The sequence below is a fragment of the Xenopus tropicalis genome, chromosome 7 (assembly GCF_000004195.4).
Source record: "Xenopus tropicalis strain Nigerian chromosome 7, UCB_Xtro_10.0, whole genome shotgun sequence".
Taxonomy (NCBI): domain Eukaryota; kingdom Metazoa; phylum Chordata; class Amphibia; order Anura; family Pipidae; genus Xenopus; species Xenopus tropicalis.
This window is the reverse complement of record NC_030683.2, coordinates 105,777,555-105,849,643: the sequence shown is the minus strand read 5'-3', so window position 1 is coordinate 105,849,643 and position 72,089 is coordinate 105,777,555. Positions and strand designations below refer to the sequence as shown.

At 38.6% G+C, this 72,089-nt stretch overlaps 1 protein-coding gene across 1 annotated transcript; it reads left to right on the top strand.

The window, feature by feature from the left end:
- Positions 1 to 46,385: 46,385 nt before the first annotated feature.
- Positions 46,386 to 65,759, top strand: il11 (interleukin 11). The gene is made up of 5 exons (XM_031906348.1): positions 46,386 to 46,753; positions 60,523 to 60,668; positions 61,602 to 61,688; positions 64,896 to 65,054; positions 65,571 to 65,759. Exons 1-5 carry the CDS (start codon positions 46,747 to 46,749, stop codon positions 65,736 to 65,738), a joined length of 567 nt encoding a protein of 188 aa, XP_031762208.1. The 5' UTR covers positions 46,386 to 46,746; the 3' UTR covers positions 65,739 to 65,759.
- Positions 65,760 to 72,089: the final 6,330 nt, after the last annotated feature.

The window sequence follows — 72,089 nt, the reverse complement described above, 5'->3', positions numbered from 1 at the left end:
TAGCTCTCAGTACAAGTGAGGGAATACAGGGGTATGGGGGATAGCTCTCAGTACAAGTGAGGGAATACAGGGGTAGGGGAGATAGCTCTCAGTACAAGTGAGGGAATACAGGGTTATGGGAGATAGCTCTCAGTACAAGTGAGGGAATACAGGGGTATGGGGGATAGCTCTCAGTACAAGTGAGGGAATACAGGGGTAGGGGAGATAGCTCTCAGTACAAGTGAGGGAATACAGGGTTATGGGAGATAGCTCTCAGTACAAGTGAGGGAATACAGGGGTAGGGGAGATAGCTCTCAGTACAAGTGAGGGAATACAGGGGTATGGGAGATAGTACAAGTTGATCCAGGGAATGGTCCGATTGCCATCTTGGAGTCAGGAAGGAATTTTCCCCTCTGAGGCAAATTATATATATATATATATATATATATATATATATATATATAAAATTTTTGCCTTCCTCTGGGTCAACTAGTAGTTAGGCAGGTTATATATAGGCAAATAAGGTTAAACTTTTTTTCAACCTAACTTACTATGTTGCTATGTAACCCATTATCTAAAAAGCTCTAAAGTACAGGAAGACCATCTCTCATAGACTCCTTTTTAATAAATTAATTTAATATTTTGAAAATTATTTCCTTTTTCTCTATAACAGTACCTTGTACTTGATCCCAATAAAAATATAATTGATCCTTATTAGAGGCAAAGCAATCCTATTGGGTTTAATTAATGATTAAATGATTTTGTAATAGGCTAAAGGTATGGAGATCCAAATTACAAAAACAGCTTTTATTCGGAAAACCCCAGGTCCCAAGCATTTTGCATAGCAGGTCCCGTACTTGCATTTCAGACACAAAAAGTGTAAGTGCTATGCAATAAACATGTCTTCTTATAGGGAATGTCTCTTTATATTAATTGTGTGGTTCCTTCTCTTCTGAAAATGTTGGAAACATTTACATAATGTTTATTAATAATCGTCATCGTTATTTTATGGTATCCCTGAAGACACAAACCAGAACAATTGATATCCTGCCATAAAATATCATTACTATGGGTTTCAGGCTAAGCTAAATGGTTGGTCAGCTATAAAATGCAAAACTAAAGGTCTGTAATTAAGAGTTTCAAGTAGACCAAAGGGGGGATGGAACTCTAGGGCTTTGGAGAAGCAATTTCTCTCTGTGGGATTTATTCAACAGCATTTTATCCCCTGACAAAGCAAACATGAATCATCCCTTAGCCATATGACATCAAAGTGGCTTGAACACTCTCTAATAGGGACACACACGAGCACACATGGTTATGAAACAGTTCCCTTTTTAAGTTTTATGAACTATATAACGTTATCACTGAAGGGATCTTCCAGCGTCACCTTGGGAATTGGCCATGGGAGGAGCTAGGATTATACTTTAAACCAATTACACCCTCATATATTCATTTAATTGAGCTGTTCTGATTTCTAAACCTTGAAAGTGGAATTTAAAGGAGAACTAAAGCCTAAGGGCTCTGGCACACGGGGAGATTAGTTGCCCGCAACAAATCTCCCTTGTCACGGGCGACTAATCTCCCCGAACTACCATCCTACCGGCAAAAATGTAAGTCGCTGTTGGGATGGCACATGCTGCGCAGGCGATTTCGGCAAGTCGCCGAAAATGCCTCGCGAGGCATATTCGCCAGAGCCCTAAGTAAAGCAGTAGGGCAGAAATGTTGTACATTATACAGTATATTGGTCTCCTGTACCAGCCCAAAGCAACCGCAGCCCTTAAGTAGGGAAGATCTGTGCCTCCAAAGATGCCCCCATTAGCTCCCCATGGGATCCATTATCTGGAAACCCGTTATCCAGAAAGTTTTGAAATACAGGAAGGCCACCTCCCATAGACTCCATTATAAGCAAATATTTCTAGTTTTTTCTTTGTAATAATTAAACAATACATTGCACTTCATCTCAATTAAGATATAAACGATCCTTATTGGAGTCAATCAATTGTAATTGATTTTTTTAGTAGACTGGTAGAAGGTATGGAGATCCAAATTACAGAAACATTACTTATCTGAAAACCCCCCAGGTCCCGAGCATTCCTCATTTCCTCATAGCAGGTTCCATACCTGTTTATGAAATTTGGCATTTTTAGCTGTATTCATTTTTAGGGTTTAGTTCTTCAAAGTAATAAAACATAAACATTTATGTGACCCACAAAGATAATGATACTGATGGTGCATACACAGGTTTCACCTAATGAAATTCCCTTACATTCTTAAAGCCAGGCCTCTCAGTGTAAGGCCTATCACTTTCCATTAAAACTTGCCGACAAGGTGCTCAGTATGGATTCTGCTCTTCAAGATGTAGCATAAGTGAAGGGGGAATGTTTTTTCTACTAACAAGCATGATTTATGCAATCCACTATAGTTATTAATGTCACTTTACAACAATGTTGCAGAACATACTGTATACTGTACTGTGCCATGTTAATAGTCATTATCTTCTATGTATAAAAAGTGTTGTCATTTCTACATGGTGAAACTGAAATTTATACAAATTAAAGACTGGGATGTGCGCTTTAATCCCATCTGATTTGTTTCATTCAACAAATGTCACTGAGGAGCAAAGGGGTAAATCAAAGAAAATTTGTGTCTTTGTCCCAAAACATTATGGAGGGCACTGCATTCAGCCAAATATACAAATGCATCTTCAACTTAGTACAGGTATGGAAACCATTAGTCAGAAACCAATTATCCAGAAGGCTCACGATTATGGGAAGACCACCTCCCATAGACTCCATGGGCCCGATTCACTAAAGTCCGAAATAAGGAGTGCTATTTATAGCATGCGTTAAAAATCTTATCACTTCTTATTTTTCACTTGATTCACTAAAAGGACACTTGTCATTAATAAGAAGCGATGTTCTTGGCGTTGTTTATCTTACGATGACATATTTTCAAGCAATATATTACGCAGCGCACAAGATATTACGCAGCGCGCAATATTTTACGCAGAGCGCAATATATTACGCACGTAACCATTACTTTCTGAAAACCACCATTTCCCTGAAAACTGGAGGATGCGTCACTCTAGGGCCAACATATACGACTGCAAACTCCATGTTGTGTTGCCAAAAGCTCACGAACCGCAATTTTCTTTAAGTACCGCCTGCCCCAAGTAGGGTTAATATTCACACAGATTAACACAATATTTTGCACGTTTAACGCTTCATATGTGTTTGTGAATCATGCGTTAGTACAATTTCTATTCGCTAATTAACGCAATGCATTTTTTTTGTGCATGCAATATGCGGATTAACACATGCAAAATGACTTTGATGAATCGGTACTTAATTATCGCATGCTTTTTAATGAAAAAAACTATGCGATAAGCGTTATTGACCTTTAGTGAATCGGCCCCTATAACGCTTATCGCATAGTTTTTTTCATTAAAATATGTCATCGTAAGATAAATAACGCCAAGAACATCGCTTCTTAATTATGACAAGTGTCCTTTTAGTGAATCGAGTGAAAAATAAGAAGTGATAAGATTTTTAACGCATGCTATAAATAGCACTCCTTATTTCGGACTTTAGTGAATCGGGCCCCATTTTTATTAAATAATTCACATTTTTAAATATGATTTGCTTTTTGTCTGTAATGAGAATAAAACAGTGGCTTATTCCCAAATAAGATATAGTTAATCATTATTGGAGGCAAAACAATCCTATTGGGCTTACTTAATGTTTAAATGATTCTTTAGCAGCCTTAAGGCCTAACTCCAAAATACAGAAAGTCCCCTTATCTGGAAAACCCCAGGTCTGGATAATAGGTCCTTTATCTGTATCCATAAATACCTGCTGATGGCTGTGGAAATGATTTCTACTGAGATAAACCGTATGGGAGGTCCCCATTATAATGTATAAAGGCAGAGAAATACTAACAGTCTTTGTATATACAGTAATATACTATGAGTAAGCTCTGCCTGCTTGTGTTCTTATCAGTTATTAGAGATCTTGCATTAGGCACATGTGGTTTGAAAGGGATGTAATTAGGGCAATTAGGAAATGTGACTGTCAGTAAGATACAAATACAAAGGAATGTTTCCAGGTATACTAACCTAAGCCATTTATGTAATATACAATCTTGATGTTCAGTTTTAAACCTCAGCATCAAGCCCTGATGAAGGCAGTTCTGGGCACTAAGCAGCAGTGCAAATGTTCTCTCACTCACGTAAAGTCTGTGTGTTTTTTGGGAACAAACTAATTTGTTTCACACAGTTATCGTCTGCATGATTGTTTAGCGACGAGGAAGTCTACACAGAACTTAAGGGCCGGCGAGTTAGGAACCAAACCACATCAGAGGGAAACATTTTTGAGAAGGGACACAGATGTGTTATTTTCATGTTTGGGCAATAAATCTTAGAGGTCTTTGTGTGGTCTTCAATTAATTTAATGACATTATCACTTTCAGGTCTATACAGCTGGAGGCCTGGGGGCTGGATGAGGCCCTCCAAGAGATTTTATGACTCCAGCCTTTCTAAGAACTTTATAGACATAAAGGGCATCATTTTCGTAAAATAAGATGTCAGTTGTAATTTTTTTGAAAGTACAGGAATGGGAACCCATTATCCAGAAAGCTGAAATTAACTGGAAGGCATCTCCCACAGAGGGCATTTTAAGCAAATAAAACAGTACCTTGTACTTGATGGTAACTAAGTTGCACAAATCCATATTGGGGGCAAAACAATCTTATTGGGTTTATCTAATGTTGAAATGACAAAGTATTCAATTACAATGTGGAAGGCAGGGTTCAAAGTGCAATAAATAGGCTCAAAGTTGCAATTTTTTTGCATTGTACACCTTGCCATCCTCATTATCTGCATTGCTGCCGACCATTTTGGAGCACTAAATACAGTGGCTGGCCCATGAAGAAGAATGCTGCCCACAATGACAATATGGCTGCTCTACACCTTCCGATGCTTGGCTGTGCACCTCATGGCAGATTTTGAATTGAATAAGAATGCTTAGTTCTTCCCCAGGTCTCCCTTATAATTGCTAATAGCTGCAGATAAATGGGAAGTTCTCACCAGGATAGAACCCAAGTAACTCAAAAACCACTGTAACCACTGATCTAAAATCTGTTCTCTGTCCATCAGCCTTAGCACCATTTTCTTCCCACTGGGCACCCATGCTGGATTTGTTATGAATAACACTCTGGGCCACTAAGCAAAAATATAAGAAAACCGAGAGACTTTCCTTTGGTGGAGAACCTTTCCCATGAAAGGCAGTAATTGCAGGTTCTCCCCAAAACATGCAACCTAAAATCTATGCCCAATCAGGTGCGGCATGCAAATAAAGGAAAGCTAATATCTATCCAATCATTTACAAACTGTATCCCTTAAATAACAAGCTTTGAAGTTGCTCATAGACAAGAAAGTTATGAGGAGCCATATTTCTCAACCACTCTGAAAGTGTGAAAAGAACTCAATGCCTATTTATTTAACAATTTTTTTCTGCACTGGAATGGTGCAAAGTGGGTTTGATAGAAATGTTAATTTGTCAAATCACTTTTCAGACTGTGGAAAAAACCGAACTGCAAGGAGTGCTTCTGGACTTCCCAGTTCAATATTTCATAAATCTGCCCTAAAGTCAGCAAATAGCACATTATAAAGACCTTATAGCAAATTATTTCAGCATGTGTAGGCCCCCCAATATCACTTTGCAGACCTAGGTATAACAACAAGAAAAAGTGTTGACTTGGGGGGTAAAAACCAGTGAATCACATACCGAGCAGCTCAGAGGTCAGACGGAATCCTAATAACCATCATGAGGTTAGATAAAATTGAGATCATTAGCTTCCTTGGTGGGAGAGCAATTTTAGGAGAATAAGTGATGACTGGAAAGGGTCAGATAGGTTATGAGTGCTGAGAAAATGAAGTGAGGGAAAACACAAGGCATTCCAGATATTTTAAGACAAAGGCAGCAAAGAGGTTTAGAACTGAGGCATTCTCAAGGTTTCATCTGAATTCAAGTACAGGTTAAATAGAGTTGAAGCAAAAATGTGAAAAAATATCAACAGAAATGATAAAATCTGTTAATCTATAAAATATATATATATTAATATACATGCCTTAGACTTTAATGCATCTATATAACAATAACCTTCCACACAGACTCAATGACATATATCAGAGTCTGTGTTGGCTCTAGGGTGGCATTACATGGTACAATAATCACATGACATAGATACCAATAAGAGTCTAAAGCTGGAAGTATACAGGGGTAGTGATGGGCAAAAATTTTCACCAGGCATGGTTTTGTGGCAGATTTTTTTGCAAAACGGGTAACAAAATTTGCAGCGTGACTAAAAATTGTCGCCTGCATCAAAAATTAAAATTAAATTTTTTTTGATGCATGAACTGGGTAAAACTGGCCTCTTTCCATTTAATTTGCACACAATTTAATATTAGTTTAGAATCCGAATCCTGACGAAAAAGGCTGAATCTTTGCCGAATCCCGGCCGAATCCCAAACTGAATCCTTGATTGCATCCTGATTAGCTGCATCATTTCTGGGCTGCCATACTTGGCCATACATAAATAATCTGCTTGTTTGGTGAGATTGCCAAACGGGCACATGTTTTCCCGATATGCCCACCCTGAAGTGGGTGATATTGGACTGATGGAAATACAGGCCGAGGTATGAGGACAACATCAACAAGACATTGCTGTCATCACTCCAACATGATATTTAAACCTGTCAGATCCATATCTTTCCAATATTGGTCAGATAGGCTTGTTGGGGTGCCCCATACATGGGCAGATAAGCTAATAGGCTTTTATGGGTTACTAGATTTTGCGCACACATATAATTCGTTTTTTAATTTACAGCCAGTGCTATTCCCCATTTCCACAATTTTGCCAATTTTTTAGCAAAATTGAAAAAATTATATTCATCCCTAGTAACTTGCCTCACAAACACTCAACTTTTTGTTTGCTATGATCAGTGACCCTGGAAATTACACAATGCATTAAGCTAATATAGTTACGTTTTCTTAATGCAAGCAGGAGCAAAATGATATTTAAGTGAGATGTGCAATGACAACTAATAGTTCCGAAATAACTGTCAGAGCATCATGTTCAAGAATGTGGTAGTGGGGGCAAAATAATGGGTGAATTTGGCAGAGTGAAGTTCAGAATAAGCTACTCTTTCAAACTGTAGGTCACATGATCCCCTATGTTGACACAATTAATGAGTAATGAGTGACGTGTTACCCCCAAAAAAACCTTCTTAGAACATTGGGGCACGTAATGAACAAAATGTTAAACTTAAATGGGTTCCAATGTAAACATAAGATTGGTTGACCATTAGGCTCAGTCCCTAAATAATAAGAGCACTGTTCGCAGAAAATCTGAGTATATTCCACCACAAATGCTCCTTAATAAAGGGGATACTAAAAACATATTGTGCATGAACAGTTAAACTGGGATACAGACAGAGCCTGTGTCATTATTTGTATGGCCCTGCACTCATATCCCCTGTTCCTATGTTACTAGACCCATTTAGCTTCTCTTCTCCTAAGGATCTCCACACACTTATGGAACACACTGTTTGGTTGATATATATTGATATTTTGATACCAAACTGTTAAGCAGAGTTTTCTCTGGGGCACCCAAAGCAGCTAAAGGAGGGGTCAGGTTTGAAAGCCAATAATGAAGATATTTAGGGGCAGATTTATGAATCTCAAGTGAAATTACAAAGCTTGCCAAGGCCAACTTGCAGCCAGTCAACAGGAGTTGGTTCAGGGCACTTAGACCCTGTAATAAATGACAGCCATCTGCCCAAACCTGCCAATCAAGTGACATACAGTTACTATATTTATATTTTTTTCTTAAAATTCATTATTATACTGTATATTATACTGTATTATAATCAGTATTGGGATCATCATTTACCAAACCTCATTTATTAATTCAAAGAAATATGATAGATAAACCCTCAGCAAGATGGACCTTCCTGACCCCAAAATGGGTCATTGGACCACTCCTTGATAGAGCTATTATATATATAATAAATACTGACATATTCAACTTAATTTTCATTTATACAGATATGTTTTGACTATAACACTATAATAAAACATCAATAATAAAACACAAATCTCCATAGTATATTCAAATGTCAGTAGTTAAATGTGATACTGGAAATAAATATACAATTTAAATATACAATTATACAAAGCATCTATAATTAAATGTAAAATTATATATTAATATAAATACAGGTATTAATGTGAATATTTACATTTACATGAGATGGTGGCTGCCAACCCCCGCATTGGGGATCCACCATGGTGTAGTTTTGGACAAAATTAATTTAATTCTCTATTGAATTGTTTAACTGATCGCTCAACCCTGACTGTGCTGCTTCCTGTGTAAATTCAATCTTCATTAATACAATGTATATAATAAAATATCAGTATTTCCACTTTAAATGCAATGATAAAATATCAAAATAATTAAGAAATGTATAATATAAAATATAAAAAGGTCAGAATTAGAGGGTTAAATTTGAGGCTGTGTTTCTTCCAGACCTTTTTCATCTTCATGTTGAAAGACCCCTAAGTCGGAAAGAGAAATAACATTAGTCCAATATAACTTTGTTCTGAACCACAAATGAAAACCTATAGGTTAGGTCCCAGTTACAAGGCTAGGTGCAACTATCAGAGCGCTGATTACCACAACATCATGGTCTGTAGAACCACATGCACTAAAGTGTTCTGCCCCTTAACACTACTAGTAATATGGGATCCGTTATCCAGAAACACATTATCCAGAAAGTTCTGAATTACTGGTAGGCTATTTCTCATAGACTCCATTATAAGTAAATAATTCTAACTTTTAAAAATGATTTCCTTTTTTTCTGTAATAATAAAATAATACCTTCTACTTGATCCCAACTAAGATACAGTAAATCATTACTGGATGCAAAACACTCCTATTGGGTTTAATTTTTATATAATTTTTTAGTAGACTTAAGGTATGGAGATCCAAATTACAGAAGATCCCTTATCCAGAAAATCCCAGGTCCTGAGCATTCTGGAAAATGGGTTCCATACCTGTACTGCCTAGCACATTACCCTGAGGCACAAGGACACCCTATGAATAATACTTGCCTAAGCTATAGAGCTGGGCAACTTTGCACTTTGCTACATGCTAGCATCGTAAATGAGACATTCACTGTTCTGGGATTCAAAATAGGCCCTGGCATTCCAAGTACACAGAGGCCCAAACAGCCCCCCACCAGCCCAATAAATAGTGACTGTCTATGGCATCTTACAGCAGCCCCTCTGGCAGTTGCCTGAATCCACAGATTGCCAGTCCGGGCCTGCCACTGGTATTTTTTTACCCTTCATAGATCTTTCTCATATCCATTGTTTTATACTAATATATATGTGTTTTTAATAGGAACTTGTCTGAATATATAAAAATGTACAGTATTTCTTTCATTTCTATCACTGCATACACATATATCTAGAAATCTGTACCAAATTCTCTCAGTAAATGCCAGATCTACGAAGAGGTTTGTCTAATGTCAGTGAGGAAGTCTGTAATGACTAAAACGGATTCAAAGGCCACATCTGACAGCTGGTTACCAAATATTTGTATATGCTGGCTTGAAGAACCAGCTAATTCTGTTACTTCTAGGATGGCTGCCAATCAGTTAACAGTTATTTATGGTTCTGCTTTATTTTATATAGGTTAAGAGTTGTTTGAATCAATTAAACTTAAATAGAACATTCTAAACTTATTTATAGATTGTTATTGTGCTAAACTGCTCTGTTTGGAGGGGAAATGAGTGGTAGGTTATAGCACAAGCCCCAGCGTAACAGCATATAACTGGCTAGACTTCTTGCAGGGAATCAGGTGGGGCATCTTCCTTACTGTAACCATTAAGAGCTTTGGACAACACAGTTTATTTAGTGTAAATTGGAACACAGAATAGTATTAGACATATCAGAGCCTATTTAAGGTGCCAGCAGGCCCAGGTCAAAGATCTCATTGGTGGACTGCCCCAATACAATGTAGAAGTGGGGTCCAGGGAGCAGATAAACCATAATTATAAAATAGCAAATCAAAAAAGTGAAAAATGTTGTCTTTTATAAAAATGTAGTACAGAAAGTTGTGCTCACCAATTGGATAGAAATGAGGGGTCTGCCATTTCAGGTGGATGCTTCAGTGAAAAGTTATAGCAGATGAAAGGTCTAATAGCCTATTGGGAGACAACAGAAAAATAATCCTACTGGGGCCATAAAGAGTGGGCAACATATGTATCAATGCAGAGTTCATCTTTCCCCCACCAAATCTTGCCCCTCAGATTAATGACTTATTTATTCTAAACACTTATATACTGTAACATATATTTAACCCCCTAGTTGAAATAGAGCTTATACAGCTATGGAATCTTATATCCGGAATGCCCGTTATCTGGAAAGTTCCAAATTGTGGAGACGCCATTTCCCATAGAATCAAATTTAATCAAATCATACTTTTTATATTTTATAGTGATTTCCCTTTCCTCTGTAATAATAAAACAGTACCTGTACTTGTCCCAACTAAGATATAATTAATCCTTATTGGAGGCAAAAAATCCTGTTGGGTTTATTTTATGTTTAAATTATGTTTTAGTAGACTTAAAGTGTGGAAATACCCCTTCTGGAAAACCTGGGTCCTGAGCATTCTGGATAACAGGTCCCATACCTGGTATATATCATTTACAGGTATGGGACCTGTTATCCAGAATGCTCGGGACCTGGGGTTTTCTGGATAAATTCATTTAAACATTAAATAAACCCAATAGTATTGTTTTGCCACCAATAAGGATTAATGATATCTTAGTTTAAATGGAGTCTATGGGAGGCGGCCTTTCCAGATAACCAGTCCCATACCTATAACTTAAACTAATCATTTCACTTAGGCTTGGACTGGGATTCAACATAGGCCCTGGCATTCCAAGTACACAAAGGCACAAACAGCCCCCCCACCAGCCCAATAAATAGTGACTGTCTATGGCATCTTACAGCAGCCCCTCTGGCATTTGCCAGAATCCACAGATTGCCAGTCCAGGTCTGATCTCACTGGTTTACATACAGACTTAATGAAGCCCTTCTTTATGAAGAGCATGACCTATTACAGGCTGCGGATAGATTGGAATAACAGTTTTCATATTCTGTTTATTACAGCTCAGATACAGTGACCCCAAAATGACATCAAACATTAATTACTAACTGCCGGCTACAAATGGTTTATCCACAACGAAAGGGGATGCAGACACACAAGGGAGGGCAAATAAACAGAGGGTCCACATAGTAAAAATGTATGGAAAAAAAATCTAGAGGGGACAAAAAAAAAACTGGGTTATTTTATGCAGCAGAAAAAATATGTTTCACAAGCTTAATTTAAGCAGCAGTTTCTTGGACAAAATGATCACGCTGTATTAAAACCTGCCCAGACTACAACTGCGGTTTTGTTTTAAAACCCAAATCTTCTTCCTTTCATGAATCTGTTCTCTGTGAACCGGTGGAGGTCAGAACGTAACCTAAGTTTAAACTCCCTAAAGCCAGTGCGGTCAGCGGTGAGCATGCTGCCCCGTGTTTCTGTGCCAGACTGACGGCCGTAATCATATTACTCTGTGTAGCTACTTTCTTTGCACAGAGCTGATGCACCAAACGCACGCAAAACAATGAATGCAACTGTTCAAAGTTAATATTTTGACAAAAGTGCATGGCAAGCCACCAAAACTGAACTATTACTGTCCAGAGCGTCACGGAGAAAAAGCGTGCATACAAATAAGCTTTGTTAGAGCAACGTGTTAGAATTGGCATGCACTCTAATCCTACAAACAAGCTAACAAAAAGGCAGAGAGAACAAGACTAATAAGCAGAAAGAACAAGACTAATAAACTTAGTTACAAAGATTCATTCATCCGATTGGAAATGGCAGAGCACTAGGTCTAGACCATGGATGTCCAGCCTCCAGTTGCTGTAGAGACAAACAAGAGTATTGATAGGCTTGGAGACACTGAAGTCATATAGACAAGTAATGGAGAGTCCACCTGCAACCATTGCTTTCTACCAGGGTGAAATATGGTGGCATTTGACTGACCCATTTCAGATTAGCATTAGTGCCACATGGAGCAGATTTCTTTTGGGAACTGAACAGAGGAAACCCCAAAAATCAAAAGAACATTTTTCATCCACACACCAATGTATTAACCTACCCAGCAGAAAGGACCCTATAAGCACATTAGCTATTTGAGTTTCATACATGAGCTCTCCACAGAAGGGGGGTGTTTCCCGGGGGTAGTCTGAGAGCCCAGGCCAAAACTAATTGAAGATAAATAGAAAAAACCAATAAGTCATTGGTGGACCTGTGACGTTAAGCTAACCATGACTGATTCATAAGCAAGGACATTATATAATCCCCACCACATGACAGATAGACATGTGTAATATCAGATAGATATTTAGACTTTGCTCATATGTTGTGCTTGTAATGTATGCCAGGGGATGCTGTGAGTACTGCAGGGCTACTGAATGCTCAGATGCCCAAGGGCCCTCCAGAGAAGATGGGAGGAGCCTAGAAAACATATAGACAGGGTTATACACTGTCTTGGAGACATATAAATAAGATTTAGGTAGATTCTTTCTCTTCTGCATCTCCTGCTCTCCCTCTTCCCAGTATTTTGCAGACTTTTTCAGTTCAAATCACCCTTGGAGGTCCAACTGGTCAGGCCCCTATTAGATAATACAAGGTTATCCAATGTAGGAAAATATTGGCATAATTCCAAGAATATCTACAACGATGTAGGTAAATAGATGCATTTTGAACCCAAATCTAATCCTCAAGTTGGACATTTAAGTGTATCTATATTAGCAAATAGACATCTTTCTCATTCTTATCCTAACTGGCATTTGGGCTGAGCCGTACCACTGCTTTCTGCCTCAGTTCGTGACCCACTACCCTAATAGCACGTAACATCACCTTTTCACCAGTGCAAAATGCCACCTCACCACTGCTTTAGCTGAATAACTAAGCAGCTATTTTACTGCAAAGCCAGAAAGCTTGGAACGGAGAGTCCAGAAACTCCTCTCTGTTCACACAGGGACCATGAAAACAAGCTTTTTCTTAAGCTGTACAAGGTATAAAAAGAAAGTTTCTTTTTCCTTAGAAAACACTTACGTCAGTAACCTGTGAGTAAAGTTTCACCATCACTGCCACTGTTTACATCATACTAAATTTAATGCAAAGATGAAATTGGCTAAAATTGACTGAATCCCTAGTACACTCCCTCCATATGAAGACTTTAAGGCAACTGTATTAAACTTAGCTGACTGGTAACATACCTCTAAAGCAACTAGGACAAACTAAGCTTGAGCCTTTAATGGCATAATACCATTATTTCTGATATCTTTCTTGTATGGCATTTATGGGGCACTGCGCCATGTAACACATTACACATTAAATTCACTCTTTTAGACTTTTTATATGTTTAATTATACATCTTATTTTAGTGTCTGAAATGTTATGTAAACTTTTAATTTTAATTGTTTCCTTATATTTAACTAATGGAAAGTGTAAAAAGTGTGTAGATATTTGGCATTTACCTGTATGTCTGTTTTGCCTTCAGTGCTTCTGTTGTACCATGGGCCTATTTAAATATAAGATGTGATATAAATGCCTTCTACAATGCTTATTATATACTGAAACCTTAATGGTATTGGAAATTTTGTAATTGATTTTATAGTTACAGATGGAAATGTTGTACAACCAGAAACTAAAGTTCATGGTGGCCAAAGCAGGGATCAAAAAGCTTTCAGTCTATAGTTGTTTCTAAAAATTTTCCCCACGCCATGGTCTGTATTCTGACAAATATACTTTATGTATTGTTTTTACAGGGCAACCATGGAGGGACATGCAGGAGGCCCAGTGCCCAGAGAGATGTGTATCTCCTAATGGTCCAATTTCATGGAACACAAAAGGAAACAGGAGTGCATCGGCAAGGTTTGGGCAGACCAGGGTGTGTTTGGGCAGGGTTGGACTGGGCTGCCGGAATACTGGGAAAAAACCCAGTCCCTCTTATCGCTCCCCAGCCCGCAGGTGTTCTCTCCTGATGCGTTTTGGGCAGGTGGCGGGGGCCCCTGCGCGGGACCTTAGGGGGTTAGGGGCTCCTGGGGTGGCAGCCCAGGTGGACCCTTCACCCCCAAGTCCGACTTGGGTGTAACGTGATGGCAAAGGGTACCAGGGCGTCTAAATTTTAAAGTAAAGGAAAAGTGTGATGAGAAACTAGCCAGGCTCTTGTGACCTGATTCAAGACTGGCACATGGGCACCAAGTTTTTTTTAGGAAAGGATTGCATTTCAAGGCCCCTAAAATAATGGGTCAATATAGCAGCCCTCCCCTTGCATCTGAAAAGGGCATAATCACCAAAACAAAACTGGAACCCATAAGCAGATCATACTGTGTAGGATACTTTGTTAGCGGTTCCTTGAGCCTGACAATGAATATAAGTTTTATATTTACGAACCACATGGTTTTATATACCCCTCTGATACCTCTTTGATATCCCTCTGATAACTGGTTCAAGCTGTTGCTTTAACACTTGAACAGTTCAATGAAGAAAAGGCTATGGGACCACAGGTAAATATCTACCAATGCATGCATTCAAGCAGTTTGTGACCTGTGTGTGGCTGTATATTTAATAGCTTGATGTATGATTTGGCTCTTGGAATGGAATGGAAAGACTGAAACAAGAATTGGTTCATTTGGTCTAAAATAGCACAAACACTTAATAGCAAATAGTGAATGTGTAAAAGAAATTAGTGTAAAGGTCTAGGATCTAGAATCCTGGAAACTAGGCCATCCCATGTCAGGCACCAGTTGTTTAAGGAAAGAAGCCAGGTAAACCCCAAAATTGCACTTCATGGAGGGATCTCCTGGCTTACCTCTTGTTTCAGCAGTGGAAAAAACATTTATTGAAATTGTATCACCCAGCAAATGGTATGTGGCGTTATTTACATTAGCATTCACTTTGTTGGTGTGTCCATGGAAGCAACCTGCTAGGGCTCCCTGGCATTAAAGCCAGGTCTAGGCTAGGGGCAATCCCAGTGTTCATTAGCTGCACACAATAGAGCAATGGTTCTTACTGCAAGTTGTCAACACCATGTATTAGTCCAAATACCTTTATAAGTAGCTTCAATTCACTCTCGGACTTGTGCCCAAACACAAACAAGTGCTTTGGAGTTGCACTTGTGGCTGTTAATGAGCTCTTGGGGCAGTTGTTTTTTAGGAAAATACTACAATGAGAAGAGTGGGCAGCTGTTACTAGGACTGTATTTGTAATGTGACAAAATCATGAAATAAACTGTACCTAAATATACCCCAGCGTCTGGTATAGTCGGTCCTAGGGAAAGTCATTATACCATTATATATTGCCGCCAATTAACCAGACTGTCAGCAAAGCTTTGTAGCACTGCAGAACATTGCTAGTCTCTCGCAAATTTCCATGAAAAGTAACAATAACAGGAAAAATGGGAATTTAGCAGAAAGTCATTTAACCTGCCTGACAAAAAGATCGACATGCTTGCTCCTCTTATCCTCATCTCATTTGCTCCAATTAAAGCATAACAGTCATTTATTCAGTGCTTGTGACTTGTTGGTTGCCAAGGCTGTTGCCAAGTTGCATTGTTGACTCATGGTTGACTTGGTTCATGAGAATATAGGGTTAAGTTAAGCGCTAAAACGAGGGCTGAAGGTATACCTTTAAGGCTATTCACACACCCTTTAGCATCTGGCAGCCAGTGTCAATATGCCAATTGTGTTGCATGTTTGCTACAACTTGCATATAAAATGCATGTATCCACACTGGCATGGCAAATCTAGCTAGGTTTGTGCACCCTTTTAAAAGGAATCATCAATGATGCAGGATTATAGGGTAAAATGCTAAATTGTGATATCTTGTCTGAATTCTGCACTTTGCACAAAGTACTATAAATGAGCCCCTATATTTCCAAACCACTGCAAGATCACTATGAAAAATTATCCAACATGCAATGTTTTTTTAAAAAATAAGAGTAATTTTTGTCCCCATTCCTTTTTTTTTTGTCTCCAAGACAAGCACCTGGAAGAAGTGTGGGAGTAAAAGACAGAACTCAGTCCATTCATTGGCTGATCGGGCCTAGCATGTATGGGTGCCTTGGATTGTTTGTGTGCTTTGTTTTTAGTAGACTTAAGGTATGGAGATCCAAATTATGGAAAGATCCCTTATCCGGAAAGCCCCAGATCCCGAGCATTCTGGATAATAGGTCCTATACCTGTAGTATATTTTTAGTAAAATGGTTTATTTAGATGAAGCAGGATTTTACATATGAGCTGTTTTATGCAATGGTGTATAGTTTTCTTTAAGGGTGCAAAGAGTTAACTTAGCCGTGAAATTAACAGGTACCCTAAGGCAAGTGGTAAGTACAGGGCTTAATAGCTGGGGTAATTTCTTGTTCATTTGTAATAGATTGTGCTATTACTTATTTCCATATCAGAGTGGATATTATTTATCCATTCATATGAACTAATCAACAATATGGGCTATATGCCATATTGCTATTCTGTTGATCCAGCCATTCAGCATTTATAATTCATCTTGGAGTGTCAAGGTTTGCAATGTTTTCATAATGATAACATATATACAGTAAGCATATTAGATACAAGAACAGGGATGTATCTTAACAGCCCCCACCCACAGCGCACACTGGCCCTCCAGACAGTAACCCCTACACCATCCCACCCACAGTCCCCTTGTGTCTGCTGCGACTATACAGCTGTCCCTGCAGTCTGGCCCTTCCTCTATTATAGTTTTGCTACTGGACCAGAAAGGTTCTTAATCTTAGCCCAGGTTGGCAGAGAATATTTTCTTTTAGTATAGAGATACATAAATAAAGTGCCTAGCTCCTCTGGTAACACTATCCCTTTAAAATCAAGCATCTGCAGTAACTGCTGGAAATGAGTTCTATCTGCATTGTACGGGCCCAGTGAAGTCTACAAGGGTTTTGAGTTACACATTTACAATAAAGAACTTGCTAAGCCGGGTTTCCCTTGATGTGGTATGGTGGCTTAGCAACTTTATCAACTTTATCATAAACTTGTAACTAAAAAGCCATGTTTTTGGAAATGTATGCACGTGTAAAGAATGAATTACTGGTAAAACATTGGCCCAGGGAATGCGCATTAATCAATCAACTTTTTTGTTGGAAGGAATTTTAGACAGATGAGCTGCTCTTCTATTATTCTTTACTTTTACCTTCTTTCGCCAGGGATTGCTTCCACATTCTCTGTATTTTAAAGAAAGGAGGTTTTTCTTTACCTAGATTCATTCAGGTTAAATACTGAACCACACTGCCCCAGAACTAACTTTTTTTCCTTATATACTAGATTTATTTGACAGATTTAACTGCTAATTAGTGATGGGCGAAATGTTTTGCCAGGCATGGATTCGCTGCGAATTTCCGCGTTTCGCCATTGGCAGATTGTTTCGCAAAACGGATGAAAAAATTTGCCACAGAAAAATTCGCAGCACTTCCAAAAATTAACAAAATAATAGCCACGGGCGACTAAATAATAGCCGCGCAACAAAATAATAGCCGTGGGCGACAATTTTTTTTGACGTGCAACATTATTGCCGTTTCGCGAATTTTCCACTGTTTCGCAAATCTTTTGAAAGATTTGCGAATTTTTCGGCGAAGCGAAACGGGACAGATTCGCTCATCACTACTGCTAATTCAATTCAGTGAGTCCCTTAGGCAACCAGAAAACATAAGTAACAAGGAGTAAGTAACTGAGTGACATAGTGCAATGTAGTTCTTCGAGCACCAATGAAAAAGATACACAAGAGTGGGAAATCAAGAATCAATCGGGGTGGCTTTACTCTCACTGTCCTCTGGAGACTGGATGAAGTCATTAACCCTATCAGTATGGTACCTCATATGTTACCCATTGGATCCAACTCACAAATGCCTTATCGGCAAACTGATCTGCTACCCACTGACCACCAGTGCACACAAAGTGGAAGTAGCACAGCCACCAACGGGAAGTGATGCCATCAGAAGGCAGGGAGCTAAAAATCAAACCAAAACCAAGAAGTAAATCTATCTTATAATGAGACCCATAACCTGACTTGTAACCTACCAGCATCCAGGGAGCTAAAAACCAACCCCCCCCCCAAAAAAAAAACCAAAAAGTAAATCTATCTTATAATTAGACCCATAACCTGACTTGTAACCTACCAGCACCCTTACCCATAAGGACTGATCAAATTCAACGATATTCCATATAAATCAAATCCCTCCCCCACAAAAAACATTGCCCATAGCATTCTATTGGATTAGACATCCCAAACCAGTGGTTATTTCAAATAGTCCAAGACAATAAATACTGAAGATCTGGACAATGATAACTGTCAATTTTGATCAATACCTATCAAATAGATCAAACTGGCCAAATCTTTAGGACTCCTAGTTTGATTTTTGCATAATAGCCTCTTTAGTCTTACCAGGCATTATTTTTTCTTTAAACATTGTATTGCTTTATTTACTGCAATGCTAGCCAAAAGAGCAGCCCTAGACACAATAAAATGCACATTTTACCCTATTACTAAAGCAAATATTTAGACCAACTGACTGAGGAAGAGACAGCCCCCTATACTGCTATTAGAATTTTAATGCAGGACACAAGTAGCCCAGCTTGTGCTTGATAATGTCAACAGCATCCTATGTCTTTCATTTGGCGGAACATAAATATTTAAAAACAACAACAATATACAACAATACATACAGTATATTTGTGGTTTTACATAAAGCTCACAATCCCACATTTGCTTTTTTAAGGTTCTTCTCAGATATCCATACGCAATACTTGTATGGGTGTATGTGTTAGTAAACACAGATATATGGGCTTGTCAATGAATATTTATACTTGATAAATACAGCGTGTATGTTTGCCTTTTGGCTGGGCATCACTTTGATGAATGAGGGAGGGTGCAGGCTAAACATGGTTCATTTCCCCTGCTCAGTCCTTTGGTTGACATAGATTCTTGTATAACAATGAGACAGTCACACACAACACTGTAGACTTATGCCTACAAAAGGGTAAAAGAGACGAGAGGAGGCACCATTAGAACAGAGTCCAGTAGAAGAAAGGGGCAGAGTACAGTACATCAAAGAAGGCTTTCTTGTTGAAAGCTGCTGGTGACACAGGTGTGAAAATTCTCCGCCACCCACACTCCGTTTACACACGCTGAGGCTCCTATGTGTCGAGTCCATTTGGAAGCGAAATTTATTTTCAGGGACGTTTTTCACATTTTCCAAACTTTTCCAAAGTACCTTTTTATACTGCGCGAATTAGACAATTTTTAAATCATTCCCATGAATTCTATAGCTAGCAGGAATCGTGGGAGCGAAAGGCAGGGTTAACCCCTTCAGCTGTTAGAGAAAGTAACACGGCATCTCACAGCCATCCTCTACGGCAGAGAATTAACCATTTCCGGATGACCCAGTTGGACTGCTCAGCAGTACCAATAAAACATGAAGTACCTCCAAAACTACAATCACATGTAAGTGTTTGTAAGAAGTTTCAAAGCACAGCAAGCAAGGCAGCCATTATAGGTGCACTTAGCATGCTGGGATACCAGGAACTTAAGTGACTTGTCCAGGGTCACCAGGAGTTGCCACAGGGATGAACCAGGGTCTCTAGTATAAGATCCCACTTCAAGGGGTGGTTATTAAGTTAGAATAACTCAGGTTATCTCTAGAGCAGGTCATTTACCTAGTACCCTGGGGCTTAGGTCTTTTAACAGCTTGAAAATTGACCCAGGAGGCATTAACATTGACTTTGCTCCTAGTGTGCAGCATGTAGCACAGCATGTAGCATGTAGCATAGCTCCTGTGGCACTTGAAGGTAATGTGAGATTCTCATATCCATCCCAAGTTGCAAACTTTTGTCCAAGACTTCTGAGAAACCAGCAACACTCCTGCCTATGATAATAGGCCAGATTCGATCCTATGAGAAAATGATATTTTATGATTTATCACTTGAAATGTATGTGTGAGATTTAATTTGAGGAGAAAAAACGTTTCTCCTAATTCAGGTCCAGTTTTTTCCCATAGACTTTAATAGAGTTCTCTTGTGATGTCAGTGATGTCAGTTTTTCTCGCTGAATGGCTCTGTGGAAAGATCTGGAAACGAACTAGGAGATAAGCTTTTGTGATCAAATTGAGTCTGACACAATATAAGCTAAAAAAATATTGTTTCACTTTACCTTTAATAGACCTTGTTTGAATAATGTTACTCTGTTAATCCAATAGAACAGTCAAAATTGTGAGTTTGGCCTATCTATTGAGGGACATATATGAAGGATGAAAACATGGCATGACTGCTGTTCTTGTGGCTTCTTTTTCTGTTGGAACAGTGAAAAAAACAAACATAAGAGTAATGTTTGCATACACATATAGATCTAATTGTAATTTTGCAAGTGATTTTTAATCCAACTGGTGAAGCCAAGTGTTAAGGTCCCCATACACCTTCAGATCCATTCGCTTGGCGATGTCACCAAGCGAGTGGATCTTATCCCGATATCCCCCACCTATGGGTGGGTGATGAAAGGCGAATCCAGGCTAATTCGGTCGTTTGGCCCTGGGGCCAAACGATCAAATTATAAATACGGGTATAGGCGAAGTCGGATCGAGGACCTCATCAACGAGCCGATGTGGTCCCCGATCCGACTAAATTTTTTAACCTGCCCGATCGATATCTGGCCGATTTCAGGCCAGATATTGGTTGGGCAGGCCTGTCGTTAGTGCCCCTACATGGGCCGATTAGCTGCCAAATAGGTCTAAGGGACCGATATCGGCAGCTAGAATCGGCCCGTGTATGGCCACCTTTAGATAATAGAGATATAAGGTTGAGAATGTATATGCCCCATGCTGGCACTACAGTAAAAAAATGCAACCACATGCTCCCTAAACCTTGAGGAAGTTGATCTGTTTTTATGCCTATGGCTGCTAATCAATTGGGAACCCTCCAATGAAGCTCTTTATTTAACATGCTGAACATGCTGACATGCTTGGCAAAGAGACCTAATTGGGTTTGAAACCTTCTATTTAAAACCTTCTGAGCTGGTCTACAATAGTGTCATCTTCACCACTGATGCTTCTTATTCTGCATTGGATGTCTCATAATATTTTTTTTTTACTTAATATTCTTTTGCCCTTTCCTGTTGATTTCAAACTTTGGCAATTTGTAAAGCCATTAGTTTTGATTTTTAATTTATAAAGGTCTCTAAGTACTAACTTCACATAGTTGCTTTAAATCAGGAAGAATGTGAGTTTGTTACTCAAAGTCTGAGGCTCCCAAATAGTGTGGCTTGCCCCCCTTCAGCTCAGCCTAAAGATCAGTTAGGGTGAGAATTTAATTGAATATGTATTTGTTGTCCTAGATACTCTTGGGACAATGGATGAATGACTGATCCACAGATATTTTACTATAAATGGAGCCCTAACAAATGATAGGACCTTTCACTTTTACACATTCCTTTTTTATAGATACATTTAAAGTGATAAATAGGTAATTCTATAATGTAGCCCTGGAGAGTTCTTTACATACTTACATTATATTGAAAAAAAGTCCAGAGTTCATCAAGTTCAACCCTTCCAATTAAACCCAGCACACACAAACTTATACTGACCTATCAATACACTCATATACATAAACCATACATACCAACATTAATACTAATTGTACAATTTAGTATCACAATAGCCTTGGATACTATGCTTGTTCAAGAACTCATCCAGGCCCCTCTTATAGGCAGTAACAGAATCTGCCATCACAACATCACTAGGAAGGGCATTCCCCAACCTCCCTGCCCTCACTGTGAGGAACCCCCTACACTGCTTCATATGAAAGTTCCGTTCCTCTAATCTAAAGGGGTGGCCTTTGTTGCGCTGATCCATTTATGGGAAAAAAGAACATCTCCTATCTGCCTATAATCCCCTCTAATGTACTTGTACAGAGTAATCATGTCCCCTCGCAAGCGCCTCTTTTCAAGAGAAAACAACCCCAACCCTGACAGTCTAACCTCATAGTTTAAATCTTCCATCCCCTTTACCAGTTTAGTTGCAGTCTCTGCACTCTCTCCAGCTCATTAATATCCTTCTTAAGGACTGGAGCCCAAAACTGCACTGCATACTCAAGGTGAGGCCTTACCAGGGACCTATAAAGGGGCAAAATTATGTTTTTATCCCTTGAGTCAATGCCCTTTTTTATACAAGACAGCACTTTATTTGCTTTAGTAGCCACAGAATGACACTGCCTGGAATTAGACAACTTGTTATCTACAAAACCCCCCAGATCCTTTTCCATTAAGGATCCCCCCAACACACTACCATTCAGTAGATAGTTCGCGTTTATATTATTCCTACGAAAGCGCATAACTTTGCACTTGTCAACACTCAACCACATTTTCCAGTTTGCTGCCCAGTTTTCCAATTTAATCAAATTGCTCTGCAAAGCAGCAGAATCCTGCATGGAACTTATAGTTTTGCACAATTTAGCATCATTAGCAAAAATAGAAACAGTACAGCCAATATTCCTCAATTTTATCAGTAGCTTTCTGTGAGGTACTGTATCAAACGCTTTAGCAAAGTCCAAGTAGATGACATCAACTGCCATTCCAGCATCAAGGTTCCTACTCACCTCCTCATAAAAGGCGACTAAATTAGTCTGGCAGATTTGTTTAGCATAAAGCCATGCTGGCACAAACTTATAGTATTGTGATTTGCAATGTATTCAAATACCCTATCCCTTATTACCCTTTCCAAAAGTTTTCCTACTACTAATGTCAGACTAACAGGCTTATAGTTTTCAGGCTGAGAACAGGATCCATTTTTAAATAACGGCACCACATTAGCAATTTGCCAGTCTCTCTGCACCATGCCAGACCTCAATGAATCCTGAAAAATTAAGTAGACAGGTTTGGCTAAACTCATTTAATACCCTGGTATGAATACCATCCAGTCCAGGACCTTTGTTTACCTTCACATAGGTCCTGGACTGGATGGTATTCATCCGATCATCAGGCTTCAGCCACAAGAACAACACAAAATACACTACTCATAAGTCAGCAGGTTTTCCTCATGGATCTATGGTAATCGCCTTATGAAGAATTTTGACCCACTGAGGTTTCTGTAGTTTATCCTAATGCAAAGTGGAGAAGTCAATTGAAAAACTGACAATTTATATCTGTGTAGTTACCCTTTGCTTGCCTAGTAAAATACAGAAGCAATTTATCTTCTCATTCTTTAAGGGAATTCCCTCATTCCATCCAATCACTTCTCTGTTGGTTAACTGTGCAAATATTAACGCCTGACTGTGCAAATATTAACATTATGATTACTGACAGTCATTCAAGGCCAATCATATATCATGTGTATGAAATGTTTTTCCGTGTACAAGACTATGCATAACAATATTATTACTGTGGGAAGACAAAACAGTTGCTCACTTACACAATAAGTTTTTTATTTAAAACAAAATTATTTGTTGATACATAAATGAATTTTAAGAGTGAAGGTGGACATTTTTAAAAAGTACCATAGTACCATATGCAATGGGATAAATAGTATGGAGGAAAGCAGTATAATTGGATTCTGTCTATATGTCTGGCTGCCTGCCCTGACCCCTAGCCTCTTGTTTGGATCTCACCTACCTATGTATATGTCTAATTCCTGACCTGACATCTGTTTATTAGTGAACTTAGTGTCATTAGTTTGAACCTCTGGCCAGTTTTCATATTCAGTCTTTACTGTATATCATATACATAGGCACAATTCCTGGTCATTTCCTCTACGCAGGTCAGACTGGGGTACCTGGGGCCCACTGGGTCAAGGGCCCACCACCCAACCACCACCTCCCCCAAGTCCAGTCCTATATATATATTACTATATTAGTCCTTAGAACATGGGTCCCCAACCTTTTGTTGCCAGTGAGCAACATTCTAATGTAAAAAAAGCTGGAGAGCAACACAAGCAAATAGCTCCCGGGGTGCCAAGTCAAATATAGGTTGTGATTGTCTATTGGTATCCCCTATGCTGACTGGCAGCCTACAGGGGGTTCTGTTTGGCAGTTTACATATTTTTTTTAAGCAACTTAAATGTGACTTCATGCCAGAAATTAAAAAATAAGCACCTGTTTTGGAGCAACTGGAAGCAACATCCAAGGGGTTGGGGAGCGACATGTTGTTTGTGAGCCACTGGTTGGGGATCACTGCCTTAAAGTATCTGCACTCAAACACAAAAATAGTTTATGTCAGGGTATACAGTTACAATGAATATACAAAAAAACAATTTTAAACCGGCACACCTTTTAAAAAAATTTGACTTTTTTATTTTATTTAAACACATTGTACAAGAGTCCAACGTTTCGGTCCTCATTTCTTGAGAAGTAGGTAGTAATAAGGACTGAAACATGCTAATGAGGACCGAATCATTGGACTCCTGTACAATGTGTTTAAAATAAAAGTCACATTTTGTTAAATGGTGTGCCGGTTTAAAATACAGGTATGGGATCCCTTATCCGGAAACCCGTTATCCAGAAAGTTCCGAATTACGGAAAGCCCATCTCCCATAGACTCCATTATAAGCAAATAATTCTAATTTTAAAAAATGATTTCCTTTTTCTCTGTAATAATAAAACAGTACCTGTACTTGATCCCAACTAAGATATAATTACCCCTTATTGGGGGCAGAAAAGCCCTATTGGGTTTATTTAATGGTTAATGATTCCCTTTTCTCTGTAATAATAAAACAGTACCTGTACTTGATCCCAACTAAGATATAATTACCCCTTATTGGGGCAGAACAGCCCTATTGGGTTTATTTAATGGTTAACATACATAGTAACATAGTAACATAGTAAGTTGGGTTGAAAAAAGACATACGTCCATCAAGTTCAACCATAATGCCTATACCTAACCTGCCTAACTACAAGTTGATCCAGAGGAAGGCAAAAAACCCCATCTGAAGCCTCTCTAATTTGCCTCAGAGGGGAAAAAATTCCTTCCTGACTCCAAGATGGCAATCGGACCAGTCCCTGTATCAACTTGTACTAAGAGCTATCTCCCATAACCGTGTATTCCCTCACTTGCTAAGAATCCATCCAGCCCCTTCTTAAAGCTATATAATGTATCAGCCAGTACGACTGATTCGGGGAGGGAATTCCACAACTTCACAGCTCTCACTGTAAAAAATCCTTTCCGAATATTTAAATGGAACCTCCCTTCTTCTAAACGGAGTGGGTGCCCTCGTGTCCGTTGGAAGGACCTACTGGTAAATAAAACATTAGAGAGGTTATTATATGATCCCCTTATATATTTATACATAGTTATCATGTCACCTCTTAAGCGCCTCTTCTCCAGTGTAAACAGACCCAACTTGGCCAGTCTTTCTTCATAACCGAGACTTTCCATACCCTTTACCAGCTTAGTTGCCCTTCTCTGGACCCTCTCTAGCTCAATAATGTCCCGTTTGAGCACTGGAGACCAAAACTGAACAGCATATTCTAGATGGGGCCTTACCAGTGCTCTGTAAAGGGGAAGAATAACCCCCTCCTCCCGTGAATCTATACCCCTTTTAATACAGCTCAGAACCTTGTTTGCCCTTGCAGCTGCTGCCTGGCATTGCTTGCTACAGCCAAGTTTATTATCTACAAGGACTCCAAGATCCTTCTCCATTATGGATTTGCCTAGTGCAGTCCCATTAAGGTTATACGGGGCTTGCATATTTTTACATCCCAGGTGCATGACCTTACATTTATCCACATTAAATCTCATCTGCCACTTAGCTGCCCAGATTGCCAGTTGGTCAAGATCCTGCTGCAGGGATGTCACATCCTGGATAGAATTGACTGGTCTGCAGAGTTTTGTGTCATCTGCAAACACTGATACATTACTCATAATACCCTCCCCTAAGTCATTTATGAACAAATTAAACAAAAGTGGACCCAGTACAGAACCCTGAGGGACCCCACTGAGAACCTTACTCCAAGTAGAGAATGTGCCATTAACAACCACCCTCTGTACCCGATCCTGTAGCCAGTTTTCTATCCATGTGCAAACGACTTCACTAAGACCAATAGACCTTAGCTTAGAAAGCAGTCGTTTGTGGGGAACGGTATCAAATGCTTTGGCAAAATCCAAATAGATTATATCTACTGCATCCCCACTGTCCAGCTTCTTACTTACCTCATCATAAAAAGCAATTAAATTGGTCTGACATGACCTGTCCTTCATAAAGCCATGCTGATTACTGCTCATAATGCCATTCTCCACTACATAATTTTGAATGTGATCCCTTAACAAGCCTTCAAATAACTTGCCCACCACGGATGTCAAACTTACAGGCCTATAATTGCCAGGCTGAGATCTTATTCCCTTTTTAAATATGGGAGTGACATTCGCCTTCTTCCAATCACTAGGTACCATACCTGATGAAAGAGAGTCTGAGAATATCAGAAACAAGGGCCACTGCAATTCTGCCCCTAGCTCTCTCAGTACCCGAGGGTGTATTCCATCTGGCCCAGGTGCCTTGTTTACATTTATCGTGTGTAACCCTTTAAGCACCATATCCTGTGCCAACCACTGTGTAGTTGGAGCTGAGGCAACAGTGAAGCTATTGGGTGAGACTTGGCCCACTGGCTCCTCTACTGTATACACAGAAGAAAAGAACTGGTTAAGCACATCTGCCTTTTCTGTATCCGCTGTAACCATATTGTTATTATAACTCAATGGGGCCACAAATGATTCCCTTTTCTCTGTAATAATAAAACAGTACCTGTCCTTGATCCCAACTGAGATATAATTAATCCTTATTGGAGCCAAAACAATTCTATTGGGTTTATTCAATATTTAAATCATTTTTAGCAGATTTAAGTTATGGAGATCCAAATTACGGAAAGATCCCTTATCCAGAAAACCCCAGGTCCCGAGCATTCTGGATAACAGGTTCCATACCTGTAGTTTTTTATATATACTTGTGCTCAGCACATTTACTAACCTTAATTTAAGTAGTATTTAGCCATGTGAATACCAATAGTGACCTTGTCATCCCTGAAACTTGCCCAAGAGAAAATGTCTAAAACCATGTAAGCCACGAGTCACCCATTAGGTGATTAAATCGGTGAGTCAGTGCTGCTGTCAGTAGGACAGTGGTACTGACTCCCTATTGCTACAGAACGCCGAGGCTCCTTGACACACGCACTGGCAATGCTCACTGCTCACATAAACCTTGCCTACGTGCAGCAGCTTCTTCTGCCCAGTCCTGTCCCAGATTGAGTGAAGAGAATGATGAGACAGTTAACTGATGTAAACGTTCCATTTCAGTACAGTCAGCATGACTGCGGACACTATGTGAGTAGTATGCAAATAGTCCTTTTAGGATCTTTCAAGGAGTGACCATTCTACTCCTTGGGCTATCCGGGATTTCCTCACTGTTTGTTTAATAAACTTGTAGTGGAATCTCTTTGAAGGTGTGGGAGTGAGGAACTCTGACTGGCAGAGGGAGGCTGGTTAAACACATACACTGGCAACTCATTAGTAGAAAGATGTTATGTCTGCACACAGCTCTTTGGTCATAATATATTTACTGTGATTTAGCAATGGCAATTATATGCAATTCTGTACAAACAGTTGTAGTTATGTGCTAGTCTGATGCGGTTTGGGAGGAAATGTACATTAAGAAATCAAGCACGCGGGAAGGAATGATGCAGCCCGGGCTGCAAATGCTCATGGCAGTGACTTTCTTGATCCATCTCTACCACTACAGCAATGGCGAAGAGATAGGTTCGCCAAGACTTATAATTATATTAAGGTCATAAAGTCATTTTGCTGATGGGCTGGTAACTTCTTGTTCATTCTGGCCCTTTTGCACCAACAAAGGATATTTTAATGATCTCACAATGTGAGATGTGTGAGATTTATTTCTTCATTACTTCTATAGAGCAATTAACAATGTACACGGCATACAAAGGAGGTCCTGCTGCACCTGTTACTATACAACCTCATAACTCTGCAAATAAGAAGCATTAGCAATATTTATATGAGATATATATGAATATATATAAAACAGATCATCTAGTTTGGCAAGGTTGCAAAATAGTCCATTCAAGTAAGGCAAGAGCAGGCTGATGATGGGGGGCCAAAAAGCTGCTCAGAGTCTGACAAAAGTTGCCAAGTTGGCAACCCATATGAGCCCATGTAGGCAAGCTTTATTGTTACTTTATTTATCTACTTAGGAGCTGTAGTCACTTATTGGTGTTTGCATATGTGGTTAGACCACAACCACATGGATTGGGTATAAAGATGAAAAAGATTGTTTTGAACAATATTTGGTGCGTGTATGACAACCAAAATTTAAAGTGCGTTGGATATCGGTCATCTCATAGATCAGACGGGTTAAAAGATTTTGACCTTAGGGTTGAATCAATGGAGGAAATGAACGATCTTTTCTGCAACCAATAGTCGCAGGAAAGATCGTTATTGGAAGGTGTATGGCCACTATTACACTGGGCCAGATTCAGTTACATGAGAAAACTTTTTTTTTATGGTTTATCATGAGAAAACGTATGGTTAAGTATAAATTTAAGAAGAAAAAACATTTCTTCTAATTCAGTTCCAGTTTTTCCCCATAGACTTCAATAGAGTTTTCATGTGAATTGCATCTGGCTCTATGGGAAAATCTGAATTAGGAGATAAATATTTTCTAACATACTGAATCTGGCACATTATCTGTATATCCATGTGTCCCAATCAAATGTATCTTTCAGTATCTATCTACTACAATACCTAGAACCTAAACTGAGAACTGCAGTTAGATTTTCCCTTTTATGGAAAGCAAACATTAAAATATTCAGGATCAAGTGCCACAGTAAATACTATGCCTAAGAGAACAAATAATTGGGTACACTATGTGGGCACTGCCATATTGAATAGAGCAAATAAATGTCCAACATGGACACCCCCAGGCTGGGCATCTCTAGTCTATACAGTAAGGGAATTTTATATTCCTATGGTACAGAGGCTGATGGAAAATGTATGTGTCTGTAGGGTGTGTAATTTATTTTTGTCTACTCTGGGCAAAGTTTGTTCAGAATTATGTAAATTGTATTTCTATGTGTCCTATGAGCAAAAACAGCTGTTAAACTGAGGCCCTGGCAGATGTAGCTGTTTGTTGCAGCAACACAGAAGAAAATCTCTAGAAAGAAGCATCAACATCAGCTGTGATTCTCGCTGCCGGCTTCCCAGAGCGTGGTGGATTCCCAACCATCTAAGTGAATGACATACGTTGCAACTTCCAAGCCAGCAAACAACCCCTAGTGGCAGCGAATAGGTTAATGAGAAGAGTCCCATAAGCTAACTGGAAAATGACAAAAGTGTCATTGACATCTGGGAGTCTGTTGTACAGTTGCCTACCTGTGTGTTTTATTTTCCTTCCCCATTGCTACTGCACATGATCCCCCTTTTGTTCCCATTTACTTGACGGATTATTTGGGGATATAAATAAATCCTCACCTAGCTCATTTTATCCACATCACAAGCAGCTTGTGCCTTATACTTGTTACGTCTTTTGGTTTCTTTCTGGGTGATATCATCCATCGCACTCTGTTTCTTTTTATTTTGTCTTTTTTGCTCTCCCTACCTTTTTTTCTCCAGAGGAATTTCTGATGGGGTGTTTTCTTTGGCATTTCAGTGTTACTATGGAAAGATACTTTATGGCCTATTGAAACACAGTAGAACTATTCACATAGCAGCCTGGCTTCACTTTACTGATTTTTATAGTTGGGTTGCGTTTAGAACATGTTCTAGGAATTTTATCAGGTAGGATTTGTGTGCAATTTGATTTAATTCCCATCAGGAGGCAACATTGGTGTCACTAATTACGTGGGTAATAACAGTGTCACAGTGGGTTCCAAGAGGCCATTGTGTGACCTGCAGTCTTTAGGCCATCACTTCCCTGGAGAATGCTGGGACAAGAAAAGGGCCCAGATTTGTATTTAATCCTATACGTATCTGATTATTTTTGGTTTTCTGAGAAGAGACAAAAAAAAGCAAACATTTAAACAGTAATGAATTCTCACCAGTATCCCATATCAAGAAAATATAAAGCTTTTGAAGACAGAGGAAAAGAGATAAAAGGAGGTGGGAGAGTTTACTATGTATCCATTATTCCCTGTTTTTCCCTTTGACCTATGCCCATCTCCAGTAAGAGACAAACAATGACACAAATGTATATCTATTATGATGATGCTATATACAAAGATCAATGAGCTAGCCATTCGTGGGGTCATAATTATACCTTGGAGTACCTTATCCAGCCAGAACTTCAGTTAGGTAGCCCTGGACTTATATTATTTGTCCTCAAACTATACCATGCCGAACAATCCTTTTATTGCTGTTTGCCATAAATTTGCTTGCCTTTGCTATAAATGGACATATCCAGATAGAACAAAATGATCACAAATGTATTCAAATGATCAAATTTGTGGATCTACTGCAATCATTACTATGTTCCTAGTTCAATGTTGTAGTTACAGCATTGTACTGAGTGCCCAGGTGGAGTGTAGCGTGTATACCCTATGTTACTAACAGGACATAAGTCAGAATCTGGCTGTGCTTACTTACCCTGCTCCAAAACAGTCCAGAGACCTCTGGCAATTTATTTAGGCACTAAGGCAGTGTTTAAAGAGCTCAAAAATGTTGTACAAGTGTTGTAAATAAGCCCTGCTGAATAGATACCAAGGGGGCAGCTTATCATTAGTTGTTTGCAGGGTAAAAAGTGGCTAAAAGAACAGAATTAATGGTGCAGTGTGTTAAGCTTAGCTATATGTAATAAGGGCCCTATTTACAAAGTAGCAATGTCTAATTCTTTACAACAAGCTGCCTATTTATAAAGCTTCAGAAGGTCTCTATAGAAGCCCACTGACTTAACAGGAGATCTTCCAAAGTGATAGTGAAATATTTGTAAATGAAGTAATGGAAATGTTGAAGCGGTAAAATGTTACTGAATTCCCATTATTTCAATAACATTTCAACGACTTTGAGAAAATTATCAAGTGGCAGGAAAATACTGAGGATATTTGTTTCTTATTTTGCCAAAGAGAAGTTCTTCAGCCTCCCATAACATACATTCTATATGGCCAAAAGTATGTGGACACCTGCCTGTCCAATGTCCAAGGGCATTAGTATGAAGTCAGCCCTCTGCTGCTAAACAGCCCTTACTCTTTTCTCTTCTGGGGCAGCTTTCCACTTGATGTTGGGACACTGTTGAATGACATTTGCTTGGTCACTGAAACTGGGTGATCATACCTGCTTCTCATCGCTGTTCCAATTTTTCCCAGAGTTAGTCAGTTGGGTTGAGGTCAAGTTTTTCCATTCTCATCTCTGCAAACCAGGGCATTGTTGTGTTAAAACAAAAAGGGCATTGCCCAGATCATTGCTTCGAAGTAGAAGGCATGGAATTGTCAAAAATAGCATTGCATGATGTAGTGGCAGCTGTGTTGGGAATAATTGGTATACTTAAATAGACCTAAAAAGTTGAAATGTCTTGGAAATGAAACATTCCATCAAAACAGTTAAACAAAAGTAGGAAGAAATTCATGAATAATATTACTGTATTTTTCCATAAATAGGGTCCTATGAGGTACATTGCAGTGTTCACGCTGCATCCAGCTGCAGTATTGGCCCATATTCCAGCACACTGCAATACAGCCAGATCCTCAGCCTCTTCCCTCTACAGCCCTGTAAGAGACCATAATTCATTTACTTTTCCCCTAAACTCAAAAATAGAATTTGTCACTCATCTCACGTTCTAATCTTGTACTTACTGTCAATGAAATAACTTCCCAAACTCCATACCCTTTTCTTTCTTTACAAAGTAGAGTGTCACCCAACTTATCTACCAGGTCAATAGTACTATACTTGGTCCAGTATATGAGATCATCACAATATTTTCCTGCAGAAACAATGCAGTCAATGTAGTGCATCTCTACTGTCGTCATCACTCGCAGTGCTTGTTTCCTGTAAGCCATCAAATAGCACATTTGTATGTCCATTTCATCACTTGTTACTACTTTTAGTTTGTGGGTTCCACCAGGTCTGAGTATTCTATGCTTTGGGAGCAATGGGTAGTAGTGGAGATAATCCCAGCTGTTGTTGTTGTGGTTGAATACAAATAGCAACATCACCTTTGCATGACTGGCATATTTATTTACTTACTAAAAGAGCATTTTAGTTTAAACAAAATAAGTGTATAATATAAGAACATTTGCTTAAAGGTGTTGTTGACCTCTATATTAACTTTTAGTATGACATAAACATTGCTATTCTGAGAGGGTTTGCTCAGCAGCTCTCCACTTATTCCAGCAGCTATTCGGTTGCTAGGGTCTTGTTTACCTTAGCAACCAGGCAGTGGTCTGAATGAGAGGCTGGGATATGAATAGGAGAGAGACTAAATAGAAAGATAAGGAACAAAAAGTAACAATAATAATAAAACTGTAGCCTCACAGAGCAATAGGTTTTGGCTGCCAGGGTCAGTGACCCCCATTTAAAAGCTGGAAAAATGTAGGAAGGTAAATAATTTTTTTAGGAGCAACCATGAAAAACCCCAATGCAAAGTGCAGCCAAAGGTCTGCAACTATTACTTAGTAACACAGTCAGGAAAGCCAAATGGGCACCTCAGGATAAGAAAGCTGGAAAGCCAAATGGTCACCTCAGGACAATAACACTGGAAAGCCAAATGGGCACCTCAGGATAAGAAAGCTGGAAAGCCAAATGGGCACCTCGGGACAATAACACTGGAAAGCCAAATGGGCACCTCAGGATAAGAAAGTTGGAAAGCCAAATGGGCACCTCGGGACAATAACACTGGAAAGCCAAATGGGCACCTCAGGATAAGAAAGTTGGAAAGCCAAATGGGCACCTCGGGACAATAACACTGGAAAGCCAAATGGGCACCTCAGGACAATAACACTGGAAAGCCAAATGGGCACCTCAGGATAAGAAAGCTGGAAAGCCAAATGGGCACCTCAGGACAATAACACTGGAAAGCCAAATGGGCACCTCAGGACAATAACACTGGAAAGCCAAATGGGCACCTCAGGATAAGAAAGCTGGAAAGCCAAATGGGCACCTCAGGACAATAACACTGGAAAGCCAAATGGGCACCTCAGGACAATAACACTGGAAAGCCAAATGGGCACCTCAGGACAATAACACTGGAAAGCCAAATGGGCACCTCAGGACAATAACACTGGAAAGCCAAATGGGCACCTCAGGATAAGAAAGCTGGAAAGCCAAATGGGCACCTCAGGATAAGAAAGCTGGAAAGCCAAATGGGCACCTCAGGACAATAACACTGGAAAGCCAAATGGGCACCTCAGGACAATAACACTGGAAAGCCAAATGAGCACCTCAGGATAATAACACTGGAAAGCCAAATGGGCACCTCAGGACAATAACACTGGAAAGCCAAATGGGCACCTCAGGACAATAACACTGGAAAGCCAAATGAGCACCTCAGGACAATAACACTGGAAAGCCAAATGGGCACCTTAGGATAAGAAAGCTGGAAAGCCAAATGGGCATCTCAGGATAAGAAAGCTGGAAAGCCAAATGGGCACCTCAGGACAATAACACTGGAAAGCCAAATGAGCACCTCAGGACAATAACACTGGAAAGCCAAATGGGCACCTCAGGATAAGAAAGCTGGAAAGCCAAATGGGCACCTCAGGATAAGAAAGCTGGAAAGCCAAATGGGCACCTCAGGATAAGAAAGCTGGAAAGCCAAATGGGCACCTCAGGATAAGAAAGCTGGAAAGCCAAATGGGCACCTCAGGATAAGAAAGCTGGAAAGCCAAATGGGCATCTCAGGATAAGAAAGCTGGAAAGCCAAATGGGCATCTCAGGATAAGAAAGCTGGAAAGCCAAATGGGCACCTCAGGATAAGAAAGCTGGAAAGCCAAATGGGCATCTCAGGATAAGAAAGCTGGAAAGCCAAATGGGCACCTCAGGACAATAACACTGGAAAGCCAAATAAGCGCCTCAGGACAAGAAAGCTGCTGGACTAAAAGGACATGGAGCTAAAAGGGTTAGGTTCAGAGGCACATATCTTCACTTTCAGTGGTCTGTTGCACAGCAACATTGCAAATAAGGTGTATCACTCAGTTGTTTCACTCAAGTACTGGAAATGTTAAGTGAAAAGAAAGAATAGGAAAATAACACAGTAATGATAAGATAGAAATGTAATGTTTAGCCAAGCCAAATTTCATACCACTTACTGGTAATACGTAAATATCTTCAAAACCCCCTAATTTATTATGCACACCCACATGCATACCAGTAGTTAATAATACTAATATTAAGCACTGAAAAATGATTACAATTTGTTTATGAAGTGTCACATATCTGCAGCTCTGTGGATTATACTGGTAAACATGGGGTAGGAGTAGTGGAGCCCACGTTTTCCATGGGGTTGGGGAATTGGAAGTCGCAGTTCAATGACACTAGGTAGGCTGCAGGTTAGACATTCCTGATTAATGTTTTACCTCTCAGGGAGGGGCTCCAGATTTCCCGCACTGCCATTGCCCCCCATTTGGAACTTGATTTTTTAAGATATTTTGTTTGCAGGCTTTCTAAAGGATAACTGGTACCAGGCCTGGACTGGGATTCAAAATAGGCCCTGGCATTTCAAGTACAAATAGGCACAAACAGGCTCCTCAGCCCAATACATAGTGACTGTCTATGGCAGTGATTCTCAACCTTCCTAATGCCACGACCCTTTAATACAGTTTCTCATGTTGTGGTGACCCCCAACCATAAAATTATTCCTAAAACCATCGGAAATATGTTTTCCGACGGTCTTAGGCGACCCCTGTGAAAGGGTCTTTCGACCCCCAAAGGGCTCGCAACCCACAGGTTGAGAACCACCGGTCTATGGCATCTTACAGCAGCCCCTCTGGCATTTGCCAGAATCCACAGATTGCCAGTCTGGGGTTGACTGGTGCCAAAACTGGGAAAGGGTGTTTGTTCTATAGGAAAGATGTTATAGTCTAGGAACACCTGACTTGTGCAACTGGTTGATTCTTAGAAGGCCTTTGGGGAATGGTAGGTCAGCTGTACATTGGGCATCAGGGCTATCTTTATTTAATATGGTTTTTTTTTTTTTACATATTAAGTCAAATGAACAGACAAGGAAATAGTCCTATGCAAACTGACCATTGTTATAGCAACAAGAAGTGCTGTCTCTGTCCTATTCCTTTTTCTAAAATTGCCCAGCAGTTGGTGTGGGCTTATCCCAAACAGTGGGAAGGGTTTTAAGAGTCTGTATATAACCAAAGTATCTGTAACATTAAACAGCGGAACAAGGGATTTCCTGTTTTTCTATTTAAAGTGCTGTGTATATTCGCCCCTGCAAACAGATTTAACAAATCAAGGAGAACATATACTGAAAATTAATGTGTGCGTGTATATATTAATATATATATTAAAATATATGCATATACAAACATAAAACATACTTCAGCCTTTCTTCTACTTTATAATGAGGTCTGTTTTCAAAAGTAAATTTTATATATATATATATATATATATATATATATATATATATATATATATAAATAAAAACAAATTATTACTAATAGAGATATATTAGAGATAAATTGGGGATTCAAAAAGGTTTTTGCCATATGGTTCATATCCCTCCTGTGATAGACATATTTTCTTGGATACGAGCTTCTATGTTTAATGCCTTTTTAATGCCCTTTGTGGTTATACAGTAGAAAGCTGCCAGAGGTACACCAAAAAATTGGTGCCTTCCAAAAGGGCACATTGATGGAATTTAATGAAGGCATGGGAAGACTAAGTCTTACCATACAAACACCAACATGCAAACAGGATGGAGATATTACACATGAAGCTGGCATCAGCCAAGTGTTCAGGGTGAAGACACACAGAGCTACTAGTAGCAGCTACTTGTCGTAGCTACTAAAACAGACAATGCTGTCTCTAAATTTGTTTTAACAGAGGCAGTTCTCAGTATTGTCTATGGCAGGGTATTTTCTGGCATTTAGTAGCCATGAAAAAATAGCTGCTACTAGTTGCTCTGTGTGTCTTCACCTTTATATATGAAATTGCCACTATATTCAGCTGCCATGCATCCCGGGGGTATTCTACATGGAACTGTATTTGATTTATCATGTGTTCCGGGATATTATATGTAAAATAATACATGAAATTGGCACCGTATTTATTCTACCAGGTATTCTAGGGACATCATATATGGAAATATATATGGCATTGGTACAGGTTCTATTATCTGCAACGGTTTGGGATCTGTGGTTTTCTGAATAAGGGAGCCTTTCCTTAATTTGGATCTCATACCTAAAAAAAACATTGAAACAAGGATAGTTTTGCCACCAGTATGGATTCATGCAGCTTAGTTAACCTCAAGTACAATTATTATTATTATTATAGAGAAAGTACAAATCTTTGCAAAAAATTATTTGCTTAAAATGGTAGATGGCCTGCCCCTAGTTTGGAGCTTTATGGATAAGGGATTCCATACCTATACTACATTTATCCTGCACTATTTTCTGGGATATTATACTTGCAATTGGCCCTGGGATACTATGAAGTCTGTATATGGGCACATTTAAAGACTTTCTACATGCATTAAAGGGTTTTGGACTAGATAAACAAGCATTAACTTCTTCTTTAACTTCTCCTACTGCACCTTTACTTGGATTCTTAGAGCATTCACCCCTGGTCTCATTAGTTTTCTAGTGTTCCGGTGGTTTCATGGGATCATCTGCATATGATGATCTCTGCTTCCAAGCCTCCCACTTCAGAAACATGACAAAAATAAGCAGCCGCTCCATTCATCCAAATGGACATAAAGATGCGAATCCGTTATACTAGATCAGCACTGCTTCTGAAATGTATATTTTCTGGTGAAGCTAGCTATGTCATCATATTAAACATAGTGGATACACCCATGTGTTCTTAATGTGAGACATGTGCAACAATAATGGATTGTAAGAGAAGAGCTTTTCACTTTAAACTGAAAATTTAAAAAATGATATTATAAAAAAAAATATCTATATATATATATGCTTAGTGACTAATCATTAAAACTGGCAACAATTAATAAAGCTCTGCATGGAGACTATAACAAATTCATATGAACCAATAGTAGTCATAGCGGTTTGTATATGTCTATTTTTTATTTAAATGGAAGGCCAGACTCCCAGATGGCATATGATGACTGCGTGAAAGTAACAGGAAACAATTACCTTCTATTGTGCCATATATGGGAGAAGCTATACAGGAGAGACCAAGCTGAAATAATTGCATATGATCACTGCTGGTAGTGTGTCTTTGGTGACAGCATCTTGGGAGCTACATTCCCAACCTGCCAGAGCTGCAGACCAGCTAGATAAGGAGACAGGTTGCACTTTACTAAGGACTGGTAAGGCCCCATTTAGAATATGCCATGTAGTTTTGGTCTCCAGTGTTAAAATGGAATATTACTGAATTAGAGTCCAAAGAAGGTCAACTTGGAATGGAAAATGGAATGGAAAGTATCCGTTATGAAGAAAGACTGGCCAAGTAGGGTCTGTTTACGCTGGAGAAGAGATGCCTAAGGAGGGATATAATAATTATGTATAAATATATAAGGGGATCAAGGGTTTTTTACAGTGAGAGCTGTGAAGTTGCGGAATTATCTTCCTGAATCAGGCATACTGGCTAATACATTAGATAGCTTCAAGAAGGGGTTGGATTTTTAGCAAGTGAGGAAATACAAGGTTATGGGTGATAGCTCTTAGTACAAGTTGATCCAGGGACTGGTCCGAATGCCATCTAGGAGTCAGGAAGGAATTTTCCCCCCTCTGATCCTCTGGATCAACTAGCATTTTCATATAGATATAAAAGGTTGAACTTGAGGGACGTGTCTTTTTTCAACCTAACTTACTAAGTATGTTACAATGTAAATAAACAGGTTACACCATATCAGATTAGCTTTCTGTAACTTCAGTGCTGTCCCAGAGGTTCATTTTTTCCCAATGAATACCTGCCCATTTTAGTTTAGTTGTACTTATAGCCTTATAGGGAAAATACTGTATAATAATGTATATGAGCAATGTTTTGCTCCAGACAATTTCCACTCAAATTATAATGGGGAAGAATGTTCATTATATCTTATGCCTCAAGTCAAGCATATAGTCTGCAAAATATCCTGCTTCAGCCCCTATACCTATATTTAGTAGGGCTGTATCAGTACATTATTAGTGTTTGTGAGAAGGGACCCTCTAGTCTTAGTGGTGAATGACATTGTATTGTTCTTGACAATAATATAACATTGCCGCAGGAAAATGGATGGTGCTTTATAAAAATATTTATACTGTAAACTCCAGTAAGCTGGGCCTGTAATCCTCCTGTTTCTTTCTACAACCCTTGTTTGTTCATTTATTGTGAGCTCTGTGTTTGTTATATCATTTTAAAGTACTACGTAACTGCTGGCGCTAAATAAATAAATAAACCATGATGATGAGGGTGATGCTGACAGATGATGCTGATGCGATATCCCAAGCCTGAATAAGCAACCTCCTGTGCACCTAATCTGGGTATAGTTCTAACATCCAGCGACAAGAAAATAATATCCAAGCCTTTGCCGCACACTAGAGGGAGCTCACTTCATAGCGTTTAATCATGAAATTGACAAATTGGAGACAAGTTAACCTATTCTTTACTGCAGTCGATACATATGCCCCATTGTACCTTAGAAGTGTACGGACAGATGCACAGATTTGCAGAAAGATGGAGGAAGCAAAGTAATGTATAAAGTCATTTTGACAACTTTTTTATTAAACAATGAATGAAACAGTTACAATAGGTATATTCATATCATTCATATCATCTTGTATGGCAGTGGGTACTTGGTTATACTGTCACAATGGTATAGCTACAAATCTAGATACCATCTCTGCACCCTGTTGCTGGGCACACTCACTGTGCAACATAGCCAGCATGGCACTAAATAGATGGCAAAAAAAGGTACAGCTTGATGGTATACACTTTATGGTTCACTCATTGGCTGCAAAACAAGCAGATTGTTACCCTATCTGGCTACCAAGACACTGTGCCAAATCAGGATAATTTGATCATTTGGCCAAATTGTCAACAATTGGACAGATAATTATGGGGGCCTAGGGTGACCCATCAGGAGAAGACCACCACATCAATAAGCCTATTCATTCCTTGTCCAACAGAATTTGTTAATCTGTCTGATAGAGATCTGCCCAAGATATCAGTCAGACAGGCTGTCGGCAAGTCATCATACATGAGCCTAGGAGCTGCCAAATCGATCTAGAGGCTTTTATCAGCTTGTGAATTTACAGTATGAATAGAAGTCACTTAAAAGATAAATTTGTCAGCAGTATCTCATGCTTATGTATTAGGAAAAATAAAGGCTTTATACAGGGCAACATATTATGTACATTCTATTGGGGTGATCTAGTAACATGGGCAAAGCATTTAGTTTTTAAAAGTTTAGTACAATGAAATAATGCAAGACAAACATCTAAATAATTGCTGGGGGGTTACTGGGCCGCTAAAAATGCACCCATGTACCTAAATAACTGCCTCAATTCTTAACTGACATGAGAAGGTTGTGCATTGTGGCCCAAGCATTGCTTTTAACTAATAGCCTGAGTTCCAGTGAAGTTCAATAAAACCACCCATGAAAGCATGATTGACTGAACGCTCAATAAAGAAGCAATAAATACATGATGAGAGTGGAAGTGCTGCCACTGTTTCGGTTAAGGCTTGACGCTGTCGTATGCAGGAACTGGATGCCATAATCCAATGATATCATTCTCAAGATTGGAAAGATGTACTCAGAATAAATGAGGGAAAGAAAAGAAAACTAGCATCAGCCTAACCGTATCTAATGACTGTTTATCTTCCTGCTGAAGATGTCTGTACCAATTACTTGGCCTCTATATACTGATGCTCTGCAGTCGTTAGCATTTTTCATCACAACCAGCCAAATGACATTTCCTTCAAGCACATATTTATTTTACAGTCCCATAGACCTTTTGAAACCCAGTACCATGGCTATGACAACTGTGTGATTTCAACTGGAACTGAAAGCTCTGCTGAAATCAAGGCTTCTGATTTTAACAGTTTATGTTGAAAGGCATAATTATGCAAAATAAAGTCGCGCGTGAATGATAATATTCTATAGCCTGCAGTGTTTAAAAAATAATCCATGGGGAAGGAATAAAAACTAGTCCAAAACAAGGAAAAATGACACATGATAGTGCTGGGAAATCTATTCTTTTATGTGACTTCTCCAACTTTGAACATGACAAAAATTTACAGCAACAGGTTGGGTGAAGCAGAGATTTCTGTCCCAGTGGAGCTTGCTATCCAAGATCCCTATAACATTCAGCTTTATAAGGAGACAATTAATCTGCTTTTGTAGGTAAGAAACCCAAAGAAAGTCCATTCAGACATGGGCAGAACGGACAAACTCCTTGCAGTTGCTTTTTTCCTGTGCCATTGTGTGGAAGGGGTCATACAAATGTCTGTATGTTAAGGCAGCCATACATAGCAATCTGAGCAATTTAACTTGCAGCCCCTCTTAACTTGTTTATCCTCCAGTGTAACATGGCGTACTGATGAAATTTTAAAACCTGCCCCATCGACAAACCAACAAATTTCCATAGTACATAGATATTGGTCAGGGATGTTGGACCCCAAGCATGTAAGGAAAATAATACAAAACAATTTTATCAGGACACCTGGAGGGTGGAGAAGGGTTTTTCTTTCACTGAACACCTACCAGCCCCCCTCCACAAACAAGAAGGGAAGCCCTTGCATAAACATGTAATTTTAGCATTGCATAATAAGTGACAGTGACAATGTATCAATTATTATTATTATTATTAATAACACTGATTTATAACGTGCCAACATATTCCGCAGCGCTGTACAGTAGGTGGGTTACATACATTGGACATACAGAGTAACATATAAAGCAATCAATAACTGATACACGAGGTGAAGAGAGCCCTGCCCAAAAGAGCTTACAAACTACAATAAAATATTTCTTCATATACTTGCAAATATTGCTTGTATAAAGTGCAATTTATGCACATAACAATATGATAGTAACTTGTATACTTACTCCCTCTACAACAAACATCTGCAGAGTCCTTCTACTCTGTCCGCTAGCTATATTTAGTTATCTAAAGAAAGATACTGGCAGATTAGTCCGAACTAACACAGAGTGTACTGTATCGCAGACTAGTGGCCATTCCCAGCAGTGCACAGCAAGCCACATACTATTACATTAACTCCAAACCATACATCAACTTTGTTTCTAGGGATTGTTAATAGCAAGCAGAACAGTATGGGGGTTACTATAAGCAAAATAATACATTGTACCCAGGCAAATCCAATTCTGTGGATTCAACGATTAAATCACTTTTGGCATTCTGCTGTCATACAGATATTATTCTTTTGATCACTTTCACCAATGTCCTCACCATCATCATCATCTGCTTTTTATCTAGTGCCAAAACTAGTTTAGATTAATATATAACTGAGAACTTAAGGCTGAGGGAGTATTTGAAGGTTTAAAGAGAGTTGTCTAATAGCCCATGCATGGAATTTGGGTGACAGAGAGAGAAACATTGCAGAAGAGAATGGGATGAAGTTAAAAGAGGAGAAGAGAGGTGATGGTCAGAAGCACAGTGTAGGGAACATAAGGAAGTGTTAAAACAAGTGCTGAGATGTAGAGAGACGTTTTATTGTTGAGGGCTTTAAATGTTGATGTCAAGAGTTTGCATTTTATTTGAAAGGAAATTGGGAGGCAGTGATGGGATATGCACAAGGAAGCCACTGATATGGAACACTGAGATAAGTTGTTGAGTCTAGAGGAGACATTTAGGTTCAAGCGTGCCATGGAACATGCCACAAGTGAAGGATATGCCCCTTGTGCCATGAACTTTAGAGGAGACTGAAGTAGTAGAAGACTTTAAAGTGCACAAATCTTCCTTCTTGAAATATATTATTTCACCTACTATGGCGTCATATAAAGGTCCAAGAAAATGTGTTCTGTTTTCCACAAACCTGCTGTGGATATGGTATCGTGACCCCCGTCCCCCCACCCCGTCCCCCTACCCACCACCTTCTGTTTCCATTACCTTAAACCTCTCACTTTATACATCTGCACCATTTTTCTGTTTATACCTCAATCTATGCCAAGCAGTGAATTGTTTGGTAATACGAGGTACGGCTAGATTACAGCAGCTGGAGGGAAAAGTGTTAAAGGTGAAAGTTGCAGAAATTATTCATAGATATATAAGTACCATAAGCAGCACCAATCAATCTGCTATCCCTCACAGCTACTGTATATCTATAATATAACTGTAACTTTTTATTGGCTGTTACTGATTAAACACAGCTCTGTACAAGGGATTTTTCACATACAATTTATACAGCTTCAATGTTAAATGCAAAAGGGATTTGTACCTCTATGGAGTACAAACATGGCTACTTTTTTTTAAGCACTAAACATGGAAACATAAAATAAGTACTTTTAATGCATCCCTTCTTACATACACTGAGTTTTATCAATGACCATCATCAGACAGGCAATATATAGTACAGGTATAGGACCCGTTATCCAGAATGCTCGGGACCAAGGGTATTCCGAATAAGGGGTCTTTCCGTAATTTGTATCTCCATACCTTAAGTCTACTAAAAAAATCAATAGACCATTAATTAAACCAATAGGATTGTTTTGCACCCAATAAGGATTATTTATATTTTAGTTGGGATCAATTACATGGTACTGTTTTATTACTACAGAGAAAAAGGATTCCTTTTCAAATTCTGAATTATTTGATTAAAATGGAGTCTATGGGAGACAGGCTTTCCGTAATTTGGAGCTTTCTGGATAATGGGTTCCGGATAAGGGATCCCATACCTTAACTAAACTGTTTCCATAGCCTAGTGTCTGCAAGATCTTACTACTCAGTCTGGATTTCAACTTTCATCACAATTACTGAGTATCTACCTAGGGTTATGATCATACCAAAGTTATTCTTAACACCAAATAAAGCCACCGGAAGCTGTGTTTAGAAGTCCAAGTTAAATGTCACTTAATTCATCAGATTCCTAGTGTGCATATGCTCCCCTTACTCTCACACACTGGTGTGGCTTCAGGTCGATAAAAGGAAAGCTGACGTCCAAGCTCCTGGCAAGTTGTTAATGACATACCTAAAAAGTCCCTAAAATTGTTTGCGTTCTAAAGTTACATGCAAATAACAGTGTGACAATAAGGCTTGCAATCCGATAGCCCACAAGCAACTTTGCAATGGCAGAATCTTTCAGGAAATACGAAAACATCACCATGAAGTTCTGGAAAGTCACTTACTTTGACATTAGTGTTAGAAAAGCAAAGCCGTCAATAGTGGTCAAGCAAGTACAGTCTGAGGAAGTTTATTTACAACACAGTAATGAGGGTTTTAATAACACAAGTGGGCACTATTACTCCATTTTCTCTGAATAATGCCATTTATAGGTCTCTTGAAGAGCACTTCATTTTCCAGGGAAACACCTGTGGCCCATGGTTATCTTTTATTATGAGCACAAAGAACATTATCTATTATTACTTGTATTACATGATACATGGAACATTTGGGGGACTATGAATTCCTGTCCATTAAAGCTTACAGTCTTCTATTCCTGGGGTGTGCAGAACAGCTATTACTTACGGAGTGGTCATTATAGTAAAAAATAAGGGGTTAGTAAAGTTACTGCTCGGTGACTTACTTTCTAGTGATGGCCATACACCTACAGACAAAAGCAGAAAAAACTATTTTTGGTATGAGGATGCTGGCCCAATCATCCTGACTGATATCCACACAGTATAGATATTGGTCAGACAGCTTTTAAAAGAACCTTTTTAAAACATCTGCTAATTCACCATGTTGGCTGGTATATGGTGCATCAGCAGATGGACATAGATCAGTACAGGAATTCGAGTCACATCAATATAACGAATATAACCCAAAGCATAGTATGCCCTGACCAACCTGACAGTTTGTTAAGAATACATCTGAGTCAGGTCTCACTTTGCTATTTATTGTTCTCTACTTTACAAGTGAAGGGAATCATCGTCACAATTAATAGCTGACTCTCTTCACTGCTGACTTACTGAAGGTAGTATAATTGAGCCATCATTAATAATCAATAAAGGCAGTCAGACACTGATGACTAACTGGCGAGCGTTAAATGACGACTAGACCAGATTGCTCTGCTTTCATATGCCTACAGTGCAATGGGACCAGGGAAATAACAGAATGTAAGCCTTTTGCAGACAAGGGAAACAAAGCTATCACAGCATGATTTATCCGTATTATTATTTGTCTAAAGTCCTAAAGAAATATAGATATATAGTTGCCTTTTGTAGACTGTTGCATAAGGAAATGCACACTAAGGATGATTTAAACATATGTGCCCCATTGCCAATAACCACCAATCAGGTCTGCAAGAATACTACTTGCAGTAGACTGTTTAAAACAGATTGCTGATTGGCTGCTACAGGCAATGGCACTTATGTAGTTTAGCACCTATGTTTGTAAATATTCATATTCTGGAGAGCCATGGCTGTTTGTTATTGGGGTATTATAGCAAGTTAAAAGTGGCATTGCTGGTAATCTAATCACAAAACTCCGGTATTTTATAATGCAGTGCAGATCCTACAGGGGCACACCAAACTAGTTGGAAGTCACCAGCACCCCAATTTTGGGATCCCGAGACTTGCCCATAAACTGAAATCCACAATGACAGTTCCTTGAGATGTTTCTACATGTTTCCTGTGTGGAGTTGCTACACAAACTAGCTGGTATATGCCAACCTTCCCTGCCCACCCCTGCACTCGTAAGGCCCTATAGATGCTGCCAGTGCCTGCAGTATGCACATATGCACAGCAGGGCAATAAATGCCAAAGGTGCAGAATATGTTTGCCCAGGAGCCTAAATACAACACCAGTGCCAGGGCGAAAATACATAAACATAGAGGGCATCGATAAAGTTCCCAGCCTGTCGCTTACATAGTGATGTCTATGAAATATATCTGCATGTTGAACATAGCGTTGCACAGCGTATTTTTTACGGCTCTTATTCGTTTGCTGACGTCCTTGGGCATTGACGGGACTGTGTGTCTTCATGGATATGGCTGCTGCAATTCTGCATTTGCACAGCAGCCCCAGGCAGGAATCCTGGAACAGTTTTAAAGTTTTTATCTAGGCTTATTGGCAGCTTACGTTTATACAGTGTTATATAATACATATCCGCTCCCTTGGATATTCAGCCACACCTGCCTTCACTGCTGAGCCCCATCTCTCAGGATAGCTGCATGTAGGGCATCCCTGATCAAGACATTTAACTGTAGACATTTGATATACACCTGTAGCAACACATTTATACATACAGAAACCTCCAGTCACTACCAGATTTACTTGCCATAGTCACAGCTGAAGGTGCAGGTGCTTTTAAGCTACTTTTAAGCATACAGTATGTTATAGATTTAACCCAGGCATATAGAAAAGGCTCACCCCCAACTTATATACAGTATTGCAATTAATGTTTAATTTATATTGGCATGTTTTTGCCACATACCACACACAAACACAGCACACACAGTCCTACTATCTAAATGCTACATTTTTTTAATCGATTTGTGCATTTGTCAAACTCTGCAACATTTTTAAAGAAGCAGGAACAGTTCAGCTCAAAAGCTGTTTATACAAAGAGGGGGGAATGACAGCGTTCCTATGTCACCGACAAATTCCTGATTTTAGGAAACGATATGTCCCTCCATGGGATAATAATGACTTCCAGTCGCATGCAGAATTGGAGTGTTAACAGGGACAATTGCAAGGGTAGTCTAACTCTCTTGACCTCCTTAACCTCCTCCTTTGCCCCCCTCCCTTTCTCTCTCTCTCTGACTTACATCTTAAAGAGAGAATAACACAGACATGCAGGCAGATTGCAGTCGAATGTGTCATAGTGTTCAATGCATGCCGCCCATGCAAATGTAACTTTTAGGAAGGAGGGGTTTTTGGTATGAAGCATTTTTTTTTCAATGGAAAAGATGTGAGTCAAGATGTGTCATCTTTTGAAAAAAACACACATACACATAGAGAGAGGACTAGCTTTCTCTCATTCAGTGGTGTATATAAACCCCCAATTTGTAGTGGTGTGAGTCCACATACCCACACAGTCACTCACACTCAGCCACCACGCAAGCTCTCTCTCTCTCTCTAAGAATACAGGAATTAGTATTTGGCTTGGCAGTCATTTCTACCTCAGTGCTGGGGGAGCAGGTGAATTAAAGTGGGACGGTGAAAAAGCAACAGGAGCGCAACTAGACAGAATACCAATTTTTTTTTTCCTGTGATCACCAAGAAATGCAAATAACACTTTAAGAAAAAAAAAGCAATTTTTAAAAAAAATTTTTTTTGTAAAAAAAAAAAGCCGCAAGATCAAGGAAAAGTACTGGCAAGAGAGCACATCCAAAAACCACCCCAAAGAGCCAAAACAAAATATGAAAAGTAAGTGTACCTTTCATTATTTATACTATTTCAGTTCTTTTTCCTCTACCCATATATTTACTCTGTATAGCAGCTTTTTTTCTTCTTGCTTAATAACTTGTCTTATGATGACACTAGGGAATTGCTTGAGTGTAACTTTAGGATTTTTATGACCTTAAGCAAATTCTTCCAACAAATTATGTTCCAGATGTTGATAGAACACTGCTGAAATGTTGTGACTGGGGCATCATTATGAAATGTGCTCCTATTGCTTTATGGTACCCAGTAGCAAAATCACCACCATTCTCTATCTCTAGTGTGTCTCTTCCTGACTGAATGGCACCCCCTGGTGTCTAAAAATTAAAATGCTCACTGATGCAAGGATTAACTTTTGAATTACACTTTTTCTTTTACATTTTTAATCTTTAAAATATATTGTATATAAAGGTTAACAAGTGTAATCTAAAAATGTATAGTTTTTTTTTTTTTTTTAAATCAGCTTAAACCATAATTAAGAACTCACTTTAACTGTAAAGATTGGCTTAGATGTATTGAAATGATAAGTATCCTACGGCTACACATGCAATCTATAGTGAAGCAAGGAGATGCTGCTATGGGCATCTCTTATTACAGTTTCTAAAGGGATTAGTATGTTGATGTGCTGATCTGCTCTTACCAGGCTTGACACTGGATTGCAGGTTTGGCACGGAGAGCCCCAGGTTGGCAGGCATAATGCACTGAGACATTCTTTTCTCTTTATTATGAGGCTTGTGTGAGCATGCTAAATGACCAAGGAGCTTCCTGGTAGGTGGATCATTCTTATTGAGCCTGATGAGAAATGTTGCTGCTCAGCCAGTAAGGGAGATGCTTGCAAAATAGTAGGTCATGGACTTTCTTATCAGTTCTATGGGGTTTCTCAATGCTGAAACTGGCAGACTAGAACTGTGCCAAGGACTCTTGGCACTGAGCTGATTTTCCTAGTACCAGGATGCAAATCACTGGGTGCTTTAATAAAACTAAAATGCCAAAGAGAAATACCAATGATTATGTCACTGTATATATATACAAATTTAGCTAAATAATGAAAATCTGCATTTAAAAAAGTATAATGTAATGAAAATCATATTAATAGGATTTAATGCAATTTCCCAGGGTAGGAAAGAGGGGGCATTTGCTCTGCACCTACAGAATAATAGGTGGAGGGGGGACCTAGAAAGAAGTAAAAAGGACATATTGTATTTTTATCATCCCACCAATAGCCAAAGACCCTGACTGATATCGATCTGTCCTCCCTCCATTGGCATAACTTTCCCCCTTGCAGTTACTTTAACTCATGGGTAGCTAAAGGGAACCTTTAGAAAATCCATCTGCACTAAAACTTAAAGGTGCTAGTGGCTTTTACCTGTTAAGCTAAACTACAAGTCCCAGCATCCCCTGCATACACACGTTAGAGTGTTTTCTAAAAAGGACGGCACAATAAAGCAGTCAAAGTGAGCACTTTGCACTCTGCTCTAGAGCCAAATGAGTTAATATTTGTAGAGCACAGCCTACTTGCTAAGCTTGTAAACAGAACAGAGAATATGCGCCTGTCTATTTTACAAGCAAAGATGGCATTTAACACAGAGAATCATCATGAACAGGAAACTCTTTTCCCGTCCCAAAGGAATTCCAATGAGCAATCAAACTCTTCTTTTACTGTCGTAATAAACAGACCTTCTGGATGTGTCTAAACACTGTACAGTTAATAGGTTTAGGGGGTGTGTTATGGGAGCTGAGAAGCCCACGGGATGGCCAGATGAGAGAGAAAAGGCTTGTTACATGCTCCCATCTAGTCATCATGTACAGTTTGCCTGTTAAAGCGACCGTTCCATTTTTCTGGCTTATGACTTTTTTCTGCTCTCATTCGGTCTTAGTGAATAAAGGATCCTTAAGCTGGTTTGTCATGGTGATGTTTAGATGTGTATTAACATTAATTTAGTCACAGGTGTCTGCCCATGAGTGCCCAGTACAGTACACATGTGCAGTGAAAGGAAAGTTGCTGTGTTTTGTTCAGGCAAACATAAAACAGCGCCCCACCAGGATGCTGAGAATAATGACTGCAAATATATGCAGCTATAACTGAAAGTTAGATAAATATGCAGAATGGAATTTTTATTATGAGAGTGATGAATCCAGAATTCCATTCAGGTTTAGGCCAAATTTAAGGAATTTTGACAGGAATCAGACAGGGCCAAATCCTTAGTGCCATGTAGGATGCATGCATGCAGCGTAATAACGGGTGCACAGTTTGCTATAGCAACCAATCAGCAGGTAGCATTTACTGTTCAGGTGTCTAAAAACATTTTTTTTAAATTACCCCTATGAGTTCAGCCAAACCTTTTAAGAAGCATTTTTATTAGGCAAAAAGTATGGATTTGGTTAACCCCCATATTTTATAGTACAGTATAGTATTTTTATAGAACAATATAACTAGTGCACTTGCTACTTGAGGAGTATGGAGCATAACAGAAATAGATCATAGTGGCCAACATTTCAAAATGATTTCCACATTGCACTATATAAGCTGTATAACCATAATATATAAATAATAAATATAAAGTAGCTTTGTAGTATTTAAAGGTAAATTGTGCTCTATTTGGAAAATAAGTTATTTTCTGTGCGCAGGGAGCATATTATGAGCATTTACTGTCGACAGTGCATTGTTGTGTTTTACCTTATGCAAGCAATATGGCAGTGCCCACTGCTACATTACCCTTTGCATAGATAATAATGCATGTTTTTTATTGCAATAGGAATTATACTCTCTGCATGCATTTATCCTAAAGGTTATTAGCCATAGGATATATCCACAGGTATATCCACAGGTACACAAAGAAATAACCTTCTGTACAACCTGCCAGGTATCATGGGGTATAGCGCACCATAGATTTGCACATAAATAAGCCCATCCTTTACTGTCAGTGGAGTTCTAGGTATGGAATGATGTATGTTCATCATGTTCCCACCAGGACATGATGAACTTGCTGTAGCTGAGAACTTGTTGTAAAGCATTCAATACCTCTTAAATTAAATATGCAGCATAACATACTCCGGTCTTTAGCCTGGGATCTGGAAAAGCTTCATGGCTTTATAGTAATGTGTCCCTTTGTATTGCTCACTGTATAAAAAGAGCAGAGACTAAGCCATGACTTAGACGGGTTTGATTCCTGAACCTCTTGTAACCAAGTCACCTAAACCCCAAGCAAGAGGCACTAAATATAAATGAGTAAATTTATTCATTACAAATTAATGTGATAGGTAGTAATGCTGTCTACACTTTGGCCAAGTTGTGGGATTTCCAACTAACTGACCTGCAGTGTAACGGCTGAATATTAGAGCAATTAAGCCACATACTGTATGGATGGCCACTTTGGAGTGAACACATTTTGCTAGGGCCAAATCGCTAGAATCAATTGCTGATGGTTTAGAGAATATGTTGATGATGGCCACACACAAATGCCAAATCAGGTTATTTCTTTAAACCACTATTCATTTTTTTTGCTTTTTCAAATTTTGCTTTTTCAAATTTAATGATTGGCCAAATTAATTTTTTTAGGGGGCATGACAAAACACTTCAGTCACAATCTGCCTAAATTGTACAAAACATTGTTACCAATAATAATAATTATGAAAAAGGAGGTACAGGCATTGGTTCTGTTATCCAGAATGCTTGAGACCTGGGGTTTCTGGAATAGATAGCCCCATGGACTTAGAACTTTTCATTTAAATTAGCAGCCTACAGCAAACTTCTAGAAAAAAAATTCTGCTTATACATTCCCTTTTTAAAAAAACCCATTAAGAGTTCCAATGTAAATGTTCCAATCTAACTTTCATTTTTATAATTGCCAAGAGAAAAGAATTCAAGGAACACTATCACCACAGAAAGGAAGAACATTGCTCACGTTAGAAATTGCTTTACCACTTTTGTTTACTACTACTTAAAGTAAATGATGAAGCCTTGCATCTTCTATCACCGAAATATAAGATAAGTGATACTCGGATTATTCATAATTCTGTCGCTTGATACACAAATGAATGAGGCACTTCATCTGAGTGGAAAGATAATTAGTACTGAAGATGGGTATATTCATCATCTTTAATTCCCTAAATGTTACGGGTACTTTATTAACAATGAACGTGATTGTTTTGGGAGGAAATTGTTCTAAATAATGGTTAATTATTGAATGTCAACAGTATTAGTATTCTGATGGCATTGGGCCATACTGTACCATGCCAGTAAATGGATCAGAAAAAAAAAACAGTATATCTATCAATTTACAACTGAAGTCTCATCTTAAGGCACATTGTTATGCCATTTTAAGTTACAAAGCAAAGGCCTACACAAGTGACCCAAGTTGCAAGCCAGAAATATCACATAACTAAGTGGCTATGGTGTCTAACAAACCAATATGTATTTTGTCTACAAGTCTTACGGTTGTTGAATGGTCAACACTGTTAAATGGAAGTACAGGTATGGGATCTGTTATCTGGAAACCCTTTATCTACAATGCTCTCAATTACGGGAAGGTCATCTCTCCTAGACTTTGTTTTAATTAAATAATTTGAAATTTTAGAACATATTTCCTTTCTCTCTGCTATTAAAAGTACATTGTGCTTGATCCTAAGATATAATTAATCCATATAAGAGGTACAACAATCCTTCTGGGTTTAAATAAAGTTTAATTGATTTCTTAGTAGACTTAAGATATGGAGAGCCAAATTACAGAATGACCCCTTATCTGGAAAACCTCAGGTCCCGAATATCCTAGATGACAGGTCCCATAACTATATACTGAAAAATGAAATATTTACATTAACTGCGCTCTAAAATGTTGATAATTGTAGCCACACTGATTTTCTCTTTTCAGTAGAGTTCAATCATAATATTGTCCCTTATTATTATGACAGCAGATAATAAACAGACCATATCTTTGATTAGGGTTATGCCCACAAATAGGTAAAAAACATGATATGTAGCTGCTGGATACAGAAAGTATAAGTTCTGTAATCTACTAATATGGAAAATAGCTCATGGATACTCTTACCCCCATGTGTAATAAAGGCATAGGCAAGTTTACACAGGTGCAAAAACTCATAGCCACCAATGAGATGTTTGCTTTTAAACAAGTAACCATAAAATTATACCTACTGATTAGTTGCTATAGGTGAAAAGAACGGTAGCAAACTATGCTGTTCATATTACATAACCCCCTTAAATTTACAATACTTGCTCTTTATGATGCATTTGAAAATGACTGTATCTAGCAAAATAAATAGATTTTTTTCATATAGTACAATTAATTTTATGGCTATAAATGGGGGTCAGTGTTAAGAAGTGGCTTCGGCACAAAGTCAAAGAGCAGAATTATGTCATGTAATTGTCATTTATGCTGATACACATGTTACAGAAAGAGAAGATAATAAGTCAGAATGAGGTAACAGTGCCCAGTTTTGGTCTTGCTACCTTGGAGTTCTTATAAAGCAAAATAGACTGCAGTTGAATGTGTTACAGAAACATAGACCCTGGGCCGATCTTCAGCATCACTAATGGCTGTTGGCAACCACATCAAATAAATTTAAGTGGAATCACCACACAGTACTGTGGCCTGATAATGTAATTATTTTAGAACTGAGGTTACTGACAAGTCCTCCATAACCTTCAATATTTTATGTTTTCTTTCAGCATAGTGGTACTCTATGCACCATATCAGTAAACAAAGCCCTAAGACAGCAAGGCTAGGCTAGGCATATTTTTCTGGTCCACCCATCCCCACCACACGGTGATTTCACCTACGCTGTGAACTTCCTTATAAATGCCCTCATTATACCAGGAGATTAACTATCACAGCACTCAGTGTTAGAAGGGATTCTCTTGAACTGCACATAGGCAATTGGTCTATGGTAACATGCTTAGCAGCAGACTAACTGTCTCTCCTAGTGGAAGAACATCAAGCGTTCCAATAAGCGTTCGGCTTGGATGGAAAAAGAATGGGCCATTCAGTGGCACCTCTAACTAAATGCCCTTTTCCTTGCTCTTAACAGTCCTCTTTCCATAAAATATTTGACTTCATCCAGCCTCGCCTCCCTGGAAAGCTTGAGCATCATCAGTGTTTCCGAATTCCTCTTTAGCCTTACTTTGTCCTTTTTCTCTCCTTCTTTACATCGCCTTACCTTTTTATAGCTTGGGGGAATTACTATGGTGATCTTGGAGCAGTTAAATGTTCTCACATGTCAAAAATGTTGCTCTGAATGTGAAACCCATTCACTGGCCAACCCCACCTAATAATGCCAACAAACACTTGTTATAATAATATAAAGTAAGATGACTTTGTTTCAGGCACCTCTCTGCAAGAAAGACATAGCAAAGCAAATATACAGACATTCCTAAATCATACATAATTTAGTCTGACACTAAAACCACAACAAAGGCCAATTTTACAGAACTGAGAACCTGCCATTGAGTCTACTTTGGCCAGTAAACATTACTGCTCAAAGGACAATTTACATATTGAGCATTGATAATGACTGGGGCCTGAAGAAGGTACCTAAAGAAATAGCTGTAAGGTTTTAAGATTCCAGGCATCAGGAGGTACCACAGTTTAATCTGTGAGATCACTATCTAAGACCTTAAACTGTAGTCTATAAGTAATTGCATATAACAAAAAACAATAATAATTGTAGCCTACACAATGTTTGTCTGTTTCTCACCATGGTTCAGAACTGTGGTCTGTACAACACAGTGTTGGTATAACTATATTGCTCCACAAAGCCACCATTGTAATATAATAATCAGTATATAAAACATACATTACATATTAAAATAAAGGGTGTAGCAATAATAAGATTAATAAAAAATTATGTATCAGAAATCAATCAATTCCCTGGAGTTGCTAAGTTCATCTTTAGTCATAATTGAAAGCCTTACACTCTCTACTTTTATAGTGTTTTGCCCAAAGCTCTGTGTTTTATAATAAGAAACAGTCAGAAGTCAATTAATTTGTTTTCAGGGACCTGAAGCTTCCCTTGCAGATGGTTTAACAAACATTAATATTAAATACAGTATGCAGTTTCATTAATATATTTTGGCAAGATTTTCAATCTTATTCTCTGTGTGGGGTGTGAATAAATGTTTATGGAATGCAAGCAGTAAAAAGAAGGTTTTTCAGTCACCAAGCTATAGGTATTCTAATGAGTCAGCTGAAATAAAGTGTCTTGGGATAAGACAATGGCGTTTCTACTGGATTGAGCATCTTTTGACACTAAAAGGATCACATTACCTTTCAGCATGTCATCAAAAATATGTTGACATTGTGCAGTGGGAGATATTTATCATAGCGGTGGAGCTGTTGGTCACTAATCATCATTATCTGATATCATAAATATGGCAGTTAAATATGGAGTTCATGTGGGTTTAAACCAATAAACATGGTAGTGTTCAGTCGTACCACTTCTCTATTCATAAGGATGCACTGTTAGTAGCATTTTCATATCAGGCTGGGGGGATGCACAAGGCTTCAACACCCTATAAGTACTGTTTACAGCTATACCACCCACTATCCCCCCAACCTGTAGTGTAGGCTATAAGTACAGTACAGCCTTGTCACATACATTTATAGTAGACTGGTACATGTGCACTTACAGAGTAGGACATAGCGATGGTGATTGTTCAATAATGTATTTAATGTACAAAATTTGAATGAATCTGTGATGCAGTTACAGTAGGGTTGCCATCTATTCTAGAGGAAATTATCAATGGTGATGTGGGGGTTAGGACTGGGAATGTGACCTAGAATATCAGTCAAAGCTAGTTGGGAAATATTGGAGATATAATTACATCTAAGGTTAATTGAGAATATTAGCAGTAATACCATATGTGTATCATATTAAGGAACTCTATGCAATGAAGGCTTAGCATGCAACCTTCAACATGTTGCTGAAATACAACTTTCACTACAGCCCCCACCCAATAAAGCTGGGAGCTGTAGTTTAAAGGAGAACTAAACCCCCCACAGACAAAAGCCCTTATAGCTTGCCCTCAATTGCCCCCCTCCCTGCAGAGTCTATAAGAAGCAAAAGTGTCCCTTTTGGCTGCCCTACAAATGCAGTAGCACAGCATACTTTCCAGATGCCATTTTCTGGATCTTTGGATCCTCTTCTTTCCTTTGCCGAGGAACCGAGATTTTTGTTGCATATGCAGTTGAAGCTAAACCCAGTCTAGCTCCAACTACGCATGCGCCAGAAAGTGCTAAGCTTTCTTGACGGAGACACTTTTTCATCTAATAGACTCTGTGGGGATGGAGCAGGTAAGGGGACCAATGGAGGACAGACTAAGGGGGGCTTTTGTCAAGGGGGGGGGTTAGTTCTAATGGAAGGGCCTCAGTTTGTATGCAGCAAGCAACTGAAAAGATGCTCTTAATATGAAAATGAAGAGATAGTCATATAGGCCTGTAGAAGGATTCCAACATTGTGGCCTCACACAGTGTTCTATGCTGTAATCCTGACAGGCAGAACTGCCTGTCATCTCTTAATGCAGACCACACACACAGCCTTAGCATATGCATCCTGGCCTTCTGCACCTCCCCGCTGTGCCAACACTCAGCCGCTGCTACTCACTATTACACACAGCACACTGGCTCTTTGTTGGATGGCATATATTTAATATTATAGAACATTAAATGTTCCACTCCCAGCCCAAACAACTTTTCATGGTTGTGCCCTTGTGTTAATATTAATGGCATAGACTGAGGGATATTAAAAACAACAAGAAAAAAAGAAAAACGCACGCAGGGCGACGGTGTTTCAGTCATTCTGACTGAAGACCCTTGACGGAAGGGAAAAGGCATCCATGATGGACAGGTTTAGTAGCACTTAATAGTTACGACGCCGACATTTTTATGAGGCTCCTGGGAGGGAGTTAGTGAGTGGCAGGATGTAATGTAGAGGTAATTGGAATTTAATCTTATTAAGTACTGGATGTCAGAATGACAGCAGGGAACCTGAAAAAAAAAAACACATTCAAAGCCAGTGGTCTTGGATTTTCTCAACCCTCTAGGAGTTCAACAGATCAAAACTCTCTCTCTCTGACTAAATGTGTGTCTCTAAGAACTTGGAACTGAACAGGACTTGGAACATTTGATGCCTTCCTGCTCTCCATTTGGTACAGTTAATATCTGTATGACATCTGAAATCCAGCATGCAAGATTTAAAGTGACAGCAATTTGAAAAAGTACAACAAAAAAACCCAACACCCATCATAAAAATACATACTACAGGTATGGGATCATTTATCTGGAAACCTGTTATCCAGAAAGCTCTGAATTACAGGCCATCTCCCATAGAGTCCATTTTAACCAAATAATTCACATTTTTGTAAATGATCCTTTTTTTCTTTGTAATAATAAACAGTACCTTGTACTTTATCCTAACTAAAATATAATTAATCCTTATTGGAAGCAAACAAATCCTATTGGGTTTATTTGACATGATGTTTTAGTAGAATAAGATCCGAATTACAGAAAGACCTCCTTATCTGGAAAAAACCCAGGTCCAGAGCATTCTGGATAACAGGTCCCATACCTGTATTATTTTTTGTGCCAGATAAAATTTATATACATATAAATAAAATAATAATAACAATTTGGGATCCTTTGTCTGTAGCTTTTTAGTTGATGCTGTGTGTCAATGAAGGGAAGAGAAGAGAAAAAACATGGCAGCCTCCTGATAAATCTGACATGGGCATAGGAAAAATAGAAGAGGTAATATTTATATGTTCTTGTTATGAGAACTGGGAGTTTCTGTGAATATTTGCATCGTTCCATGTTATGTCAGCATTTTGGTTTGAGCGGACTGGGTTCTGGTCCTTTGCCAAAAAAAGAAGTATATGTGTTTTTTTTAGAAAGGGGAAATTAACCTTTAGAAAATTGTAAGGTAAATGTGCCCAAAGAATTTTCTAGAGCACAGCCTTACATAACTATCCTAGACCCTTACCTGTTTGAGTTAGGTGCCATTAGCAGTCTATTTCCTATTACTCTTATTAGTATGTAATTATTTTATTATCTAAGTTTGGTTTTGTCTGAGCACAGTTATTGTTGGTTGTACAGTTGGTTGCACCTGCTCTTAACTTTATTCAGTTTCGTTTTATGTTCATTTTAGAAATGTCAGTTATATAATAAGTTCTTTATTTTTACTGCAACCTTCTTCAGTTGCATGAATATTGGCTTTATTTGCCTGTGTATATTACCACATTACTAATTAACAGATTTTATTATTTTTTTTTTTTTACATTTGTGGGATTTACAGTATGAAGAAAACCTGGCACTTGGTCTGCCTTCTTCTGTGTGTGTATATAACCTTCCTATTAATGTAATGCTTTGCTCTATTGGCTAGGAAAAACAAATATACATGAGCCAGCAGATGGGGTAGCTCTATTAATGGAATAGCCTGTTAAGGAACCACTGTATATTGCCATTACATATATATAACTGGCTGGATATACTGGCTTTTCATCATTTTAATATTTGGCTATCAAATAAATTATCATTAATTATCATTGGGTGATTTCTCAAATGATTCCATATGGACTTCTTTCCATTTATTTTTGAAAATAAATTATTCATATAATGTTGAATCCCATGATATCATCTTTATAAGGAAAATATACAGAGGTTTCTACAGAGATCCTGACTGATTAAAGGAAAAGTGACACTACATCATGTCGGTGATAGTCATCTATCTCTGATAATAGCCAATCCACATAACTTTTCTGTACCTTAAGTTTAATACTTTGGACAACTAAACATTATAATTTTTGGTTCAGGTGTATAGTTGTATTTTGCTATAATTTAGAAAGATAAATTAGTGTCATCATCAGTTATAATTGGTGCTCAGCGATGTAATTTCTGTCCCACTGAATCGCATAATAATAAACAATGTACCCCCTGCTATAAAATATAAGGATATCAGGAGTCACCTCGGAGTTCCATGACTTGTATAAAAGAACTTGGCCTTCAGCCTTGTGCCTTAATATGGTAATAGAACGCCTTGTGGTTTAAAATATCCTTATATTTTACAACATGGTACAGTATTCATTATATATACCAGTCAGCAGTTTAAAAGAAATACATGGTCCATAAAGAAGAATTATATATATATATATATATATATATATATATATATAATATTGTTATATCCTTGAGAAAGGTCCTAATGAGGACCGAAACGTTGGTTTTAACAATATATCTACAATAAAAAATTTTTTTGATAAAACATTGAAGGGTGTGCTGGCCACAGATAATTATTTTCTATATATATATATAGAGGGGGGGGATTCTCTCTCTGATTTCTGTTAGCTGCATAAAAAAAAATTATATTTTTAATAAAACTGTGCACATAGAGATGGTTGGTCCCAAATAAGCAATAAATAAAGTGTGCAAGGCCTCAGAGTAGCACTGCATTTATTTGGCTGTCCAAATAGTTATTTATACTCTTCTGAGAATAATGGAATTAATTTGACGTTTAAGAAACAACATAGTATTGAAGCTGCTGTTATGTAAGGAAATCGTGTATTTATACTCCGAATGGAATGTCAGCAGGAGGAAAGAGGGGGTGGGAAAAGAGATAGTCAAGGGTCAGCTGCAGCTCGATAGCTGGAGAAATATCATATGATTTAATGATTGTCCCATAACTCATCCAATCCAAACAGGACAACAAAGAATAAATGTTGAGATTCTTTCCTGTTACTGATCTGGCAAGTGAGCTTGGCTATTCTGCCAATGCTGCTGGGAATATACGTCAGATATGAGTGGGGGTATCTAAAAACAAAGGCTTCAGAAGGCTGTCTATTCATGCATGCCCTCATTAGTTCAGCATGGGTAACACAAGCAGTATTCACAGAGGCAATCCAGAATATGAGCTTAAAGAAGCACTGTTGCTTACTCAGCAGTTTTTAGTCATTTCAAAATCAGCTGCTAAGAACTGATTGGTAAAATGTGTAAGAACAGGAGCTACAGGCACTCAGCTCACTGATGATTTGGAAGAAGGATGATATAGAAATACCACATAAGCATATAGCAAACCAATATCTATAGATCTATAATCTATATATAACCACATTTATAGGTTTGCAATAAGGTCATAGAACCTTCCTACTTACAAGCAGGGAATATTTTTCATTTCGTTAGGAAAATACTTCCTCCCTTCAGCTCAATAAGCTACAATCTAGGTTTAATGTTGTGCCTGGAAAACTTTCTTCCTCGCTTAATTAAAATGAAAATGTCGTCTCAGGATATCCAGTATATCAATAATGTGGGGAATCCTTTCTAACAGCACTGAATGATGAAAACTGTTGATACTTAGCGGTTATTACAGTACATTTTTCTATGCTCACAGGGTTCCTTATAATGCAGAAGTAGGAGAATTGCCTTCTCAGTGGATGACAGCCAAAGTTCTGTTATCCAGCTGTTTTAGACCACTTAAATAAACAGCATGGCCCACACACCTCCTTCTCTTTTAATTAGGTGGCATGTTTATAACAGTGGTTATGGCACTGCTACAGGCCCTTTATTAGTTAGGCCTAACCATGTGAGACAGTCAAACTGACATGGTCCTTTTATCATAGGTTTTGTGCCAAGATGTATCCGGTGGCCTTCCATAGGTTTGTCCAGAAATGTTTAAAGTTAATTTGTCCCAGGCATAATAAGAAAATGTGTTATGAAAATACATTTGGTAATGTTTTTTCACCTAACACAAACTATGCAAAGGCTGAACATGTATTAACAGTACAAATGGGTTTGCATAGCTTTCCACAGATGGCCTGAAAATGCAGACAGGTAGGTATTGTGTATTTAGTTTAGAAAGAAAAAACACAAGATTAATATAAAAAAGCCCGACAATCAGCAAAGAGCTACAGGTAACTTCCAAAATAAAGGAAACATGCTCAAAGTATTCATTTCTGTGACATCAGACTGTAGATGATGCTGCTGCCAACCTAGGCTGACAATTGCAGGTTAACAGAGTAGCACTTCTCTTTGGCCATATATGTTAAATCCAGACATAGGTATCCCTGTAAAGGAGAATGCACTTTCATCAAAAGTTGCTGCTATCTGATCATGTCTTTCTTCTCAAACATCCATGCCAACATTACATTAGCCAATGTTCCTTGGAAACCACAAGTAAGTTAGGTAGTCTTCATCACTGTAGCTACAATCCAGTGTGCCCCATATGTCATGAAGTCTGAATCCAAATTTACATTGGTGGTATCAGAAAGACAGAGCTAAAAAGGAGAATATAAGGAGTACTGATCTTCATAGTAACAGTGCTGATATATCTCTGGTTTGAAATAACAATGCAAATGTAAAGCAGCATTAGCTAACAAATTACCTGAAATAAGTGCTATGATCTATGGACCCACACAGAAACCTATGGAAATACCATTCCATACCTGCATATCTATCACTCACATATTTGGAGTATTTTTTTGGATACACCTTTTCCATCTATATGGTCACAATACTTTATGTTTTCAATTACTATTGCTGTATAATCAGTGTTAGAAGTTAATTTCATTACTATCTGTTTACTTTAAAGTTTAAATAAAAACAGAATGTAAAAAAACATGGCATTTGTAGTCAAAATGTTTGTTGGGCTTTTTTCAGTTGTTTTTTAAGCTTTCCTTGTTTTGTAATGATACTGAATTATTTTATGTTTGCTATGGCACTGATAGCCGTATCATTTTCGCATTTGTTTGTTTGCAGGCAGTTTGTGCCAGATCGCTCTTACAGTACTGAGCCTTTGTGAGGGATTACGGGCCGTTCCCTTGAAACCAAAAGTGGAATTTGATGACCTACTAAACATGGCTAGACACCTTCTGAGAGACACCAAACAATCGTACCACAATTTTGTAAGTGCAACCACCCAGTATGATTGTGACATTTAATAGTTATAGTTCTTGGTGTACACATATTTGAATATCACACAAAGACACACAAGACTGTCATAAGTCATTTTTATTACTGCCTGTGGTGGACCTTCAAACCAGCAGGCAGACACAAGACCCTTCAAAAGTTAACTGGTACTGATTACTTTCAGTACTTAGTTCCAGAGGAACTGCTTGAGAAAATATTAATTTGTATTATCACTTAATCTAACCTATTCATTGAAATATAAAGGGCAAGCAAATGGGGGTGTGTGGAGTTTTACTCACTTATCTAGACCAAATGTCCAAGCTTTAGAAAGTGCAGTGATTCTTTTTCTTTTTTTTTTTTTAAACCATATTAAATTGTTTTAGTTATGTGCTAAAGGCCATCCTGGGAACTAGACCAGTAGTGGATTTGCTGCAAAATTCCGCATTTCACCATTGGCAACACGCACACTGTACTGTGTCTCTTGCATACAAAGATATAGATTCACAGAACAATTATTAATACCCTGTGCTTATAAGCATTCCTGGAACATAATTATGTAGAGGGATGGAGCCTACTGACCAAAACTATTACAAAAGCATGGAGGCAATGAAAAAAGAGGCAGTGTTTATGCAATGCCAGGGTGGGGTTATGGCGGAGTGGGTGAGTACATGTGGAGTCATTCTGTATTGTTCAAACCTGGAAAATTTTCCATGCTCCCAAAGACACATTATTCATTTGGCAAATCCTGGTATTATCCAGCAAATGATGAGGATTACAAGTTAGAAAACAAAAGCAAACATCTGATTGGTTGCTTTTGTATACATACATGTGAAATACAATTATGTGCTGTACTTGTGTGTACGTACCTGTGAAATATGCTTGTATAATATATATTATTAATGATAATAATAATGGATCTTTATTTACAGAAAGCCAAATATCCATCTGAAGGAGAGCACAAACTGGACAGCCTGCCCGTACTCTCTATGAATGCTGTAGAAATTTCTAATGTACAGGTAATCTTAAAATATCACTGAAATTATCCTTTATATCTTTATGAGTTAAAGAAAAATTCAAGAGATTTAAGGTTTATCATTAAAAAAATCACTATATACAGGTATAATCAATGTCGGCATTGCTACAATGGTTTAGGAGCACGTGCACATGTATTTTATTGGAAGATCCATATATTGCATGATTCATTAACACAAATATCTTTAATAAAATGTATTTATGTTTTGGGTGGGGTAGGTACCACTTTAAAAGATATTGCCCTTTATGAACATTACTGCACAGATTAATTATAGCCAGGTTATTGTGCTTGGATCTGCATTTATATATAAAGACTGTAACTACCGTCTAATTAATCACGTACTTGTCTAAGCACTCAGTTCTATTTTTTGCACAATTATGTGTATCAAGAAATGATATCACGATTGGAACATAATAGTTCTTCCAGATTAGTCTGTTTCATTAGAGCTTGACAATAAGTTGTCATCGGGGCAGCTTATGTCATTAATGCTGTTGTCTACGGACCACGTGATGTCGACTCGGTTTCTTGATACATGTAATGTCATGCGCTGGGTAAATTATGTCATCAACAGCTGGGACCTTTCAAAAATAGTTTCCAAATATGGGTCTTCCTTTATAAACTCTGACCCCTAGGAACTCCAAAAAAGACTTACGCAAGACTATGGAAACATTTATAGATGCAGACGAGTGGGAAATATATTCCTGTCCCCCGGACAAGAGGGATATAAAAACAAAATGAATTATTTTCCAAACAATACATCCCTTAATGAAAGGAAAGGGTGCCAGCAGTGATATGCAAAAAATGTGAACTGTGTTTAGGCATGCATAGCGGAAACCAGGACTGCAGATATTGGCCTGTGCTGACACCATGTGGACAGACCTGCGTGATCATTAGCAAATTATGCTAATACCAAACTATGCAATGAGAAGATATAATAGCATTGCTAGAGTCTCAAAAAATAGAATATGAAATCATTTATATGGCATAAAATAATACCACCAATACAAAATATCTAAAATGGCTTGCAATAGTTGCTAATTACCCCAGAAAGTTAACCAAACTTATATAAGTTGCTCTATTGGTAAGACACTTAAAACATGGCCAGCCACCTAGGCAGGGATCAGCAGTGGTGCTTGTTACAGATTCTTAAGGACAGAGCCCGATACGGAATCAGTGGTAACATAACAAGCACCCACCTGCAATACTGCAGGCCCTGCCTAAAGACAAACTGCCTCTTATAGCACCCAGCTGTAGCAACAGCTTACATTGAGCGACCGTGAGTCTCTCAAGGGCTCAACTGAATGATTTCATGAAAACCATTTGTAGGTAGGGCTATAAAGGGGGACCAGACCCTGCAACAACTAGAATGCCCAGAGTCTTCAGGACCTAGGGGTCAAGATTGGCAATTGGACCCTAAACCATTTCAACATAAAATTTCTAACAGTACACTACGTTAGATTTTAAATCACAGGCTTTGAACATGCAGTGAGATTCAAAATTCACATTTATCATTCGAAAGTCAAGCTTTTATCATTTTCCACTTACACAAATTTTGACGCAGAAAGGAAATATACACAAAGGCTCTGAGGCACTGGGTAAACATGCCAAAGTTCTTTCCTAACCTTTGTAAGTTACACATTAAATCAGGAGGAGATTCCCCTTGTGCAATGCAGGCACATACTGTACTGAAGACAGATCAAACAAGTAGTCAGCCAGGGAAGGGGAAACAAAATGTGAAAACTGTTGCCCTAGGTGAGCAGTGACTGAAAGGTTTAATTTGCCCATAGGAGGCGCAAAATTTGTACAAGTTGCATTCGTGAAAGTATAGTGTGCAACATACAATAATTTATAATGCAATAATTTTTGCTATGAGAAAACCCTTTGTGCGCCTAAACCTAAATTATAACTCTTATGTAATAATATTCCTATTAAAAAAATATTTCCAGCATTACTGTTTTAATCGCTGCCATAGAAACAAAAGATGTTGGTAATTAGGTAATAAGGGACAATTAGTATTCCTAACACCTTGATTCCTAACTCTCTAAACTGCTACCAGCATGGTCTATGCCTTTTTTCCCATATTAGCCTCAGAAACACAGCAACCAAACCCCTCTTTTTTCATAAAATAAGGCCCTGTGCCTTAACATTTTCCGTGCGGTTGACTCAGTGTCTCCTAGGGCCTCCGAACAAGGTAACCCTTCATCTGCCAGCACTTTTCTCATTTCCACCAAATGAATGTTTCACTGTGTCGGCTTAATTTCCATAAGCGCATTGGAAGCTTGGGAATAGTTCCCAACTTGCTTTAGCAATTTCTAATGCAATAAAAGTGTTCCACACTCCAGCCTCTTGGGAATTGGCCGATCATCAAAGAATGTTGAAAAGCTGATATTTTCACTGTCTATGAACATTCTAGTTTAACGCTCAGACTGCCAGAGCCAAGATTGGTATAAAGCAGTTGCTGGCTGTAATCTAAAACAAAGGGGTTAAATCCACAATCCTTAACTCCTTCTTGGCAGTTCTAAGGCACGGGCACAGGGCAGGGATTTAGTTAGGTGTTTATGGTAAAATCAGAAAGGTAGGGCATGCTGAACATGTTAAAATGTAATTACATTGGCACGCGTTAGGAAGAACACTTTAAACTGAAGGAAAAGATGACACAAAGAAGCCAACATAACAGGGTATTAAAGAAGGAAAAGGAGGGTAAGATGTGACTTGCAGAGTGGACTGTGGATGTGATAAGGGATCAGTAAGCCATTAAATACAATCTGCCTGCCAGTGTGTATCCAACACAGAGCTGACGTAGTTGGATCGGCTCAGCAAAATAATCATATCGACTCGTATAAACAAAATTAGGGCATGCATTTATTTGTATGGGGAAATTTTCCTGCTGGTTAAAGGTCTACTAGGGTAAAAGCACAAGCAAATAATTGGGCAGTGATGTTTTGGGTTAGGGAGCCACATTTCTCTCCAAGGGGAAAAAAAAGCTATGTCGGTGCTGCATTTTCCTAATTAGCGGTTGCGAGGAAAGTTTGACATTTAAATTAAACATTTCTTGTACTTTTAATGCATGCCGCTGTTATACAAACCTTCCCTTGAAACAGAGTTCATGTTGCTCGGGTTATCGCAGAACAACTGTATCTTCAATACGATCATTGCAGAAAGCACTACAATCTGCTTGTTTTCTTTACAGATCCACACAGGCCTCCTGAAGCTAAGCACTGACCTCTTCATATATCAGAAACACTTTGACTGGTTGAGAAAGGCAGCACACGCAATTCGCCCTATGGACCACGAATTTAATGGAATTCATAATCGCATTGAAAAGCTGTTGAAGAAAATTGATCTCTTGGTAAGTGCTTACTTGATCTTGGCTGGGATAATAAGCTTATATGGATCCAGTCAGGAAAACATGTGGTCTTCAAATTTATTCATATACATACTGTTACCCATCAGGGAAACCAGATAAATTGTATTCACAGATTCTAGTACAGCAGCAGCCTTTGCCAGTCTTGTTATCAATTAAACTGGGACATATCTACTATAAAGCAAGGTATAAATGTTGCCACATTTGTAAAAAAGCCACATGCAGGGCCACATGCCTCTGCACTGCACTCGCCCTGAACACCCTCACTCCCAACACCCTCACTCACCTAGCTCCGCTGCAGGAGTTCCATAGGCCTTGTGCAAGCAAGTACCTTTAAGGGTCTGACTACATAAACCAAGGGTACAGCAGGGTATAAAAGCAGTTTGTACACTAGGGGGCAAAGATCCAAAAATACTCCTGCATGGAAAAATAGCTAAACTCTTACAATACCAATGTATAGATACTTCCAGAGAACTGACTTGCCGCTTTATTTTTTGACAGATGATCAAACACCATATGCCACGTGTCACGGAACCTGTTGTTCCCCAGTTCCCTAATTCAACCACTCCATGGGGGGTCATCCAGAGCGGTCATGCTATTTTCCATCATTTCCACCTCTTCTTGGACTATGCAACACGTGTTCTGGTTCTGATGAAGAACAAGTGGTGAATAATGAAATTCACAAACCTCCACCTTTGATGTTCTACTGCGGAAACAGGCACATATGATAAAATAGCATCAAACTTGAACGCCTGAGGTAGGAACAAAAACCCAAGACTTTGGTCAGAAAATCCCATTACCAAGGACTTTTCAGGACCTATTCCCTTCTGCTGCCGAGATACTGGCGAGAAGGACACTGCACCAGGACACTACTTGCCTTCAGTTTTTTTATGCATAGAATAGTGATGTAGCACTTCTATTTATACTGCTGGCTATTTATTTATTTATTTATTTTCTTATGTTATATTTAAATAGTGGGGTTCTCTCTTTAATTTTTTTATAATAATGATGAAAATAAGAACATTTAATGTATCTTTGTTTAGCGTACAAATGCCCGATCTTCATTTTTTAAGGATTGCTTCTTTCCAGACCTATATTTAGGTGGATTTTCAAAGCATTTAAGAACTGGAACTTTCTTCCTGCTGTTTTGTATTATACATTGAAAGGTCATTTAAATTACAGATATGGGAGGGGGAGGGATAGAAAAGCAAAGTAACATTACCTCCAAACAACACTGTGTGCCTTTCCATGTCCATGAAAAGGTAGAATATATTTATGGAATTTCACACCTTTCTGATGGTTCCCAAGGGAGAGAATGTAAATGGCGGCTGAATATAATTTCCTCATAATGTGGTTAGCGATGGGTGGCACCGACCCAAGAGCTTAAACTGGCATATTCAAAGTGAGCTGTTAAAGTAAACATAAACAGATATTTGCTGGTCATTTCCATGCAACAGAATATTAGTAGATTTACGTTACATAGACCCACTTGGACACTTTCCCTTTCTCCATTAAGTGAGGTTATTACACACTAATAATAGCATTAGGTCTGGACTACGTACAAAGAGGGTAGACAACATACTAAATAGCTGGGCAAAGAATGGATAAACTTGGTTTCAGGAATGTGCTGAGTAAGGCAGAGGGTGAGCATGGAAACAATATAGAACACAGACAAGTGATCTTTGTCCCCAGAAAAAATAATTAGTACATGGCCCTGAATTTTTTTCCTTATTTGACATATATGGTGGTCTAATGCTGCCTTGATACCCATGTCTCAGGGATATTATCCTGGATTAAGTTTCCGCTCTAAGTGGCTGATTCAGTCCAAATGTATTTTTATTAATTATAAAGATGATTTAAAACTAGAACTAAGGAGCTAAAATAGAAGTCCTCTTATTACTAAAATACGCACTGATTTGCATCAGTAAGGTAACTTATACGGCAGCAATCAATCAGATACTGGCTATCGGTATCCTCTCTGGCCTAGAGGAATAAAAGATAAATGTGTAGTGAATGTCCTATTCCTAGCAACTTTGCAACTGGTCTTCATTACTCATTATTTACTTTCTTCCTTTTCTGCCTCTTTCCAGCTTTACAATTACAATTTTATTGTTATTGCTACTTATTACTTATCTCCCTGCCCAGTTCTTCTCCTATTCATAATCCAGTCTATCATTTAAATCTTACTTTACTGTATTACATTTCCCCCTTTTTTCAGAACCTTTCTATGATTTTCCTCTCTGTTTCTTTCTCTGTCTGTCTCACATGGTCTGCTCTCAAAGGGTGTGACACAAAGCTGCCCAGCACTCAATCCTTCCACTTAGAGATGTGCCGAAATATTATGCCTCCTTATAACAAGCTGGTTTTTCTCAGCCAAGCTGTTTGACAGATCTGCCGTTCCACTGGTGCTTTATAAAGCAATGGGGACACCTTCTGACCGCAGAGGGAATACCACATCTTCCTTTTGCATAGTGTCCTCATTGACCCAATTCATTGAGCTTGCTTGTTTTACTTAAGTGCTGGGAAACTCTTAGCAATGGGACTTCTAGATTACGGAATTGTTTTGTTGACAGCACCAGCTCGAAAATCATCTTGGCTCTTGCCAAAATGTCTTGACCAATTGCTATGTTATGTAAACAAAAACAACAGGGAAATTCATTACAGAAATATTTTAGGGGTTTTCTGCATCTGTAAAACAAGGTGTTCTATATTAATTTCAATCGTTTATTTAAAAGGCCATAATGTCTAAATAAAAGGGTATGTTATATAGAACATGCTCAGAAACTTGGCAGCTGGATAGTATTTGCTCCACACCCCCCGATGACATTAGTTACAATGCTCTGCTTTGATGGTAATGACAATGGTGCTCAGAATTCAAATTTAATTTACATCTGGCATCTCGTCTTTTGCTTTATTATAGCTTTAAACTTGCAGTTTTGCAACCGCTGTAAAACCAGGGGATGCCCCACCCTTACCTAATTTGATAAAGAAGAAAGCAATAGCAATTAAGCTAGATGTCATTTTGGATGTGCTTTATTATGCAGAAAAACTACGGTGACTGGCAAATAGACTTACTTTAGAAGGCAACCATCAACCATTATAATTATGCACCCTTAGAGCAAGAAAACAAAGGCACATATCTTCAGGGATGATCTGTGTTTTCTGCTGTCATTCAGCGGGTCTGAGTGACTAAATTTACATGAGGAAAAGTGTTCAAACACAGGAGGGAGCCCTGGGGCTAAGCGCTACTGTCTGAGAAGCAGCTTAGACACCTACAGAATTCTGTAGTCGATTTGTATGTGTCTTCCTGAGCTGCTGCAGTCCACTGTTTTTGGCTACATATTACTGTATCCCCTCACTCACCTTAACACAAAGAAAATTGGACACAGATGAAAACAATTACTGTCTTGTTAAATAATGATATCAATTTAGATTAGTTTATTGAGATTACATTTGAAAGCCTTGGATAAGCAACCAAATGGACTATACCTGTCATAGAACTACAACTCCCAATACCTTTCTATATTTAGCAAGGCCTGAAAGATGTAGGTTTACAAATGACTGCAATAGTTGTATGGTTAATAGCAACTAATGAAAAGGAACCTTTTCATTAGTTGCTATTAAAAATAGTGTTTAAATGTAGAATATATGTAAACATACCAAAAGGCTCACACAAGTGCTTTGTGCTGTTTTCTAATGTTTGTTATTTATACTTGTTACTAATTTATTATAAGATACAGTCCACGTTGTGCAGTTGTTAGACTTCTCACAGGCTCAGCATTTTGTCCTTGTGAGTCCCATTGCAGTTACATTTATATGTAGTTTAAATATCATAGTCCATTAATGCAATGCACCACAAACCTGTCTGCGATGGCTCTGCAGTGTATCTGTCAGTTCTTGAATGTTCACTAGTGGCTGTCCTGTAACAAGACCCCACCCTCTTTGGTGGGTCTAGTCTATTTATGATGTAGTAGGGCCACACCAGTGCATCAGCCAATAGAAACTCTGTAAAAAAAAAAAAAGGAAAAAAAAAGAATTGTAATTTTTATGGTAATATCAAAATAAATGTTTCCCACCAGTGCTAATTCATGCCCTAACACATAAAAAAGGAAAAACCAACCTTCAATATTTATTAATAATTCAGAATCAGTGCTTCATGAAACATCATTTGGTCTTCATTAAGGACAATGTTTCCCACCAGTGCTAATTCATGCCCTAACACATAAAAAAGGAAAAACCAACCTTCAATATTTATTAATAATTCAGAATCAGTGCTTCATGAAACATCATTTGGTCTTCATTAAGGACAATATATTTTGTAACAAATGTAATATTTTTGGCTGAGACTGGGTTATTTTATTTGAATGTATTCTCAAAATGAACTGTCTTTCATGCATAATGTAATATTCTAGTGATGCTAATGACATTTGTACCACCTAGCACACATACAATCTATTGATCTTTAGCCTGGAAACTGAATTATTATAGGGAATCCAAAGTGCTGTTGGGTGTGGACCTATGAAATGCTGTTATAACATATGACATGAGTTAAACACAAATTAACAGAACTACAACATGTTTGTTTACAAAATGGGTTTAAATGGCTGAGCATGCAGTTAAAATACCAACTGGACTTCAGACAAGAGAACAGACGTAACATTGATTATGTTAAAATATATAATAATAAATGAAATAGTAGCAAGAATGCAAGACTTGAAGCACCCTTTAATCATTTGCTGCCCATCCGCTAAAAAAAGAGCAGAGCGGATTATTGCTTTAATAATACAGTCTTTTTAGTTCCTATTTGTAAATTATTTAATTTATTATGTTTTGTATTGTAGTTATTTATTAATTGTAAAAAAAAAAATATAAAAAAGCTCTTTTTATATCAAGATTGAATAAAAAAAAACACCTGAAACTTGGAAAACTGTCTTTTTTGTGTTATCCAAAAAGTAATTTCACTGGGGATTGAATGGGAGACAAATGTTAGCTCTACACCAAGGATTAGGAAGCAATGCTATTACTGAACTAAGAACTCTTATTATTTATATAGTGCCATCATTTTGTGCAATGCTTTACAGGGTAAAAGGATACAAATTTAAGACCACAATTAACATATACATGCAAACATTTCCCCCGAAATTGATTTAGAGTTACAATCGAATCTTTTTAGGAAACAACAGGGGAAGGGCCATATTTACAAGACCTTACATTCTAAGAGGGAGAGGAAGTCAAATATAAAATGAGTGTGACCTGTGTGGCTACAGAGTTCCTGTTGGTTAGTAAAGTAATGGTAAGTGTAGTGTAAGAGAGGAATACCAGTAGTTAGTGACTGTGTGAGCAAAGAGTTTCTGAGGGCTTAGTTTATTGGCTTAAATAAAAACATGGATTTTAAGTGACCATTCAAAAGCTTGGATGCTATAAGAGTGCCTAATGATGGAGCAGAGAGTTCCAGAGGATGGGTTCATTGTTTATAAAAATCGATTGTATGGGTTTAATACAGAGATCCCCAACGTTTTTACTCGTGAGCCACACAAACATGACAAGTTATTTGGGGATGCCAAATAAGGACTGCGTTTGGCTGTTTGGTAGCCCGATATGGCCTGCTAGGAGGCTCTGCTTGGAGTAAAACTGTCTGTGTGCTTCCAAAGCTTGCCTCCAAGCCAGCCTTTTTTTACTTGTAAGCCACAATGAGAAAACATGTTAGTGAGCCACACAACATGAAAACACTTCTTTGGGGTGCTATTCTGCAGGAGGCTCAGCTTGAAGTAAAACTGTGACCCTGAATTTCCAAAACTTGCCTCCAAGCCAGAAATGTAAAAATGGGCACCTACTTTGAGGCCACTGGGAGCAACATCAAAGGGGGTAATGAGCAACAAGTTGCCCACGAACAACTGGTCGGGGGTTCACTGGTTTAAAAAGTCTGCCATTCTGTATGAATGACAGACAAGGCTGCCATTACAGCATCACAGGGAGAGATATAGGACTGTTGTCATGGGCCTGGTGAAGTCTTGATGAGAAAGAAGGTGGCCCAGCCGCCAAATCATGTAACTGCTGCAAAAACTGGCATGACTTGCCTAGAAACTAAGAAAGTAAATGACGTAAAAGCTTACATAACCTATGTATCAATCAATGACAATGCAGAGAAGCTTGACAGAGGCAGGCAGGGGCAAACTCCACCAAATTAAAAAAAAAACACTGGCCCCAATGAACCGACTGACAATAATTAGTGGAGCTGTTTATATCAACTGTAAATCATTAGACTAGGGACTGCTTTCTTGTGCCGAGGTATACCCCTGGTTAAAGCCATGCGGACAAAATGTTAGAATAATTTGAGGGAGCAAACTATCTGGGTCAGTGCTGTCCAACTGGCGGCCCCCCTCTGTGTGGCCCCCCACCTGTCTGGCTGCTTTGATGGCTTACTCTTGTGTAAGCTTTAAATGGTATCAGTACTGTGATTAACTGCCCCCCTGCATGGTTCTCACCTCAGATTCAGGCTGTAATCAGGCTGTATTGTTTAAATATGTAATCCCCTGTGTTGTTCACACCTTTTAATCTCTGCATTGTTCACCCCCTGCAGTGTTCACACCTCAGGCTCAGGCTGTAATCACTCCCATTGTTCCCCTGTTCACACCTCAGGAGCAGTAGAAACCCACAAATAATCCCTGCACACTACAAAAAGTGTAGGAGCAGTGCCAGCATTGTGTCACTGTATGCTGCCTGTGTGTGCCATACACACAGGCATCATAGGGCAAGCAGAGTATGGCACACACAGGCAGGGTAGGGAAGGCAGAGTATGGCACACACAGGCAGAGTATGGCACAAACCAACCAAGAATGGCAAACACAGTGAAAGTATAGCCCACGCAGGCAAGGTAGGGAAGGCAGAGTATGGCACCCACAGGCAGGGTAGGCAGAGTATGGCACACACAGGCAGGGTAGGGAAGGCAGAGTATGGCACACACAGGCCAAGTATGGCACAAACCAGCCAAGTATGGCACACAGGCAGGGTAGGGAAGGC

What these genes read in the sequence shown, in the direction of transcription:
- il11 (XM_031906348.1), top strand. An exon ending in AACAATCGTACCACAATTTT is followed by an intron (nt 60,669 to 61,601) that starts GTAAGTGCAACC and finishes CTTTATTTACAG; the next exon opens with AAAGCCAAATATCCATCTGA. An exon ending in TAGAAATTTCTAATGTACAG is followed by an intron (nt 61,689 to 64,895) that starts GTAATCTTAAAA and finishes TTTTCTTTACAG; the next exon opens with ATCCACACAGGCCTCCTGAA.